The following is a 70,182-nucleotide window of genomic DNA, read 5'->3' as shown; positions in this document are numbered from 1 at the left end:
TAGAATGGGGAGACATGGAGCTCACGTGGCCACAGTCTCCTTCTGAGGGATTATCACTCAGGTCCCTAGGCCCTGCCCCAGAATTATTGTCAACCTCACTTGTGTGGCCACAGGGGTGGGATCGGGTGGAATTCGCTAGCTGCTCAACCTTGCTGTCCATCCTCCAGCCCTCGTCTGTGCCTCTTGGCCCATACCTAGCTTTAAAATCTGAGCCCCAAACCTTGGCTTCCTTTTTCCCACCATCCTGTCTCAACTTCTCTCTCTCCCCATTTTCTCAGTATTCTGCAGCCCCAGCCCAGCTCTCTGGTAACTCTGCCCTCAAGTCTCCCCTCTAACTGTAGGTCTTCCCTTCCAGAAAGCCTTCCTACTCTGGCTGGGACCTATCTACTCAACAGGTGGTCCGTGGATGGACGCCTGGTAGCAACAATGTCCACCTAGGGGCTCCCAGAAACGCTTCATCTCAGAATTTGCATTGTAACACAGCCCCCAGGGATCCGCAGGTGCAATACAGTTTCAGAGTCATGGAGCTAGGTTGCTCTTGCTCTTCCAGTCCCTGAGAAGATGGAGACTCTGGGACTCTGGGTCAGCTGGTATCAGGCCGGCTGGAGACAGAAGAGAGAATTTCATCCTGTAAATGACGATATGGTCCCTGCTCTGCTCTACCATCCCTGCATCTGATTTTTGAATGGCCTTCCCACCAGCAACCCCCCACCCCCCAGCTGGCTGAAGGCCGGGCACACCAGAATTACCCCGACCCTTGGTCAGCTGCAAGAAAGGTCTCATCGGTTGGCCATTTACTGTTCGAGAAGGACCTCTGCCCGGGATTCCAGAATCTCCCTTGGAAAGTAAGCTTAGCCAGTCTGAGTGTGCCCCAGACCGGCTCTCTGGAACACAACTATTCTGCCAAGAAGTGTTCCTCCATGAAACAAATTCAGGAAGGACTTCCAGTCACCCCCACTTCCTCTCTCTTTCTCCTGTCCTCTCTCTGCTGGGACGCACATCAGCACCTTAAAGCTTCTGGGAAATAGGAGTAAAACAAAACTGTTTAACTTCATTTATCCCAGAGTCTCTAAAACGTAGACTTCTTCTGTCACTTGACATCTTTAAATGTCCCGTGGTAATACCTTTGGGAAATGCTAGCCTAATTCCCTTCTACACGCACACTTGCACACACACACGCACACGCACAGATACACAAACACTGAAATCTTGATGTGAGGCTCTCTGGTGCTAAAGGGTCCCTTGCCTCCATTTTCTGAGGTGAGAAACTGAGTCTGGTGGCTAAGGGGAGGGTCTTGTGGGGGGGTCCGGCCGGCCCCAGTGGGTGTAGGCAGTGTCACTTAGCCCAGAGTCCATGGGGCCTGTTGTTCTCACCAGCTTTTGCTGCGGATCGCAACTGCTGGTGTCCCCCCAGTCTACCAGCCTCGTCTGGAGCTGGCGTGCTGTCCCCATCAGCAGGGAAAATGCTGTTCCCATGGGCCCGATGGCCATTATAAAAGAAGGCGTGACTCCCTCCTGAGGGAGAGGGAGGGAAGAGCTTTCGCAAATCCAGCTGCTGACCTGGGCTTCTGCAGGAAAGCTCTATGCCTTGCCCACCTGGAGAATGTGTGGCAGCGGCTGCAAGAGGTTTCTAGCCCAAACCTGGCCTGGGCTTCTGCTGACACCGTGGTTAGATGGAACGTGGAACTGGCAGGGCCAGTTCTGACAGCCTGACTCACCAGCTTCTTCGGCCTCCGGCCTCTTGCAACCGGCACAGTGGGGCTGAGGAGGCCGAGGTGGGGCCGGTGTGGGGATCTGTACAGCAACGCCAGTGTGTGGGTTCCGTGGCCCCTGCCGTGGAGCTGGGGCAGGCTGGGACCATAGTCTAGAGTTCGTGGAGACCTTGGGGGAATCAGGGAGCCTGGGGAAAGGAGTCTTGGAGTACCCTGATGCTTTGAGAATCATCAGGTATCAGCCCAGAGAGGCAGAAGTGCACGGGACCCTAGACACCCCATTTTAGTGGAGAGGAAATGGGTGAGGAGGCTTTCCCAAGGCCATCCAGTGACACTGTGGCAGAGCTGGGATTTCCTGATGATTATACTGAGACACCATGTTTTGTGGCTTCTGATCACTTCCCCAGCTGGAACTAAATTACTTGAGAATAAATTTATTCCAATGCTGGATCCGTCCACACTGGAGAATCCCATTTCCAAATACCAGCAAACACATGCCCAGTTTCCTGGCTCCTTACGAGTCCCAGCTCCCTGAGGAAACTCAGAATAGGATCCACCACAGGCCTGGGCCCCCTGCAGTCAAGAAAGACCTCTGCGGGAGTTTCCAAGGGACCGGAGCTCAGAGAGGCCAGGAACCCGGGGAATTCAGGGCTGGATGACTGGGTAGACTAGACATGTGAGCCTCATATTAGAGAGGTCCCTTCCACCGGTCCTGGTACCACTCAGGCCATATCCGGTGTCCTAAACCCCATTCATGGCCCCAGTTCTTAACAGGGATGATGATAATGTGAGATGTATCCAGGAGGGCGACCCAGACAGTGAAGGGAAGCTAACCCGTGCCTGATAAGCAAAGTCTGAAGAGCCTGAGAAGGCGTAGGCTGGGTATGAGACCACGCAGAGGCACAGGATGGCAGTGCTCAGATATTGAGAGAACTGCCTGGAAGCCCCAGGGAGGGAAGCCAAGGGCCAGCGAGGGCAAGCCATGGGAGGGAAACTTCTAACAGCCAGGACAGCTTTGAGGGGACTTTCCCTGGAGAGGCTCAGAGGGCGCTTGGCCAACTTGGAGGCTGTCAGTGTGGACCTTTGAAATCAGATAGAGGGGAGGAAGGCCTGGGAAGCTTTTAAGACCCGTGCAACGCGAGATGAACCCAGAATCCTCTTTGATTCCGCGTCTATGCAGGCCAGCGCCCATGCTCCCCGCTGGACACTGGGCTAGGTGTGGAGTAAGGACATAAAAATGAGTAAGTCACTGTTGCTGTCCAGAAAGGAACTCCGCGTTCCACAGAGGGCAAAAATAGAACCGTGTGCAAGTCAAGACCTGATCGGGGCCTCCGCGCAGGTGCAAACACGCAGGCCCCGCAGAAAGAAGGACATGTGAGTTGGGCCTCAAAGGATAAACAGGGTTTTGACGGGCAGAGCTAGGCAGAGCGCGCACTGGGCAGGAGACACACACAAGGACAGTGGGATTAAACAGGCATGTCGTGTTCGGGGAGATGCCTTGCATGGGCGGAGTGGAGAGAGTAAGTGGATGGGAGGGAGCCGGAGACAGACAGGGTGGTTGGGGACCAGCCAGGGAAAGCCTGGGGTGACAGGCTAAGAATTCTAGTTGCAGAAAATTGGGAGCGGGCAGATGTTTTTCCACAGAGGAAGGATTTCTTCAGCATTGCTTTTAGTGATTGGGCTCATGGCGGCGCGCTCTGGTGGCTGGGAGGTCGGCGAGGGGAGCAAGAATTGGAGGGGCCGATTGGAGGTGCAGGTGTCTTGAAATGGTCAAGACCAGGCTTGCGAGGGGCCCAGTTTAGGACAGCAGTGGTGGGTATGGAGAGGAGGTGACATCTCAGCGCCGTCAAGGGCTTGGTGCCCAGATGGGAAAGGAAGTATTAAAGATGAGGCTAGCGTTTCTTGCTCAGATGAGTGGGTAGGTGGTGATTTCATTAGCCTTTGTCTTTTGTTTCTCAAAAGCAAACACCCCAAAATATGTGTGGCTCAGGCTGGTTTTAAGCTTGGTGGAGCTCTGAGTAGAGAAAGGAAGGCTTAGGGAGGTGCCGGCAAGCTGGGAAGAAGCTCTCAGGGCAGCCATGAGAGGTCTGAAGTTTGCTCTCTGGGCTCTCCCCTTTTAGTGCCTCATTTCCTCTGAATGTGCAGCAGAAGCAGATGCAATGTCCTGGCTTTCTAGCAAAGCCCCAGACCTTCTCCTCTGCCTCCCTCTCTCTCGCCTGGTGCACCCCACACCCTTCTGCCAAACTCTGCAGCTCTCTTCTCAAGATAAACAGGTAGACTGACAATGAAGTGTGTTTGCTGGGCTCCCTGCACTGGCCCCTGCCCGTGGCCTTGCTGGGAGTTAGCGTGCCCACCAGTTGGGCACTTGGACCCACAGGGCTCAGAACCACCAGCAGTGAAGTATGGATCCCTTCTCACTGTAATCTCAAAGAGTGGTTTGTTCTTAGTGGCTCCAAGTTGTTCTCTTAGAGAATTTGGGGGAGAGCTCATCTTTATCACCATAAGCTACTTGTGCATTGACTAGACACTACTATAGGTAGAATCCAGGAGAGAAGAAAGTCTGGGGCTGCCTTGGACCTTGACTTCAGTTTCGTTAAACACTATCAACCTGTGCAGCTACTACCCACTGGCGCAGTGACCTAGAGACCCCCAGGCCATTCCCCTCATTCCCCCGAAGACTTTAGTTCCAGTCCACCATCACTTTCTCAATATGAGTTCTGTTTAAATTCTTGGTGATTTCAATGTCCGGGAGTATGATCTTTCCAATATCCTGGCCTCTTTGTTTCTTGATCTTCTGTCCACCGGTGATTCTTCCTCTGTACTGTCTTAGCTACACACTCTCACGGTCAGCTCGTCTAATTGTTACCAATGATGACACTTTGCATCTTTTCCACTTCAAGCAATACGCTCTGTGACTTCCTACCTTTCAGTTCACTCCTCAAGTCCTCTGACTCCCATAATTCTTCAGACCCTATAATCCATTCATTCTACTGCCTTAATTTTAATCAGCTCTCAAAGCCCTCATGTTTTCTCCTTACTTGCCCAGGTTAAAGTTCTCGGGCCATCTCTAGTCACTCCTTTATATGCAGCCTTAACTCCCTTACTCCTCTTTTGTCTCATTGTACTTTCTTGGAAAAATCTCTGGTTAAATACTCTTCACCTATTCTACACTAGCAGCTGTGTGGTAGCAAAATGTGGGTGTAGAAAATTCAGGCCTACGCTGACTCTTTTAAAATTCACGACATTGACCTCAAGAGGGTTCTTAGCACTACCCAACATTCCTACTATATTTTGTTAGTTCCTTAGTTCTTCTACTTTCCTAGAAAACTCTTTCATGCCTCCTCCCCGTCTCCCAAGTGTCTAATACATCCCCCTCTATCCTCACTCTCAGATAATAATTGGGCTTCCTATCTTGCTGAGAACATGGAAATGAAACAAAGGGAACTCCAACTGGCCTGCTCCACCACATCTACCCATCCACCTGCCACTGCATGTGTAGACAAACTGTCCATAATCTATCCAAGGCCATTATACAGGTCCTATCTTCTCTCATCTGTTCAAGAACATCATGCCAGCAATTCTTCCCTCTTTTTCTGTATCATCACCTTTTCCTTCTCTGCTGGATTATTGCCATCAACACAGAAGACATGCTTTTATCTCACAAAATGGCCTCTCTTGACACCACATCCACCTCCGGAAATGACTTGATTTCTCTCTCCCTCTACAGCAAAACCATTCATGAAACTGTAAATATTTCCTATCCATAATTTCATTTTCCCCATTTTCTTAAGAATCCACTCTAGTCAAGTTTCTGCTCTTACCATGTAACCAAAATTGCTCCTATTGAGGCACCAATGGCTTTCATGTCACTGAATTTGATGGTCAGAAGGTTCCATTTGCAGTGATGGTGGAGTAGAGCCTATCAAATCATCTTTCTTGCAGGTAATGGCTTAAAGCTGCCCAAAATATGAAAAGTAACAACTACATGAGGGTATTAAAGCATGGCCAAAAAGCAGTCAGAAAATGGAGGGGAGTTGACACTGAGAAGAATAACAATGCATTGAGTAAGTTTTCTATTTTTATAGTTTTCCTCCCAATGGCCGGCTGCAATTGGCTCCATTCAGGCTGTCAGAAGCTTGAGTAGAAGCTCATAGTCTTACTGGATAGAAGAATTAGAGGCAAGAATTTGAAGCAGTTGGAAAGCAGAGGAGGGAAAAATTGAAAGGAGAGTCACAGAGAGAATTCCACAAATTCTGAATGTAAACTCTGCCCAAACCTCTGGGTGACCTTTGAATTATGTATGTGTGGAAAAGAATCCAAACAGCCCAACAAAATTAAATGAATTGAACAGAGATTTTAGCTGCTGCTCACCACAAAGGGAATTTGAGTCCAGCCAGTTAATTTCCTGTTAAAAAAAAAAAATTAATACTCTTCAAGGGAATATAACACAATCCAGAAGGTATATAATTTATCATGCATAAAGTCCAGGATGCAACCCAAATTTACTAACAGAATAAGAAGTAAGAAACTGTAACCTGTACTTGAAAGAAAAGGCAACAAATGGAGACTGATCATGAAAGTAAATAAAGATTTAATTTTTAAATTTTTTAAAAGACTTTATTTATTTATTTATTTATTTGACAGAGAGAAAGATCACAAGTAGGCAGAGAGGCAGGTAGAGAGGGGGTGGAGGTTCCCTGCCAAGCAGAGAGATCGATGCGGGGCTCCATCCCAGGACCCTGAGATCATGACCCGGACCAAAGGCAGAGGCTTAATCCACTAAGCCACCCAGGCGCCCCTAATTTTTTAATTTTTAAAAAAGATTTATTTGTTTTTTTATTTTGGAGGGAGGGGGTGGAGGGAGAGAGAGAGGAAGAATGTCAAGCAGACTCCTCACTGAATGTGAAGCTTGATATGGGGCCCAGTCCCATGATCCTAAGATCACAACCTGAGCCAATATCAAAGTTGGATGCTCAACTGACTGAGACACCCAGGTACCCCAGCAGACAGAGATTTTATTTTATTTTGTTTTTTTTTATTTGTTACCCCGCTCTGATACTGCATTATCTTTTTATTGTGGAATTAATTTATTTAATCTTTTAAAATATCTTTAAAATAAAAAATCTTTAAAATCAAATATTTTAAAGTAAAGATATAACTTTGCTCAAAGATATAAAGGAAAAAATACTTGTAAGTAATAAATAGAAATTAGTAGAAAATATTATCAAAGAAATATAGAGTATTAAATAGCACCCAATAGAAATTCTAAGACTGAAAAATATAGTATGTAAAATAAAAACTCACAGGATGAACTCAATAGCACATTTACAATGATGGAACCATTGTTAGTGGACTTGAAGATAGGTCACTAAAAATGAACTAATCTGAAGAACAGAGAATATAAATAAACAGACAATGATCTGTGGGAAAATATATAAAGGCCTACTAATATACAGGTAATTGTCCTCTCTGTCTGATAGGACAGAGAAAACGGAAACATAAAAATAACTAAAGAAATAATGGCCCCAATTTCCCTAAACAAGGTGAAAGATTAGGCTTAGCACACTCCAAGCAAGATATATGCAAAGAAAATCATCGTTAGGCACATTATAGTCAAATCACCAAAAGCAACAAAGATAAGAGAAATTCTGGAAAGCAAGACCGAGGAAAATGATATGATATATAAAGGAACAGTGATATGTGTGACTGCTGGAGTCTCAGCAGACATAATGGAGGCCAGAAGATAGTGGGACAGCATCTTTATTTATTTTTTATTTTTGAAAAAGTTTATTTATTTATTTGATACACAGAGAGAGAGCACAGTAGGCAGAGCGGCAGGCAGAGGGAGAAGGAGAAGCAGGCTCTCTGTTGAGCAGGGAGCCTGATGCGGGGCACTATCCCAGGACCCTGGGATCATGCCCTGAGCCGAAGGCAGCCACCTAATGGACTGAGCCACCCAGGTGCCCTGGAACAGCATCTTTAAAGTGATGAGAGAAAAAAGACACCAGGACTCTGGGACCATAACCCGAGCTGACGGCAGATGTCTAATCAGCAGAGCCACCGAAGTGCCCCTTGTCTTATGGTTTAAAAGCTCTCACATCTTTCCTCAAAATGTCTGGTGTCTGGTTCCATTTATTCTACATTCTCTTTAAGATATGGGACACTTGGCATCCATTTGTCCCCTGCTGTGTCCTGGTCACCAATGCTGGGACTAGAAGAAAGGTCCTCCTTAATCATATAGTGGCAAAAACACCAAAGACTCTGCTCTGTGCCCACGTAGTGCCAGGTGCTGTCACAGATGCTCCAATCAGCACGCGGCCGTGTGTGTGTGTGTGTGTGTGTGTGTGTGTGTGCGCGTGCGCTGTCTAGCCTCTTCTCTGTGCTGGGGATCACCGCCCTCAAGGAGGTCACAGTCTAGTGCAGGAGGAGACGATGGGCTGCTACAGTTAGCCAGGGTGGGTGTCATGCTATGTTCCAGCAGAGCACTGGGGGGCCGGGGGGAGCACCAGAAGGTACATGTGGTCCAGTGGGGGAGGCGAGGGCAGTGTAGGAGAAAGGATCTGGCCTGCTATTTGAGGCCCGAGCTCTAGACCTGGTTCTGCTACCAGAGCTTCTGTGTGACCTCACCTGGATCTCTGTTTCCTCACCTGCAAAACCAGGGGCTGGACTAGACCAGAGATTTTCCAACAGCTCCTTGGAGCCTGGGGTTCCAAGGATTCCCCCTCCCAGGAAGACAGGGGTGAGCAGTTGGAGCGCCTTCAAAAAGGCTGCTTAGGTCTTAGCTGTTGGGGGCTTCAGGCTTCCATGTCGGATGTAACTCACCGAAAGGGTTCTGTGGCTGAAAATTGTGTGAAAATCACCCGACAAGGGGAATCCTGAGGTCCCTCCCAACTCTGACAGTCTGAGACTCTGACAAGGGCCAGTTCCAAAGGGTGGGTCCCAGCTGCTGGATGGTGACGCCGGGGTGTCCCCTGAGTCCCGCTCCCTGCCAGCCCACCTTCCAGCCCCCGGCTCGGGGGGCTACAGCTCCCCCTCTGCTGGACTGTCCAGCCACCCAGGAGCTCTGGTTTGTTGAGATCCAGAGTAAAGGCTCTGCCCCAAGAGTCTGTGAAATGTGCACAGACTCAGGCAGGCCCGGGGTCCCGGGAGGGCCAGCTCTGGGCTGGCAAAGGAAAAACAGATGGTGACTTTGGACAAGAAGGGCTTCTCACAGAGTCAGAACTGGCCACATGTCTGCGAAATGGCTTTTTATCAGCTTGGAGGAGCCAGTGAGGTCGCAGGGGGCGGGGGTAGGGTTTGACTCGTAGTTTTGTCTCAAGAGTCTTTTTGGAGGACAAGAATTTTTTTACCCAGGAGTTTCTTGAATTAAAAAAAGAAAAAGTGAGCAGTGTATGTCCAGGGCACAGGTAGGTGCTTGCTCTAGCCTCTGACCCAGGTTATGGAGGCTCAGAGCAGGAACTACAGTCAAAGGACGATCCTGGAGGGCAACCAAGAAGTCAGCCTAACCGCTGGCCGCTGCTGTCTAAATGCGGTTATAGTGAACGGGGGAGAAGAGCGGTGACAGCCTCAGACTTGGTTCAAATTCTGAGTCCATCACGTACTAGCTGTGTGACCCTGAAAAAATAACTAGGCCTCCCTGAACCCAAGTTTCATTATCTGTGAAATGGGGATGGTCAAACCTGCTTTGTGGCAACGCTATGAAGATGAAACGTAATGACATAATTAATATGAGGTTACTCCTCTCTAGGTCTACACCTGTGCCCCACAGCCCAGCTGTTTTCCAGGAAAACTCTGGGCCCTAGAATGCAGGAATGTGAGCTTGGGAGGATCCAGAATGACCCACCAGGGCTGCATTCGGCCTTGGAGAGCTGGTGGAAGCTTCCTTTCTGAGTGAGATATAGAGAGCAGGATTTTAATGGCTTTGTGTAGAGGGGGTAGGATTACAGCCCAGAGATTTGAGCCTTGATTAATATGGAAAATTTAAAAAATTCACCAGTCATGAAACTTCTTAATGGTTGACTCATGGGCCTGGAACATTGGGAGCAGGCAGCCCTTTCTTACATGGAATGTGTCTGCTGATCTGCCGTCTGTGGGGTTCATCGCCTTTGAGGCGAGGGCAGACATACTACTTGGTGACATTTGTACTTTGCTGATGAAGACACAGGTGTCTGAAGGATGACCGGTTAGGGTAGGGCAGGCCTGCCGGGGTTCATTGGCCCCATATGCTGACCCACCAAACCAGGTGGCCCCAGACTCGATGATCGCCACTGTGGTTTCAGGTACCTGATATGTCACAAACCAGAACTTTCTACTCATCAGAACGTCTGCATAGCAACCCACGCTCATACGACGAGCAGTCTTAGCGTGCCTCAAGGTGGCGTGAGCTTCTGGACCACTGGGCTGAAATGTGCACAGTCCTGTATTATCCCGTCCTAAGCCCCCAACAGTTGGGAAGGCTCGTGGGAGTCGATCAGAGTACACGCCTGGGCTGGGACAGAGGATGCTTGTGGTTCTGCCACACACTTAACAACGTGAGTCTGGGTAAGACAATTTCTCTCTTAATCTACACGTTGGAATGTAATACTCAGAGCTCTGCTTGTCTCACTAGAATGAGGCAAAGCTCAAAACAGAAAATGAATACCTTAAGGCTTTGAAAGATTAATGGGGTCATTTTTTGGCCCCTTAAGTAAAAAGACTATTGTTTTTTAACAACTTCTTTCGTTCTTTCTTTGAGGCAACAGAATGACCTGCATTTTGAGAAGTGAGGCACAAAGATTGCTTTGTCTCTAGAGTAGCTGGGACGACCGAGGGGATCCGGGCCGTGGGCCAGGCCATCTGCAAAGGGACAGGAGGAAATGACATCAAGGCTAAGGGACAGGGAGCCGTCCGCAGCCTGCCCATGGGGGTCTGGGAGAGTCTTTCTTGAGGACCCTGGGACCCTTCCCTTGGCACCATCTAAGCTTCCAGTTGCTCCCGGTGGCCCCCCAGTTTTGTCCTGCCCTCTGCTCCTGGACCCCAGGGCCCTCCCTTGTTCATAGGCTTAGTCGCCTGAGGGGCCAGAAAGGGGTCTGTCACTCTCTTGGCCAGGGATGGCCAATGCAGGACCTTTGGAGCCCTTTGCAATGCCAACACATTAGATGCACCCACACCCACATCAAGTGAAACTTCTTTGCTGTTAGTTTTAATTTTCCAGTGATCACGCCACATGTGGGAACTTTGGGGGAAGGGAGATGGGGGAAGGGAGATGGCTAATCTGGACATTACTTCCAGATGCTTAGAAATCCTAGATATAACCATGATGGTGCTGTCAGACCGTATGTTGCATTGCAGCATTGTCCTGCGTTGGACTCCCAAGTTCACAGCTGTGAAGGTGACATACGATAGTAATGGATGAACCTGATGCCCACGAGCTAGAGAAGCCGGACACAGCAAGCGACAGCTCGACTCTATTCATACAGACGCCAAACAGCAAAATGACTCTTCAGTGTTACAAGTCCGGATAGTGGCGACGCTCGGCAAGCGGGGCCCTGAGGGGGACTTCGGGTGCTGGTAACGTTTCGTTCTTGATCTGGGTGTTGGTTGCATGGGGTGTTCGTTTGCAAAGATTCGGAGAGCAGCACACATGTAATTTGTGTGTTTGTGTGTGTGCACTATTGGAAGGAAAGCTTAACCATCTGACATTCCTTGATTTTGAATTTGTAATTAGAGCTCACACCTCAGAGCCAATACATGTCTTCAGGTCTCAAGGCATTTTCCAGGGCCTCAGACTGAGTGTATTAACAATCTAGGCCATAGACAGGCCACCTTCCTCTCCCTGCGCTGAGGTGCAGCCTCTCCTCCCTGGTTGCCCTGACCATTACGGAGCCCAGAGATGGCCCAGAAAGTCAGGGTCATGGCTCTCTAGAGAGCCCGTGCCAGGAACCACGCTCCTGGGCTGGGAAGAGCTCCTCTTTAACACTTTCCTCAGCGTTCTCAGCCTTCCCCACCCAGAGAGCCCTGACACTCGGTGATGGCCTCCAGTGGTTATGTCCAGACCACCACTTGGAATTTACCAGCTGTGTCTTAGAAAGTTCCCCATATGTGTCTGTGGTGTATGGTCTATGGTGGATGGCCCTCTTGTGGCAGAGGCCCACTGCATCCTCTGCTTCTGTGATGCTCCAAGTGCCCCATACGGGACGCAGGTAGGATGCACTTTCAGTAAACTTGGGTTCTTCTAACGCCCTTGAAGTTCCTTTCCCTGCAGCTGCTCTGCCTGGTGCATTCATGGGTGGGGCGCCTTTCCCCCCTCCAAGCTCTGTGATATGGGCGTACTCTCTCCCACTGGAGGGAGGGTGCTGGTGTCATGGAGCCCCTGTGGGGCTCAGATGTGCGGACATGGGGCAGGCGCCTTTTCGTGGTGGTCCCCGTCTCCCTCAGGTGGTGCTCAGTCCTAGCCCGGCACAGGCTCAGTGAGAATAGAGCCTGGGAGGGAGTAAGCAGCTCTTCTTTCCTCAACGGCACCCCCAAATAATCCACTGCTTGAAGAAGTTCAAAGAAATGCCAGCAATTTATTGATTTCCTATATTTCCACAGAAGCAAATACATAGTGCATCACACAGGGAAACTGGGCCTGGCCAGCGCGAGGTCCTTATACAAACATGGGGCAAAGGGAAGGCTGGGCTCTAGATGGGTCCCAGGATACCTCCAGCATCACCCCCCGGGCTTCCCTCTGCCCATCTCCCCCTGCCCATGCCATCTTCCCAGCCTTCCTCCTCCTGGCCATCCCACGTTTCAGCCAGGCTCTGGGGATGGACAAGAGAGACTATCACTGTCTCCATATCTGGAGAAAACCCTTCACTGCATCATGAGGGAAAGCATGGGGTCTGCGACGCTGGTCTGGCCGCCCCCCTGGAGAGGCTGTTGGCGGTCAATGACCAGATCTATCTGAAGCACGGGAGATCCTGGGGTCAGGGCCAGGACAGGCAGAGATGGAGTGGTCTATGCCCTTCCTCATTGGCCCCAAATTGGAATGCCTTGCTTGAGGTGTCAGCCCTGCTAGCGTGAGGCCAGTGTGGGCGGAAGATACCAAGCCATCCCTGGGCAAACCCCTCCTCCCTGACTTTAGGAAATGCATCCTCAGGACTCTCTCAGTGCTGTCTCTTCCAAAGGGACAGCCACGGGTCAGAGGCCCAGGTGTCGGGCCCAGCTGGCCAGCCAGAGAAAGCGCAAGAGAGAATACAAAATCAGGTCTAGCCTAACTGTTCATCTTAGCCCGCTGCTCCCCAAGGCAGAGGGCTGGGCCCAGCTGGCCCACTCCACTCCAGCTGAGGAGCGGAGAGGCAGGAAGTGAGGGCAGCGCTAAGGGAAGGGGCACTTCCCTGGGGGCCACTCACCACAGACTCACTGGTCGTGGGCTCTTTCCCTCACGCCCTGACTGGACAATCCACTCACACTGGGAGGGGGATCCCCAAAGTCAAGCACCCCATGTGTCCTCCTTCCTCTCTGAGAACGTAAGCTGCATGAGGACGGGGCTGTGGTCTGCTTGTTCATGGATGTATGCTGAGGGCTTACAACACTGCCTGGCATGTCTTGGTGCTCTGCACATATTTTTTTTTTTTTTAAAGAAATGACTTCCTCTGAGCCCTGGTCACCAGAGGAGTCATCCTAGAACCTACGCCCAGGACGGCCTGGTGGGACCACACTCCCATGTGGCCCCTGAGGGAGAGGGAGTCAGGAGGAGGCCTTCCATCATGTGCAAAAAGGGGGGGAAGGCATCGCGGACCCACAGCAGCAGGGGACACTGATTAAACGGCCCGTTATCACAGGTCTGGCCGCAGTCTGTTACATGTCTTAGCAGGCACATCCTTCGTCCAGAAGGGTACTTTTCAGTTTTGACTGCTGGGGTAAGAAGTGGGGTTGGATGGGGGGTAGAGCCAGGTGGGGAGCAGGGGGCCTGGGAGGCTGATGAGGAGGAAGGAAGAGTGAGAAGCACCTTTTATTCTTCTAGAGAAGGCTGTGGACCAGGCAGCTAATTCCTAGCTGACACCAACAGTGTTAGTCCGGGAGACGGAGGCAGATGTCAGGAAGCCTTGGGAACCCATGTTCTGCTCTACCCTACAGCGTACACCGAGGGCTGCTGACAGCGAGCTTTCCCATGGGGAGTCGGGAGGTCCTTCTACTACTACTTCTCTGAAATGCACAAGAGTCTGGGGCGTTGGGGTGGCAGGTGCCCCCGACAAGCTGCTTCAATCACATCCTCTGTGCTTTTCCCCAAGACAGAGTGGAGATGGGAAGGCTGGGGTTCAGGGGAAGGTAGGATCAGCCTTGGGCTGGGGCTTGTTGGTGCCCTGAAGTGACAGCTTCCTTTCCTGGTCTATCCAAATTTCCATCTTCCAAGTCTCCTGAGACCCAGAACATTCCCTCTCTTGGGTCTCAGCAGGGAAGTCAGCTCCTGGTTAACTTCCAAACCGCCAGCTGTCCCACAGGAGCCTGGCATGGCTGCCTGTCCAACCCAGCCTGTCCCCCTCCCCACCAGGGATATGAAGACCTAACAGCCATTCTCCAAATAGCTCTTTGGCTTTGAGCACCATTTTGCCTTCTTCCTCCCGAAACAAACAGATGACAAGCCCCTGAAGGCTGGGGCTTTGTAGGCTGAGCGCCCTCTGACAGGTGTGCAGCCCAAGACCATGGCCAGTCCCATCCCTCTGGCTCTTATGCCCCCAGAGCAGACTTCAGATAGCAAAGCAAGCGTGACTGTCCTTGCCCGTCCCCTGGAGCCCCAACCCCATCCAGCCCCAGGTCCTGTGGCCCTACGGGAAGGGAGGCGTGATCAGACAACTAAAGTTTCCCATGAGCTACACTGAACTTCAACAACCCTGCCAGCCTCCCTTCTGGCAGGACCCCGGCCCCAGTTACGCTCCCCTCCCACCTCCCCTTGCCCCAGGGATGGTTCCCTCGAGGCTTCTCGTGGACCCGACCCTGGTGCGGGCCCCTTGCCCTGGCATGACACATTTTGGGAACTACGGACAGCTCCACCAAGAGCGCAAGTCGTGGAGGAAATGTGGGAGAGTGAGAGTCCTTTTGACCACCTCATGAGCGGCAGAAGCGGCTTACTTAGCTCCTTGAAGTTTGTGGTCGTGCTTTTAGGCACTCACGCACAAGCATGCGCGCGTGCACACACACACACACTTACATTATACATATATATATACATACCATTTCTCAGCGAAAGAAGTATTGACATGAAACACAAGCCCCTTTAACTCAAGAAAAGTCCCCCCGCCCACCCTTCCCAACCCCCCTTGCCTGCCAGTTCCCCCAAGGAAAAAAAAAATCTAAAAATATTTCCATCAGCCACAGTTTTGAGGTTTGCTTTCAATTGCAGTGGAACTTTTCCAAAACTGCACAGGGTGCGAAGAATCACCCTTCCAGCAAGCCCTGAGGTCGTCTCAGCTGGGTTGTAGCATTTCTGGAAAAGGAGAGATCATCCGGTTAGCATTTCCAGGGAGACACCCCCACACCAGTAGGTCTAGCCAATGCTGCCCCCCCCTTTCACCCACATCCACAAGGATATGCCCCCAGGCCAGCCAGGGCATTCCCAGTCGCCCTTGACACATCTGTAGGTCGCTCTCGCTAACCAGAAGTGTGTCGGCTTTGTGCCTTCCCACCACGCCCACCCTGTTGGGCCAGCACCGGGCCCCGCACAGTGCTGAGGGTCCAGACTTCACTCGCTGAGAATCTATTGACTTTTGTCTTCTCTCTTTTCCCATCCTCATGTTGTTGAAGCTCTTCTGCCAGGAGAAGGTGTCTGACGTATTTACTTTCGCCTGGACCACAGTCACAGCCACCTCCCCCACCAGGACCGTCCTCAGGTGATGGCATGCCTGCACAGAGCCAGGGTGCTGAGAAGCTCCCCTCAGCTCAGGAGGCCCTGTCCTCGCCCCCGACTCTCTGCGATGGCTCCACACCGGGGCCATCTCTGGTGACCCTCTAGGGAAGGTTGGTGATGTCACCTGCCTCAGAAACTCCCAGGATGATTGTTTAGTAATGTACTTTCCAGAGTCAGAACTGCTGGGATTGGGGCCAGGAGTGTGTGTTTTAGGAAGCACCAGGTGATGCCACTGGAAGCTAAGGCTTGCAGGCCTTTGTCATAGATACTGGTTCTGAGTTTTTGGTCCCTGGAATCAGCAGCTGGAAATAAGCTTATCCACATTAGGCATGTGCAGACTGGAAAGTGAATTATGAAAAGGATAAGAAAAAGCTGTAGGTGTGCAAACCCAGACTGACATATTGTATCACTGCAGGGCAGGGGGCATTCATACCATATCCACGTGTAGGGCACCACCTAGGTTGTGCAGTGTGTAACCTACACAGCCATACCTAGAAGTTCTGCCCAGACCTCTGGCCTGCTGATGCTATCATTATATATCCCTAATGTACTGTGGTGGGACAGCCCACGGCACCCTGACCGAGTAGCTATACAGCTGTCATCATAGGCCTTGTGTTGGCCACAGTTAGGCTATCTGCCAGATCGAAGGATTCTTCTGTGCCCCTGGGGAGCACAGGCCTGGCCTCTTCCTCTGAGACCAGCTGAGGCTGCTGCAGGTGTCCTGGATGTGCCTCTGCCCTGGGGGAGCCGATCCTTACCTGCAATCTGTACTTGCTGGGGCAGCCCCTTCTTAGAATCGGGAGGTGAAGTTCCTGAGGCTGTTGGGCCCGGCTAAGCTTCCCAGCATGTTCCTATCCAAGCCTTGCTGCAGGGGAAAGAAACGGCGACTGCGTGAAATACTCTAGGATGAGAGTATGTGACTTCCCACGGGGCCAGACACTGCCCTCCCAGAGTGTCCTTGACCTTGAACCAGACACTGCCTTCCCAGAGTGTCCTTGACCTTGAGCCAGACATTGCCCTCCCAGAGTGTCTTTGGCCTTGAGCCAGAGCCCTCTGGATTCATTAGATATGTGTGTCTGGGCTAAACCTGGCCCGATTAAATGTGCAACCAAACATAAGGCCATTGACATCCATGGGTCAGTAAATTGTCTCAGTGTCTGGGCTCCCACCAGCGCTTCTGAATTTCCTAGGCAGATCTGCAGAAATCTGAATTAAGGCATAAGGATTTAAGCTCTTATTCATTACTCTCTACACAGAACGATAACCAAAATCAGATTAGAAAAGTTGTTTGTGGGGCGCCTGAGTGGCTCAGTGGGTTAAAGCCTCTGCCTTCAGCTCAGGTCATGATCTCAGGGTCCTGGGATTGAGCCCCCGCATCGGGCTCTTTGCTCAGCAGGGGGCCTGCTTCCCTTCCTCTCTCTGCCTGCCTCTCTGCCTACTTGTGATCTCTCTCTGTCAAATAAAATAAAATATTTAAAAAAAGAAAAGAAAAGAAAAGAAAAGCTGTTTGTTTTTCCTCCCTCTGACTGTCCCTGTTCTTTTTTTTTCCCCCCAAGTCTTGACGGAGCTCTCGGCAACGAGGACATGTCACCAGAGAGGCGTCTGGTGCTGGTAGCGAGGAGCCGCCGTGCCGTGGACTCGGTTTACCCATCTGCTCTCCCACCCGCAGCCCCACCAGTCCCTGAGCTCCCACTGGGGAGTGACAGGATCTTGTTTCTGTTATGTCTCCCGGCATACTGCAGGTGCTCAATAAATTCTTTGGAGTGCATGGGGATAGCAGACGGGGCCCAGACGCCCTTGAGAAGGGCTCTGAGAGTCTGTCAGCTCTCACTGGCCTGTGGGAACATGAGAGATCCAGACACCAGGTGGTTCAAAGCCCGAGGCCTACTTGGTCTGGGCCTGAATCATATGACGTTGGTTTTTCCCCTGCAGATCGGCTTGCTCATTCCTGTTGAGCTTGGCTGGATTTGGTGGAAAGAGCCCAGGAGTGGAAATTCCTGGGTCCCAGCCCTGCTCCTGCCCTGACCCACAGCATCAAGGCAAACTCCCATTCTGTGGGGTGCAACCAAGCCCCATGGTTGGCTTCACTGTGGTTGCAAGGACCCAGGGGGCAGTGCCAGTGCAGGAGCTCTGGGGACAGAAACACGACCCTTGTCATGTCCAAGCTGCTGTGAAGCATGGCTAGAGGGAGCCACAGAGACTGGATGACGAGGCTGGTTCCCACTGACGCTGAACACAAGCATGCTGGCAAGGGGACTCTCTGGGGGCCTTAGGGTGGGTGTCGTGTCAGTATTTCTGGGTGAGCTGAACTTTCTGGACCACTACGGAACAGCTTGAGGAAGTTCTCACCCAGTCTCTTTACCTGCCTCCCTTCTATGGAGTCTCTCTGACAGCTGTCATATGGCCAAGCCTGCCCACACCGTGGTGTTGCCGGGAAAGAGCACTGGGTTGTCCAACAGAGGACATGGACCACCACTGGCTGTGGCCTTCAGACTTCCCCAGTCGACCTTGACCACCTGGTCCTTCCTGTCTCCCTGCCTTGCTGGAGGAAGGGTTAGTTCCTCCTTCTGCCCCAGGGCAGGTGTCTTCCCATCTCCTCTCTTACATGATCAGGCCATCCCTGACCCTCTGTGGCCTCTCTGTTCTGTGGTCTTCCTCATCCTCCTGCCCCTTCACTGTCTCCTGCTCTGCCCATTCTTCATCTCATGACAGAGATGCTTGGGTCCCCTCTGTCATTAAACAGGGGCCTTTTACCCATGCCTTTTCTCTCCCCTTTCTGGGCTACACTGAGGAGAGCGGTTCTCCCCTCTCCCCCCCTTCCATCTCTCCCCATTCCCGTCCCTCCTTGCCCATGGCAGGGGCCCCAAGTGCTCCCCCTGCTTTGCCAACAGTGCTCTTACTGTGTCCTGGGACTTCAGATCACCGCATCCAGGGGCCTCCCTGGTTTCCGTCCTGCCCGCTGCCTCGGTGGTCCTTGGAACTGTCACTCACCTGCTCCCGCTCCTGGGCTTTCTCCTCCCACATGGGCTGCAGCCCCCTCCTGGCTAGGTGGTACAGCTCCTCCTGGCTCCCTGGTCTTTTGCTATCTTTGTCCCCTAGGTGAAGGTCTTCTCCAAGCTTCTGCCCTTATTCTCCAAGGCTCACCCACACACCTGTGCCCCATGATGGTCCTGCCTGCTCTTGGGGCTTCCAACTGCCCTGTGCTCCTATCTGGGTGGGAGCCTGGCCTCTCTCTTCAGGTACCACCCCCGCACCCCAATCCAATCCCCTCAGACTTGACCTCTTAAAATTGGAAATGCTCTTCCTCTCCCCGCAAAGCCTACTTGGCCTCTCCCCAACCGATCTCTTTCTGCGCACGTGACCACAGGCTCTCCAGGCGTGCACTTGAGCATGGTCAGTCTGGCCAGTCTGTCTCTTCTGCATCCTGTCCTTGTTCTGGCCTCACCACTGCTGACGTCTCTGTCTGAAGAATGGTGACGCAGGAGTGGGAGAGGCCAGTGTGGAGAGGTTTGGTGAACTAAGACCCAAGGTAGGACTTTATATTTGATGAGGTTGGGAGGCGTTGAGAACAGAGAGGAGTGAGGGTCACCACTGGACAAATCCAGCTGCCCCAGCATCTTTCGGTCCCCTCTGCCCTGACCCTGGCAATGAGGGAGACTGCCAAATGTTGCTTTAATCATGACACTCTCTACCTAAAATCCTCAATGGCTCCCCAGTGCTAAGGGCAAACTCTCACAGAGATTCAAGGGGTTTGTAATCAAAGCCCTCTGCAGCCACAGAGCACATCACATTTCCTCGATTCCCTCTGCCCTCCGGGCACTAGGCATCCTCCTAGAATTCTAGCCTAGGGGTTTGTTCAGAGTGTGATCAAGTTCATCGTCACACACATTGGTCTCTTAGCTCTGATTCTCTCTGTCTGGAGTATAGCTCCCTCTCCCCCATGGGGTGGGGCGGACCATTCTGCCTCTCTCTCCTTTCCCCACTCGGACTTGATTCCGGGCAGGGGAAGTGCAGGAAAGTCTCCTGGGGAGGGGTCAACAGTGTGGGCCCTTACCTGTCTGAGGACTCCCTGCAGTTCCTTGCTGGACCACATGTCAGACAGGAGGAGGCGGGCAGCTTCTGCAGCCTTGGGTGAGGCACTGGGCAGGCAGGAAGTTCATTTGTGGGGTGAGACTCAGGGAACATGAGAACGAGCCCCCTCCTCCCTCCTTCCCTCCCCTTCAGGTCTTAGAAACGTGGGAGGCCCCAGAGGTGCATGAGAAAGGAGCCCCATCAGGCTCGCTCTGCACAGTGGGCACGACCCCACGGCCCTGCCCACTTAGAGGTGTCCTAGGATTCTCCTTGCAGGCTGTAAGGGGGAAGGCCCCCCAGCCCTTGTCTGGGGAGGAGAAAGTCCCCTGGAGCAGAATAAAGTTCCCCCATGTAGGGTCTGCTGTTCCATGCCTCCTGCTGATGCTCTAAGGACCAGTGTCCTCTGGTGACCCGCAGTGGAGAACGCACTGCCTCTGTCCCTTTTGTGCAGCCCCAGGGCTTGCCTGCTGGACTCAGCCCCACAGTGCTCCTGGCTTCTGGAACTTCTCTGCATCCAAGCTTCCCCCCACCCCCACCCCACCCTGGCTCTCCTGTCTATTCTAGCTACTGCTTCCACCTTGCCTCTGAGACTTTGCAGGGAGTCGTAGGACGGCCTGCGTGGGGTGAAGGATGAGGGGGTGTGGGGGCCTGGGGAGGAGACCGCCCGCTGCCCCGCCCACCTGCTACGGCACAGGTTGATGACGTTGTTGACCATGCTGCTGGTGAAGTACTGCTTGGCCATCTGCGGCTGGGATGCCATCAGGTTCCTCACAGTGTAGCAGGCGGAGGACAGGATGTCTTCTGAGTTGCTGGTGTTCCCAGTGTGACTGGTGAGGAGCCTGGTCACCTCTGGGAATACTTGGTTCCCTGAGAGAGGAAGCAGTGGAAGGCAGGGGCTCAGATGACTGAGGGAGAGAGGCGCTGAGGGGCTCCCTCCCCTCCTGGGGCCAGAGTCCCGGCTGCCCTCAACCAGATTCCTAGACAGGTGACTCCTCAAGGCTCCATTCTAGCTCCAAGTCAGGGCTTGGGACCCAGATGGGACCTCTGCACACCTGCACTCCCCACCCCCATCTCCAGGGGACCTGCCCCTTCCTACCTTCATGCCCCTCGTGGGCCAGTTTCCCCTCTTGGAATGCGAGGGAAAATTTAGAGGGGGACCTTCCAGCAGGGTCTGGAAAGCGGGGTTCTGTCAAGTCCTAGCTGGTGGCCCGGGGGAGAGGGCCGACCAGATGCTGTGGAGGGCGCTTACCCATCGCGCGGTGCAGCACAGGGTGGCGGGACATGTTGCTCAGGAGGGAGGCTCCGGACCTCACCACGTCAGAGTTGCCAGATTGCAGGAGGCGAGCGATTTGGGGCAGGCCTTTTTCCTTGAGCCCAATCAACTGGCTCATGCCGCTGGACATCTGAGGAAGAAGGGCCGAGTGAGGACTTAGCCTGTGGCTTCCCAGGCACCGTGGTGGAAGCAAGCCAGGTAATCCCAAATGAAAAAACCACAGAATCTTTTGTCTTTCGTGTTGGAAGCGCGCACAAAGAGAGACACAAACTTGCTCATGCGCCGGCAACAGACAGAGCACCCAGGCAGAAATGCACCCCGGCCTCTCCTGACCTTGAGCTCTACTCCCGGATCAGCCTGGAGGCCAGATGGGTGATAAGAGGGTAGTCTCAGACCCCTCGCTCCCAGGGCCCCTGAATCGGCTCCCAGTCTAACAGAAGGGTCAGATACCCCTGCTCAGCTGTGGGTCTCAGCTCTGCCTTCCTAACATGTCCCAGCTGTGTCTGCTCATGTGAAACCTCGTGGTCAGTGATATTTGTCAATTAAAGAAGCATCGAACCACCTTCCAACTTTCCTACCTCCGGGGAAACCAACGCATATTTGTTGGGTACTTGCCTAGGACAAAGATGGGTAGGAGAGGGTCCGTGCCCACCTGAAGATACCATCTAGGGCCCCCTAGAAGTAGGCCAGCTCTAGCAACAAAGCCATCCTGGCTGTAATCTGGTCCCAGCTGGTCTGGAGTTCTTGAAGACCCCCAGACCCATCCTCTCATAGTCAAGAAAGTTCCTTCCTTACCTCAGTTCACCCTGGTCCTGCTTCCAACTGATTCTCTTTTGTCCTAAGTAAAGATGAAGGATTGTTGGCTGCCTCCCCATCTAAATGCTTGTTGATTGCAACAGGCCTCCTATGGCTCAGGGCCATTCCGTCGTGTCCTCCAAACTATATTTGGTTTCAAAATCTCTGCTGATCCTGCCACATTTTCCTCTAGATCCGTTCATGCTCCAAACCCTCTATTTTTCCCTCTGCCAGTTCAACACCCAGGAGACTCTTCCCACCACAAACATACCCTTCATCCCTGTCCCCCACCCCAGACAGGACCAGCGTGGGGCAGGAATCACAACGCTAAGGGGGCTCTGTGTGTACAGACAGAATCCTGCAGGAGTGGGTTTGCTTTGCCACGGCCTGAGAGTTCCCAGAGGGCGGGGCTATTTCTCCTCCTTCATCTCCCCCATATCACATAGGACATTGCCTCTATTCATGCCTGCAGAACCGAGCTCTGGAGGCCACAGGTGTTTGCTAGGACTCAGACCAGGGACATGCTCGTGGGAGAACAGGGAAGGGAGCGGAGCCTGGCCTGAGTTGGAGGAATGGGGGTGGGGCAGGGGCCGCTCCTCACCAGCCCCTTGCTGGCGGTCAGGTTCTGCAGGGCCCCCGCACAGGCCTCCAAGGTGGCATCTTTCTTGCTCTTGCCCATGAGGTTCAGGTAGGTGCGGATGGCATCTGAATGGTACAGCCAGCTGCTGCCCTTGGGGCTGGTCTCCTCCTCCGGGAGGGGGCAGTCGTAGTTGTTGTTCTGAGGACAAAGAGCAGGTCAGCAGGGAACCTTGGGAAGGGAGCCAACCCAAGCCTTCTGTGTGCCTCCCAGCTCCAGGGTCCTGGGTCCTGATAGGAGGGACCTGGGAAGAACCTGCCTGGTGTCCCTTTTCTCACTATGACAGCTCCGCAGAAGTGAGTGAGGACAGGGGACCTGCTCCTTTAGGCGGTCTCCGAGGGAGTCAGAGGACAATCTTGGGATTCTGAGGAGTGTGCTGCCGGCCAGCCTTTGCCCAAACCTTCCAGCTGCTTTGGGGTCTCACACCATGATCCTTCTTCCCCTCCCAGAGTCAGACTCCGAGCCGGACCCACCCTGGGCCAGCAGGTGTGGCCCAGAGCCCAGTTTCCACAGTTGTACCCAGTGGGGAAGACTGACCCTCCCTCCACAGCACCCTCCTGCTTCTGGGGGACCTGGGAGGCCTGGGAGCTGGTGGGAACCAGGCCAGAGAGGGCTTAGAGTCCTGGCTACTCCAAACCTTCCAGGGAAATGGACAAGATGGGGTCAAGCTTATCAATCCCGGGTAAGAGAGGATAAGCTCTGCCAATGGAGGGCGGGAGCTTTTGACCTCCGGGTAGTCTGAGGTCTTACAGTCTCAAGTACACAGATCCCCTCTGTAGGCCAGACGAATGCCCTCTACTCAGCTTCTGGAGCACGACACCAGCCTGAGACCAGGGCTTCGGCCTGGGCTTGGCCCTTCTTGCTGGTTTCAGGCTTGAGGGAGAGAGGAAAGCAGGCGCCGGGCAGCTGAGTCCAGCAGGCTGCCTGGTGGGGAGCAGGCCCTGACTCTGTCATCATCACTCACCATCGTCTTGTCGCTCTTGTTGCTGAAGCAGCCCGTGGAGGACTTCTCGGTGTAGGCGTTGCGCGCATTGTACTCCAGCTGGCGGTAGCGGGTGGGCACCTCGGCGTCCAGGCGGTAGGACAGGTTGTGCAGGATACACATGCAGTTCTCCACGGACTGGGGGCCAAGCAGAAGTGTGGCACCTGAGCCCGGGCCTCCCCAACACCCCGATGGCATCCCGGGCTCCCCCGCCGCCCTTGCTCACGAGAGAGAGGCAGCCCCTCAGCGGCTTCAGGACAGAGGAACACGGGCCTGCGTGAAAATCTCCCCCCCACCGTCACGCTCCCCGGGGTCTGGACTCGAACCCAGGTCTGTCGCTTCCTAGCTGTGTGAACTGGAGGGGCTTGCTTTACCTTCCGGGCCCCGGTTTTCTCAGTCGTAAAATGGGACTGAAGTCACCTGCTTCACAGGGCTCCTGGGAAGTCCTACCCGGAAATGCCTGTCACAGGGCCCCTCACATCGGAGGACACGACAGAGAGCGGCCACCGCTTCTGTGCGACAGCCACGGTACCGGTGGTCAGGCTGGGCTATTGAAGAACACACCTCTGTTCTCACACATTCTCCCTCGGGAGCTGCTGGACTTATCTAGGTTCCAAAGCCCTACGACTGCCCCGTGTTGTAGCTGGCTCGTCCTCAGCTTCTAGCAGTAGAAATGCTGACCCATCCCAAGTCCATACAGGCAGTGAGACCCGGCACCTGGGACTTGGCTGTGGCAGCTTCTCCTAGGCCTTTGCCTTTGTCCTCAGTTAACAGGCTGGGGTTTGGGCCAGCAGACGGACCGTCCAATGGCCCTGCTAGGGTTTAAGGGACTCTGAGTCACTGGGTCTGGGTCACACAGGTAGAGGGGATGCTGCATCTGCAGCAAAAGAAAACAAGACGACCCCTGGGACCTGGCTGAGCCTCCACGGGACTGTCTCTCTCCCGAGGCCCTGCTGTTACTTTCAGGAGAGGAGCGGGCCGCTGGGAAACTATATGCCAGACCCAGAGCCCATGGCGCTCAGACAGTCCCCTGGTCACCCGGGGACTGTGGGAACTCACTATTCTCCCAAGTTGCTGTCCTGCCGTGATGGAAACACCCAGCCTTCAGTTCCTCTTCCCTCTGTGATTTTTCCTGTCTGTGTGTGCTAGTGTGTCCCAAAGCTCAAAGGGGACAGGAGGGCAGTCTGGCCAGTGGCCTCACTGGGGGGCAGTGGGAAACCAGTGTAGCAGAGGGAGCCTTGGTGCAGGTAGGATCCCTGGGGTATTAGTGGGGCTCCTCGGGGCCGTCTGCAGGGCTTGGCACTAGTGACAGTGATGGCTCGCGGGGTGCTCTCTTGGCCACAGGCCCACTTTGAGTCTTGCTTATGAACTAACTGGGCCTTAAACCAACCCAGGAGGCAGACAGGATATGATCATCTCCATTGGAGTAAAGTGCACACTGAGGAACAGAGATGTCACGAAGTGTCCGCATTCACACAGCCTCTAACTGAGGGACAGGGGAGCTGCCCTGTAACCACTCTCCCCGGCAAGCAGAGCACTCTGCAGCCAGCAGTCCCCTTCACCGGCCCGTCTCTGGGCCTCTGTCCTGTCACTGGACCATACCTTAAAGGCCACCTCAAGGGCAGACCTGCCTCATGGAGCCTGGAAGAGAAAAATGCCAGGACCTAGAGCCCAAGGAGCTGCCCTCACTGATTCTGGGGAGGCCCTGGGCCTTGGAGTGCTGTACCGAGAGGAGGACTGGGGTCCAGGGCCGGAGTGGGGCGCTGCCTGGGTGCGCTCACCTTGTCATCACAGCGGCTGGCGGCCACGCAGTTCTGGACATAGGCCATGAGGGAATCAATGAGCCCCGTGTAGTTTCGCATGGTCTGGCGGCCCGCATCGGCAGAGCTCAGGTTCCTGCGGGGGAGAGCCGAGAGGGGGTGAGGAGGCAGGGGGGGAGGGGTGAGGGTGGAGAGTGGTTGGGGGCACGCAGGGAGGAGAGCAGGTGGCAGAAGGGGGCCCGAGGGGATGAGGATGAGGTTGGAGGTTTGGTAGGACGAGAGCAGGGCAAAAGGCACGAGGAAGAAGTAAGAAAAGACCATTCAGGCCATTCCGCCCCATCGTGGCTGGGGCTGGTCGGGCTCTCATCTGAACTGAGCTCTTTCCACCCCTCCTTCCGCCCACCTGGGCCCCAGGCCTGTAACTTTTATGACCGTCCAGGGCTCTAATGCAGCTAGCAGCCCAAGACACATGCGCTACCACTAGTGGGCACCTGTTAACAGGGGCTGGAAGCTTCACCTGCCCAGTTTCTCTGTGGGGCCAGGGGCTAGATCTGGGAAAGGAGCTGAGGGGTGCTTGGCTGGGGCCACATGCCCCCTCCCTGTGGAAGCAGCGGGCTCCTTCCGGGCCTGTTTGTCTGGTGCCTGCCAAGTGTCGTTCCTGTTGCCACCAATAGCCCTGCAGCCCATCAGGTCCCTAACACCCCAGCTTTGCTCACTGGAGCCCACTGCTGGAGGCTGACAGGGAGGAGCCCCAGCTGAGACACCGCACCCCTCACTCTGCAGCATCCAGGAGCTGGAGGAGACAGACGCCATCAGAGCAGGGTATGATCCTCAAAGGAGATCCGTTCCACGGCTTCACCTCCATACCAGCACCCACAACCCAGCCTGTAACTGCACTCCTGGAACGAGCGTACCCGCATCCCTCCTCCCTGCCAAGGGGGGACGCAGGAGACTCTGGGCGGAGCCGTGCCATCTTTATGCCGATGAATGTGGCAGTTAGCACCATGGCTGGGAAGTGACTCATTAGGAGCCCATCAGCCGCCTTTTGTCTAAAAGGACACTCTTCAAGATAGTACCAGAAATGGATTTTTAGGAAATGGAGGAGAGGGAAATGGTTGAAGCAGTTTGGGTATTCAGATCTGGCACTTCCACTCTTAGATTTCTAATGAAGTCATCTGTGGTCCCTTAAAGGAGGTCATGGAGTCCCGATCCTTATCTGGGTGCAGGGACATCAGGAACACTGGGGGCTCCGTTTCTTGGAGTCTGCCCGTGAAGACCAGTGCCAAGCAGACTGCATTCTATGTTCTCTTCCCTGGCTGGTCCTGCCCGAGATGGGGCTGCCTGGGCAAAGCCCAGGGCTGGGGCCAAAAGACTCCACGGGCATACTCTTCTCTCACCTCAAGCAGCCCGTGGCATTGAAGAAGACTTCAGGGTCCACCATTTCCCGGCTCATGTTGCTGTTGCCATCACACCAGCCGGAGAAGGGGATGATGACCCGGTCGGCCAGCACGGGCAGGGCATCGGCGATGAGCTCCTCCTTCAGCTCGTCAGTGGAGGACAGGTTCCAGAGCAGCCCTAGAGGTCGGGGACAGTCAACTCAACACATGCCAGGCCAAGGAAGACCCCAGGCAACAGGGGACCACCCTCCAGCCTCCAGCCTGCTTTGGCAAATGAATCCTAGTAAAAGGTCACCTTCTAAGTAGGCCTGGTTTATTTCACTTAGTGTCTGATTATTTCCTGAGCCCACTTCCCAGCATCTCAACAAGACTGCAGGTTCTGTGAGAGCAGGGAGCATCTAGAGTTCTTTATCTAGGTCAAAATTATGAATAGGGAAGGTGATCAGAAACACTGGATTGATTCATGGTTTTTAATATAAATGTTAGCGTGTAGAGTCTTCAAATGTTTTCTATTTTCTTCCTAAAAGTTATTCCAGAAATACTGATCTTGGTTACTCTGTGCCTGGCCTCATCTTCCCCGTCCAGTCTGAGGGTTTCATAGTTTCTCTGTCTCTTGTGCCCCTGACCTGAGTGCTTACCATATTGTTTGGACACAGGAAGGTGGTTAAGAACTGTTAGTTCCTGCTTTCATTGACTTCCCTTCCTCCCTGTCACCTACAGATCCCAGCCTCTGCTGAACAAGGGTCCTGTCTGGGCACCAGCCTTCCACGCTTTGCATTCTATCTTCAGAAAGACTTTGACCCCTTGCAGGTATGCACCATCTGGACACCACTAATCTGGCCAAGGCCAGTACCATGGAAGCTCTCAAGACCTCAGCCTGAGGTCAAGTCTGCACGGCTGTGCTCTGAGCCAGCCTGGAGGGGCTGCCCCACACCCCATCTTGGGGCTGCAGCCAGCAGTCCTGCCAACCCCAGCCCTGAGCTCTCCACAGCAGGGGCTCCCTACCGGTCAGTTGTTTCTGGATCTCAGTGCTCCCGGTTCTCCTCAGGAGGCTGACAGCCTCTCGGATCCCATTCTGCCTCCGGGTCTCCAGCTTGTTGGTGACACTTCGGAACACCAGGTTACGCAGGGCCCCGGCAGCAGCCTGCTGGACGTTCTGGTTGGGGCTCCGGAGGAGGTCCACCAGCTTGCAGATGCCTCCCAGCTGATAGACCTGTCGGGATAAGGGGGCCGTCTTGCCCGGTCAGGGAGGTGAGGCTGATCTCATGGCTCTGCTCAAGGTGAGTCTTCTCAGACCCAAAGTCTACTGTCAGTTCAGAAAGACTCAAGCCAACCAACATGAATGAGCAGGCTGGAATCATAGCAATGGGCCAGACCAGGAGCCAAGATGGATTCAAAGGCAAGCTCCCCCACCTCCTCGCCAGGAGACCCTCAGGAAAGCGCCCCTCTGCTCTGAGCCCCACTTTCCTCCTCTGAAATACGGCAGTGAGGACCAGAGGAGGAGACAGATATAAATATATTTCAAAATCCTAAACCAGGACAGACGTAAGAGAGACCCTCCCAGGGGAACTCCTTCTCCTCTGGGGCAGGAATTTGGATGCAGGTGGATCATGGAATTTTTGGAAAACCCGTTTGTTTAGGGCACTACACCCTTGGGCTGAGCTGCAGAGCCCCAGAGGGGTCCTTCCCACCAGCCAGGCTCAGGAGGCAAGAATGACGCCTGGTGAGAAAGAGGATCAGCTATGGAGAGGGGGAGAGAGATGGAGACCGAGAGGCAGAGAGGCAGAGACAGACAGACAGACGGTGGGGAGGGGAGTTGAAGGGTGGAAAGCAGTCATGTTTTCTAGTGGCATCTGAGAAAGGGCATGTCTGTAGAACCCATGACTGTTTCTTCCATGTGACCAGTAGGGGAGACACGCTTGACTAATGTCCACTCACTAGAGGGTTAAGATGCTCAGCTGTGATCTTAGGCGATGCCAAGCACGCTCCTCGCCCCAGGCAGCCAGGCCGGGTGAGAAGGAGCGAGTGCAAATGCCCCCACCCATCTCTAAATGGGGTCAGGCTGACACGCCCAGTCCCTGCCCAGGCCTCCAGGGGGAGGAAGGTGTGCAGCCAGCTACCTGTTGTTTGGCCGATTCATCCTGGAAACAGGTGTGCTGGATGTAATAGGCCCCGATGGCCTGGTACTTCTCATCCTGGGAGCTCAGGTACTGCACAGCCTTGGGGATGGTCAGCCCACTGCACTCAATATCCTCGCTGCAGATCCTGTGGGCAATGGGCAGTGGGGTGGGCTCCAGGGTAGACTGGGAGCCCCGGGATTAGGGGCTCAGAATTCCCCCCGTGTGCCCAAGATGCCACAGCCTGTCCATCCATCCACCCACTCACCCCTTCATCCGTCCATCCATCCATCCATCCCTCCACCCACATATCCATCCACCCATCCATCCGTCCATCCTTCCTTCCTCCATTTTCCCTCTCTCTCTATCCAACCATCAATGCCTCCATCTCTCCCCAAGTCCAGCTAATTTTCTTACATAACAATTCTCACATCTGCTCCTTCTTCCCACCCTCACAGCCACTGCCTTCCTTCTGGTCATAATCACTCTCACTGGAACTACAGCAAGACACCCCCACACCTGGCTCTCTTCTCCAAGCTCCCCCATCCAAAAATTTCCTCCCTTTTACCAGACTAGCACTCCTAAAACCTAGTTCGCTGAGTTGTTCCCATCAGTGCCTTCTCCATCCTGCAGGTTCAAGTGCAGACTGTTTAGACTAACATCCAAGGGCACGTGTTAAGCTGGACCGTATGAAATGGCTGATAGTCAACCTTTTTGAGCCACAAAAAAAATTTCACGTTTCAATCTAATCGTTTGGCTCTGCTCTGCCCTCTTGCCCACACCCCAGCCCCTCATGAGGTCGGCTCCAGCAAGACTCATCTTTCCACTGAGCACCCACATGGCTCTCAGGTGTGGCCTGTCCCTTCCCGTGATAACACATGTGCCTCGCTGAAGTCCCCCTTCCCTGAACGTTCCAGGGAAAGGACACCTCTCTTCTAGGAACCTCTCCAGCTCCTGTGGTGTCAACTCTCGGGCTGCCCTTTCCACCTGTCTGTGTCCTGGTTCCCGACAGAGGGGGAGAGTTCCGGGGGGCAGTCCTTCCTGGGGCAGCCAGCCCCACCCCACCAGGAATCTCCTCAGCACTTCTAGAGGTGCCTTCTCGTGGGTACCAGGCTCAGTCCTGCCAGTAAATGCTCACTAAATATTCGTGGCTTTAGCGTGGCATCTTAACTCCATTTTGGGAAAAATCTCCCATGGAGCAGAGCTCTCTGGTTTTGTATCAGCAGCCCCTCCCGCCCTGCGTTGAGAAAATGTCTCATTTGCCAGTCAAATGTCAGCTCGAAATGGCTCATCATACATCCCCTTCCGTGTCTTGCCCAGACCTTGTCCTCTCAGGGCCTCTGGTTTGGGGCAATAAGCCAGTGCCCCGAGTCCTGCTCCGTAGGAAAGGGTTTCTTAGTCCTTCTCCAACTCATCCTAAATATCCCTGATGCCCTCCGAGTAGTTAGGAGAGGTCCAGCTTTACAATGGAGTTCAGCTTATTATCAAAACAGTGCAACAGACTGGGGAAGAACACAGGGTGCTGCAGCAGCTGTGTGACCTTGGGCAGGTGAGTTAACGTCTCTGTGCCTTGTTTCCTCCTCGGGAGTTCCTGCACCTGTCTAGAAGGGGCTATGAGGTTTAGAGACAAAGCAAAGCTCCTGGAGCTCTAGGAAGAGAAGTTTATCAGGTAAGTGTGTGGCTCTAGGATAGCTCTGGGCTGTGTGCTCCTGGCTGTGTCTCCTCCACTTACCACACACCCTGGAACATAGTAGATGCTTAGTAAATGTTTGCCAATAAATGAATAAATGACCATTAGGTGGTGATAAGGAACAGTTTGGAGGTCTATGGAGCTCTGAGCCCTGGAGGGCAGGCCCAAATGACCCCTAGGACCCTGTCCATCCCCAAGCCACCCTGGCCTGTGGCTCTTTACAGGACACGTGTTTCATTTCCTTCATTCTCCCTGGGCCTTCAGGGTCGAGGGACAAGAGAGATCCTCTGTTCTTCAGCTCTAGATCCAGTTCCTTCAGTTTCAATGTCTGTCTGTCCTGGTTGTCTGTTGTCCTATAAGGTGGAACATGGCCCCCTTGCCCACTGGCCATATCTGGGGACATTCCTTTGCTCTTCCAGAACACAGAAAGAGACTTGCATGCCTAAGGTCACAAACTCTCCATCCCCTGGAGGGCTTGCTAGAACACATGTTGCCAGGCCTTTCCCTGAGTTTCCAAGTCAGTAGGTCTGGGGAAAACGCAAAAATGTTCCCAGGTGATGCTGTCACTACTATTTCGAGGCACACGCTTGGAGCACCACTGGTCTAGCTAACCTTCTCTAATTAGCCCCACTCTGTTCATAATCTGTGACCCTTTAGAACCTACATACCCCACGCATTTGTGTTAATGTCTGGACTCTGTCTCCCCCTTCACACTGAAGACTTCCTCAGTCCATTCCAGGAATGCCCCCAGGCAGGAACAAGGGAACTCTGGGGACCAAGGTGGTCCTTTCTATCATCAGTGTGCAGCCAGGCGGACAGTTTGCCCCCACCCCGACCCCCCACCCTGGCCCCCTGCCCAGCCGGGCAGCACTTACTTGGAGCTGGCCCTTGAGTGGCCAAAGGACAGGTCCTTGTTGCAGGACATGGGCGGGACATACACGGGTTCCTGTTTGGAGGTGCAGGAGGGTGGGCGCACAGGGCACTTCTTGACGGCCTTCTGGCCGCTGCAGGTGCTGTAGAAGCTGTAGCGGTTCTGGGTGGTCTTCTGGCCCCTGTTGCTCAGCGTGCCCTTGCGCAGGGTGCCCCGGGGGTCACAGTAGAGGTCAGGCTCGCTGCGGCTCGCCTTGATCTTCTGCATGAAGCAGATGTCACTGCCTGCGCCGGTCGTGGGACAGGGGCCCCGCTGGTAGTGCCGGCCCCAGTTCTCCATCTGGCTGTAGGAGCTGAAACGCCTGTTGTCATTCTCCCGCTTGAGGGTCCCGTTGTAGATCTGGTCAGAGAAAGGAGGGAAGGCTCAGTGGGGATTCCCGACCGGGGCTTCTGGATCCAGCTGGCCACGGGACCCCATCCTCCCCGGCCTCCGTAATAATGTTCATGGAATCCCAGGACGTTCAGAGTGGAAGGCCTCTTGGCCTCATCATCTGGCATATTATTTTTTCAAACCGCAGGTTGTGACCCATTATGGATTGTGAAATCCATTTAGCCGATTTGTGACTCTCGCTTAAAAAACCAGGACAGCGTGGTAGATGCTGGAACGGACGCCCTCAGAGTGCAAGGCGTGCGGTAGAGACACTTGCTGTGTTGTGGGCTGGGCTGGGCTGGAAAACACATTTCTTACTATGGGGGTGCAGGAACTCATCCAGTCCTACGTGGTTGGTCCTGGCCAGGTGGGGAGTCGGAGGCCCAGAGAAGACGGGGACTTCTAACTCAGGAGGGAAGGGTGACCCCGGACCTGCCCCTGCGTCCCCAAGTCCTTGCCCTGTGGCGCTGTGCCATTCCCAGATACCGGCAGCTTCCAACATGGCCCTTGTCCACTTGTACTCAGAGTGGGAGAAACTGTCTCTTTCTGGCCAGGACTGTTCACCACTGTTATTTCCCTGCTGAACTCCTCATGTTGCCTCCCCTCTGCTGGGCAAGAAGCAAAGGGTAACAGGCCCTCCAGGGGAAGCCCTTGCAGGCCAGAGGGAAAAAAATGATTCTGCTCCTGGGCCTTCTAAGGCCAGAGCCCCGGTGTGCATGGAGTTAGGCCCAGGGGCTTAGGGTTGGGTGAGAGGGGGGCCTCCCGGGTTTTTAGTCAGGCTTGTAGGAGGGAGAGGCTGGGCAGAGGTTCAGTCTGACAGGAAAACATACGGAAATGAGGCAACCCCCAGGGGCCCTGTGCAAGCTCACCTGGGGATGCAGCCTCCTTGGGAAGAGCCTACAAAGCTGGAGATTCTGTGGGAAGGAGCTCGGAACAGATCTGTCGAAAGGGGACTTTCCCAGGAGCTCCCAGGCTGGTGGTGGGTCTGCCTGCTCTGACTTGTCCTCAGACTAGAGGGTAACACTGGGCCTGTGGAGATGAAGTGTCTCCACACAGGGGCTGACTTGGACCTCACCTATGCTGGGATGAGCCAGGGCCAAGCCTAGCTGCCCAGAGGCTGCCTGCCTCACCCCCTGTGTGTGTGTTGAGGGGGGAGGGGGGTGGTTAGACAACTGGGTTATTCTCCTCCACACCAGATCGAGCCACCCAAGGCTGGGGAGGACCTTTTCTTGGCCGATCCCCTTTCAGCACCCGCTCCGGGACAGTCTTAGCAGGAAACCACCCGTGGGTCAAGGGCCCAGTCAGAAGTGGCATCCAAAAGTCAGAAGCCACCTTGACAATGGCGCTCTCATCTCCTCTACCTACATGCTCAGCTGGGCATTCGGGGGGGCCCAGTTTTCTTCCCCAAACTGGGTCCAACCAGCCTACCTCAAAGGGAACAGGTGTGCAGGTGTTTGGGGAGGCAGAAATGAACAGCAACAGGCAGAGGGAAGGGAGTGAGGCAATTTTCTGAGCATTTTTGACACGGAATGTGCACCTTGCACAAAATGTGGGATTAGGCCTCCCCTGCTTCAGGCCCATGGCCACACCCCTCAGCCCTCCATCCTCTTGGGGTGGGGGAAGGTGGGGGAAGGGCACCTTCCAGCAGGGCAGGCTGAGCACTCCCGTGGCGGGCTAAGCCTTAAATGGAAATGCAACAAGGAACTCTCTTGTTCTCAGTAAATGACACTCCTGACGTCAGCCCAGACACCTGATGAGGAGTACAAACTGCTCATCCTGGACCCAACCCAGCGACCGTGTGATCATGCTGATGAAGACTGACAGAGGCTTTGGGCCGCTCCTGTGCTGGGAAAAGGAGCAATGGGCCGTCCTGCCAAGTCTCGGCGAGGGTGGGCTGCCTCGGGGAAGGGCGCCGGCTGCAGGTGTGGTGGAGAAGGCAGAGCTGACCCTGTGGGACTGCATTTCCTGCCCTCCCCCCACCAGCCGCATCTTAGTGGCGTCACCCATTCCCGGGAGCCCCACCCCAGCTCCTTGTGTTATGGCTGCTGGAGGCTTAGGAGAGCCTTGGGTGACTCCCGTCACTTTACTGTTACTTGGACAAGTGGGGACCATGCTTCCTCTTTGCCAGGCCCTTCCGTGTCCTAGTCCGGGGGTCGGGGTATCCCTCCAAAGCTCAGACAAAGCAGGCCGTCACCAGCCTCCTTGCCTGTGACCCTTCCCCTTTGCTGTCCGTCAGGCTGAAGGTTTGGGACTCCAGGCCATTCGTCCAGCTCCCTGGGCAGAGGCAGACTCAGTGGTCAAGGACACGGGCTCTGGAGCTACACTGCCGAGGCCGAGCCCTGGCTATGTCAACGGCCCGATGGGGGGCCTTGGCCAACTTACTTGAACACAACACACCTCAGTTCCTTTTTTTTTTTTTTTTTTAAATCTGTAAAACTGGGATTATAATTGTACCCAGTATGGGGAGAGTCCAGTGAATGAATGTTTGTAAAGTGCTTAGGACAGTGCGTGACCTAAATGTTTGTTTAGTAGGCACATCTGTATCCCTCAGATATCTGTATCCCTGGGATCCGACCGTGGGTGGCCTTTCTTTTTTTTTATTTTTTTATTTTTTTATTTTTTTCCAATTTATTTATTTTCAGAAAAACAGTATTCATTATTTTTTCACCACACCCAGTGCTCCATGCAAGCTGTGCCCTCTATAATACCCACCACCTGGTACCCCAACCTCCCACCCCCCCGCCACTTCAAACCCCTCAGATTGTTTTTCAGAGTCCATAGTCTCTCATGGTTCATCTCCCCTTCCAATTTACCCAAAAGCACATACCCTCCACAATGTCGTGGGTGGCCTTTCACCACAGCCAGACCTAAGGAGCCACCAGGTTGACACTTGATGGGGACGGACCTGGGAGTCCAGGCCAGTCCAGGAAACGGGTATTCAGAGCCCTACACTAGTCTCACCAAATGGCCACAGAACCTGCCTCAGAAGGTTTCAGAAGGAAAGAGGAGTGAGGCCCTCCTGTACGGCTCCATGACGGAATGGAATGACGTGGTGTTTCTCTACGTGGGCACTGTCGGCATTTGGGGCAGGACAATTCTTCATTGTGCAGGCTCCCCCAAGCGCGACAGGATATTGCGCTGCCTCTGGCCCTCAAGCCCTAATGCTAGCGTGCCTCGCAGTCATCATGACTAGCAAGAATGCCCCCACACATTTCCAAACCCTCCCTTCCAGGTCCTGAGCGAGCAGCTGCAGCCGGAGCGGAAAACACGAGGGGAGTGAGCACCCAGGTGCCCACAGCAGGTGGGAAAGCTTCACTGCCAGTGCCGGGTCTCCCAGGCACACCCCCATACCCAGATAGTGATCTGCTGGCAGCATCCTCTGCTTTGAATACAAAGGACAGTGAGACACAGACACACGCCCCTTGTCTGGTTAGCTCATGCTTCCTTGGGAAACTCCAGCCTCGTGGGGTATGGTCCATGCATCACACATCAGAACATTCCAGAGGCTAGAAAGTTGACTATTGTTGGGGCCAGAGATGACCCTCAACCAGAGAGTAGGCTGGGCTGGACAGCTGGGGGTGGGGGGCCCAGGGTGTGTCCAGGGAGACATGTCACTCCACCTGGAAGACCAGTGAGGCTCTTCAGGAGGTCAACAGTTGGAACTACCTTCCAGGTGGCACAGAGAGAGCTGCCCGGAGCAAGGAGACTCTCTTAGCCAGGCCCTGTTCTGCTTTCCCTTCTCTAATGACTTAGGTCTTGTAATTCACCTATTTTCTCTCCTTCTTCCCTTTGTTCTTGGAAAACTGTGGCATTTTATGTCCTGCTGAATGCTCCCTAGACCCTATTCCTGTTCCTCGTCATGTCAGGAAGTGCTCAGAGGCCTACCCCCTTATTTTGCAGGCAAGGAAACTGAGTCCTGGAAGGTAACTAGACTAACGCAGCCGAAGACCCAGGGCCTCAAAGAACTGAACATAGTCCGTTTCCCCTTGAAAGTCTCATTCAGTATGAAGAGGCCCTGAAACTGGAGGAGCTCCTGTTGGCCCAAGATCATGGGACATGACAGTGACCAGAAATTTAGGAAGAGATGGCATGCTTCTGTTCTTCCAACTGAGACTCCTTTCTGACTCCTCCCTTCCCACGCCCATTGCCCAGACTGTGGCCCCAGTAAGCCTCAGGTCGCTATTGGACAATTGCAGTGCCTCCCGCCAGCCTCCAACCCAGCCCTTGGGGCCCTGGTGCCTTCCTGGTGCTGCCATCCACTTGACCTTCTTCAGACAAAGCTTTTTTTGCTTTACAAGTCCACAGTATCTCTCTGCTTCTTCTTCTTCTTTTTCTTCTTCTTCTTTTTTAAGATTTTATTTATTTATTTGACAGACAGAGACCACAAGTAGGCAGAGAGGCAGGCAGAGAGAGGAAGGGAAGCAGGCTCCTTGCCAAACAGAGGGCCCGATGTGGGGCTTGATCCCAGGACCCTGGGATACATGACCTGAGCCAAAGGCAGAGGCTTTAACCCACTGAGCCACCCAGGTGCTCCTCTCTCTGCTTCTTGCAAGGAGAACTCATCAGCTTGGTCCCCTTGCCTGTCCAGTCATCTCTTCCCTCCCCAATACATCCCTTTATGCCGTCTGGTGACATTGACCACATCCTGCTTCTGCCCAGCCTCTTTTCCACCCCACATAGCTTTCCTTGCCCCTCCTCCCAAATGCTATGTTTCTCTAAGACCTCTTCCCCAGTCATCTGCACAGAGCCTGCTCTGACTCAACCAAGGCCCCTTCTTCAGATTTCTGTCATGCCCAGAGCCAGACTTCTTCAACTGTGCACCCCCATTGGTTGTGACCTTATGTGTTCTTTAGTCGCTAATGCTTTCTGTCATCTTCCCCAAGCTCTCCAGGGAAAAGACGCCCTTCACTGTGCCTAGGGCCCTCAAGCAGGGCTGGCCTCACTAGAAATGCCCAAAGGAGGGCCTTGACTTGCCACGGGAATCTGTGCCAGGGATGGAAATCAGGGCCGTTTGTTGGCACTGGGGTTCCCACAGCCTCCATGGGCCACAGGGGGTCCTTGACAATGAAACAAGCTGCCAGGAAGGCAGGGGTTCCAGATGAGGCAAGCCAGTCAGTGAGGGTGGCCCAGTGAGGCTTCAGGCTATGCGGGTCCAGGATTCTTCCCTTTGCTCCTTGACCTGGGCCTTATTAGCTGGTTGGCTAAGCCTAGAGAGTTCCTTTCCAGCTCTGGCTGACCAGACAGAAGGAGTCAGGCATGTGCTGGGCAGACCAAGATGAAAAGAGTGTCTGTGTCCCCAGCTATTAGCCCATTTTGAAACCAAGCTTCTGCCAGCAAGGTGGGGCTGGCCAAACCGGCTCTCAGGCAGGACACACCCTGCTCTTCCCTCTGAGTCCCACACCCAGCGCGGTGCCCAGCAGGGCAGCCTTCAGCAGTGCGCTCTCCTGCTCATGAGAGCGCGGACGCACACACAACTGCACGGGGTCCTCTGCCTCCTGGGCCGGGGGAAGCCCCTCCTGAGAAGGGACTCACACTGAAAATGCCTTGAGGACAGATTCCATTTGCTACTTCCCTTGTACCTACTGGTCCCCCCTCAGTGCCCATTTGTGGGCCCTGGTGCAGTAGGCATGCTCTCTTCCATCTTCCTGGGATTTTAGTCAGGACTGGGCACAGCTGGCCAGTCACAGGGTGGCAGGGAGGAGAGGGAGCTTCACAATGTGTGTGGCAGCTCTGCTCCTCTTCTTCTGGGGCGACTGGAGAGCACAGGTCCTCTCTCAGCAAGGGCTGCCCAGGAGGGGGCATTCAGGCCACAGGGCACAGGAGGTTGCGGGGAGGGATTGTGGGCAGAGATGGCTGCTTACTCAGCAGCTGGAGGCACCGAGAGCCGAGAGCTGCTGGGCCTGAGTCACCAAAGGTGGGACTTGGGCAGGAGGAATGCCGTTCCCTGTCTCCTCCTGAGCTCTGCTCCCTCTCTGGCGGGGAGCAGAGGGTCCCACCCTGGGCTAGTCCTCCTTTCTTTCTCTGGCACGTGGCTTTGTGCAGCATGTGGAGAGCAGAGCTGCCCACCACTCACAAAACCCTGACATCCGGGCAAAGAGCAGGCCTGTTCTGTTCGGAGGCTTTGGTGGTGGGTGGGTCCCTGCTGGGGAGCCCTTCAGGGCGGGGAGGAGCGCTCCCATGATTCCATCCCCAGCATCCTGAGTCCCGCAGTGCCTACTCAGGAAGGAACTCCAGTTTGCAAACTGAAGGACAGGGGCTGGTGGGTGTCTACTCAGACGAGGCACGACGGGAATTGGAAACAGCCTGATGTCAGGTATTGGGCAGCTTCTACCACCTGAATTTTAATATATACTGTATATATTATATTAAAATATATATTTCTATATATAATCTATAATAAAAATATATATTTATATATATATATTTAAAATACATATTTTAATATATTATATATTATATTTAAAATATATATTTCTATACGTATATATATTTTATAATATATATCCTGTATATATAGAACCCCAACCCATGAAAGTTTTGGTGGGAGTGCACAGTTCATAAGAGATCTGCTTAGTAATGATTAGTGTCCCTTGTCATCTTGAGAGGTGGAAGCTGGGAGCTGGCATTGATCAGGGGAGTAGTATGAAACTAGTGGGTGATTCAGAACAAGTTTTCTAAAGTATCTGGACAGCGGCAGCCCAACTAGGTAAGATCCTAAAAATCGCCAACTCCAGGCTGTGGCTTGTGGGTCTTTCAAGACGGCGCTGCTCTCTCCAGGGAGCTCACAGCTCCGGTGAAAGAGGCGTCCTGTCCTGATGGGCTCCAGGCTCCAAGTCTGCATCCCAGGCTGGTGGGAGGGTCAGGCCCACCGAGGCTCCTGGTGCTATCGGGCAACTGGGCCCAGAGTGTGCTTGGGCACCCAGCCCCTTGCAGAGAGCTGGTGCTCCATGATACCTGCCGTCCAAACAGACCTCTGTGGTGCCCCCCACCCAGCTCTGTCTCCACGCCCGGCTCCCTGCTTCACTGCTAGCCTGGGGGAAAACGTGGATTTTCTGAAAATCTTCTCCAGAACCTCTCCCGCTTCACAGCTGAGCAATGGGTTTTTCTCAAGCCCCGGAATTCCCAGGATGGGTTTGGGGAACAAGGACTTATGTTTCATGTGTACACTCTGTGTCATATTTGGAAAAAGAAATCCCCAGCAGGTGTTTACCACCAGTGAGAACAGGCCCCGTGGCAGAGGAACCCCGAACCTCGGCCACCTCTCTTTCACAGGCTCATGCTCAGGTAAGTCGGAGGCATGACTATCCTGCCCTCCAAGAGCCCCCTGTTCTGTGGCCACAGCTTCTGCCTCTTGAACCCAGGGGCTGACCCCATCGTCCCAGCAGCTGCTCATCCTGGGGAGAAGCCCTATAAGGTTTCAACGTGAAATAGCTCCTGGAATCTGCGAGAACACATCAGCTCCTCGAAGAGCATAGTGGAGAGTCAGGAAGATCCCACTAAGCTGGGCACCCGCCACCCCATGCCAGCACTGGGGAAGGTCTGGGGGAAGCTCAGTGGCCTTCTTAACCACTGCCCACCACACATGAGGCCACGGGGTACATCCAGACATAAGAAGAGGAGGCCAAAGGCCATGAGGTGGGAACATCCTCAGGGGCAGATGCTTACTTGGCTCCAAACAGAGCTCCCTGGAGACCCTGCTAGTGGAAGGAAACTACTCCCACTGCTGAGAAGGCCAAGAATTTCACCTGGCAGGAGGAAGAGTGTGTCTGGCTCTCCCCAGGCGCGAGTGGTAGAGCTCCACTCTGGAAGGTGGGCCTGTGTGCCCGTGTGTGCTCCCACATGCACACCGGCCTACACAGACACACATCACTTTGCTGGCAGTGGACTGTGGTCAGGAAGATCTTTGGAAGTTCCTGAACTTATTGTAAAAACACCTTAGCAGGCATGACGCTCTACTCTGTCTTGGCCAGGACCACAAGACTGAAAGTGCAGAAAAGTGACTGATACCCTTTCAATCAAATGCAAAGAGCTTCCCATTCATCATCTTGTTGGAGACCCCTGTGGGACGGCACTCCCGCCTTGTGCCTTGCCAGTGAAGTGTCAGGGCAGATGGCGACATCCTTGTGCTCTCTGTGAGCATTTATTAAGTGCACAGAACTTGAGGCTTGGCTAGGGCCACACAGCTGCCACACAGATGTGGCAGACTGTGACTCAAGACTCAGGTCTCCGACCTCCCTCCTGGTGTTTGTCTTCCAGCCACTCAGCTGCCCGAGCCTGGTGACATGAAGGAAGACTACACAGCCAAGAGCCCCTGCAGCTAGGGGGTGCTCTGCAGGAACGCCACCTGTATCTCTGGCTAGTTGCTGACCCTGAACTCCTAGGAAGCTCCTTGCCCAGGGGCTGCATATATAGGAGGTCTCTGCCGCCTGCTTTTGGCCTGCTGTGGGAGATCCTTAGAGACATTTAGGAAGTGTATAGGTCCTTAGCTGTGTGACACAACCTTACTGCCCAAAGACCTGAGCTAGACGTCCCTCTGTTCCAAGGGACACCAGTGGGCCAGGAGACCTTGGGGTCATGACAACTGGTCTGTCTTGGCCAGGACCACAAGAGTGAAGGTGCAGAAAAGTGACTGATACCCTTTCAACTAAGCCTTGCTCCAATGCACCACTGGGCACACACAGACTGGGCTGGGAAAGCAGGGTGTCATGTCAAGACCGGTGATTGCGGCTGGGCCTGGAGTTCCTGGAATTAGCCAAATCTCACTGAGCTTCTTCACGTTGAGGGAGTTGGGCCACCCTGCTTCAAGCCTCAGGGGCAGCCAGGAGGGAAAAGGGAGGGCTGGGCCATTTGCCAGCCCTGAGCCCCACTACTCTCCCAGGCTTCCTTTCACAGCACCCCCATTTTGGTCCCAACATCATGGGGCCTCTAAGAGAGGATTAGGGCTGCAGGCAGATGTGGAGGAGGCCCAGGATTTCCCAGGGACCCTCTCCTGGCTGGCCCCAGGGAGCAATCCCACAGAGTTTAGCATGACCAAGCCATCAATTAGTTCAGAGAACTGTAAACATTCAGTCAGAAACATCATCTTTGGGGTGCCTGGGTGGCTCAGTATGTTAAGTGTCCAAGTCTTGATTTTGGCTTGGGTCATGATCTTGGGGTCCTGGGATTGAGCCCCAGGTCATTCTTTGCACTCAGCATGGAGTCTGCTTGGGAGTCTCTCCCCTGACTTGGGCTCACTCTCTCTCTCTCTCCCAAATAAATAAATAAAATTTTAAAATAAAAAAAGAATCATCATCTTTACCTGAAATCGTAAAACTCCTAGAAGAAAACAGTAACCTCCTTGACATAGATCTTGGTGATAGTTTTTTGAATCTAACATCATAGCAAAAGAAATAAAAGCAAAAATGAATAAGTGGGACAACATTATACTAAGCTCTTCTGCACAGCAAAGGAAACCATCAACAAAATGAAAAGGTAACCTACTGAATGGGAGAAAATACTTGCAAATCATATAAGTGATAAGGAGTTAATGCCCAAAATATATAAAGAACTCAGACAAATCAGCAGGAAAAGACAAACACAAATCTGATTTAAAAATGGGCAGATATGAATAGACATTTTTCGAAGGAAGACATGCCAATGGCCAACAGGTACATGAAAAGGTGCCCAACATCACTCATCATTAGGGAAATACAAATCAAAACCACAACAAGATATCCCCTCACAACTGTTAAAATGGCTAGAAAGACAAGAAATAACAAATGTTGGTGACGATGCAGAAAGGAGACCCTTGTGCTCTGTTGGTGGGAATGCATACTGGTGCAAAACAGGATGGAGTTTCCTTAAATAATTAAAAATAGAACTACTGTGTGATGCAGTTATTCTACTTTGGGGCATTTATCCAAAGAAAATGAGAACACTAACTTGAAAAGATATGTGCATTCCCGTGTTCGCTGAAGCAGTATTTACAATGGCCAAGACATGGGAATGACCTAAGTGTCCATCAATGGGTGAATGGATAAAGAAATTGTGGCATATATATATATATATATATATATATATATATATATATTTATATATATATATAAACAGTGGAGTATTATGAAGCCATAAAAAGAATGAAATCTTGTCATTCCTCATACCACGGATGGACCTGGAGGGTATTATGTTGAGTGAATTATGTCGGACAGAGAAAGACAATTATCATATGACCTCTCTTATACGTAGAATCTAAAATCCATCTCCCTCAAGCCCCAAAACCCAAGAAAAAATACACAAAAACCAAGCTTGTAGATACAGAGAACAGACTGGTGGCTGCCAGAATTGGGAAGGGGGGGTGCTGGAGAAATGGGTGAAGGCGGGTAAAAAGGTTAAAAAAATATATTATCTTTTAAATGTTCCGTTAAAAACAAACTGTTCAGTCTGGCATGTGGCTGGTCACCTTGGGGAGGGGGATGTACTCTGTAGCTTTTTCCCTTGGCTCTCAGCTTTACCTGACCTGCTGGACCAGCTGTAGGCAAATTATCCTGCACGATGAGTTTGTGACCCAGAATCTCCCCAAGGGTGGGACAGGCACTGCTGGTGATTGTGAGGTGACGTCAGAGCATTTAAGGCACCACAATAACCCACATCAGAGCGCATGGAAAGCGCTTCCTTTTTCCATTTGATCACCACAAGGAGAAAGTCTAGGTTGGTGCCAGCATGTTTTTTTAATACTTGCCAGCCTCCCTTTCTGAGCAGAAAGAAAAAAAAAAAAAGGCTTTCTCTGGCAGGAATTAAATAAATTTGTTTTTATTTTATTTATTATTATTGGTTATAAGTTATGGTTAACCTTCATCTATGGCAAAGAATATTTTTTTTCACTTTTTAGTGATATAAATTTTCCTTTCAAAATTTCCTTTGAAATTTAAGAGTAAGCACATTAGCAATAAATCATAGTTGGTCAATGATTTCATAAAAATTGTAACAGCAGATCGCAAATGACCCAGGTTTGGGAAACACTGTTGCCCATGGTGGCAAGGTTACCCAGAGACCACAGTGTGACAAGATGCTCTGGGCAAGAGTCCAAGGGAGATCCGGGGCCCAGTCCTGTTTCTTCCCTGTGTGGCTGTGCAGCCTTGGGCAGTCACCACACCTTTCTGATCCTGTTTCCTCAGCTACAGAGGGCCCTATAAGGCTTCTTCTGACTTCGGCATTCTAGGATTCAGCCCCCACTGAAGTCACAAAGAGCCTCCTTCCCAACTTAGCTCAGTGCTTCTGAACAAACTCCACAAACCCCACCTTCATCCCCTTCACGCCACACCCTTGGGCGGCCTGCAGGGGAGAAGGAGAGAGAACTGGAAGTCTAGAGCCCCAGAGCTGCTTCTCCGCCCAGCTGCGTCTCTAACCCCTCCCCTCTTCCACTCCCCACCTGATTTGATTTTGTTTTTCAGCTGAGCTGGCTCTCCTGGGGCAGGAAGGCCTCGGTAGAGACTTGCCAGGGCCCTGGGGGAGAATGCTGAGCCTCACCCTAGCGAAGGGTGGGGATAGCTCTTCCACCCACTTGGGAAATGCCGCTGCATTTGTCTCGCTGAGCTCTGTGACAAAAAGAAAACTCTCAAACCAGAAAAGAGGCATCAGAAGATCTACCCAGGGCTGAGTTTTCGTGGATCCCCCTCAGGTCCCCCTGTTTCCTGGCTTGGGAGCGTCTGCAGCATCCCAGGCGGGGGGTGGGGTGGGGTGGGGTGAGGAGATCCTCACTCACTCCAGCCCACTGGGCTCTGGACTCCGTCCTGCCAAGTCTGCCTGTGGGGTACCAGGCAAGTCCCTGCACTTTTCTGCAGCTTGATTTCCCTGCACAAAACATCAGAAGAAGGAGAACACCTACCGATCTCACAAAGACGGTGGAATCAAGTGGGGAAGTAAAAACAGGAGCACTGGGGGTAAATTCAATTTACCAACTGAAGGGATTAGTGAGGACAGGGATGCTGGAGATCGGAGTTCTTCCCTGTGGGAGTCGGCTGCAGATGAAGGCGGGAGCGCTGTGGCCTTCTGGCCACCTGTCATCTGCCCGCTCACCCCAGAACCTGGGTGTGGGGGGGTCCTGCCCAGACCTCCTGCTCCTTCTGGGACTGGGGCCCCACCTTCCAGGGGCTGGAGGTGGGGAAGGAGACCCCCCCCCCACTTCCAGCTGAGGGAATGCAGGGGTTCAAGCTCACTCTGAATGCTATCCTCTCTGACGCTCTTGCTTCCTCCTTGAGTTGTTGTTAACTATAGTGTCAGGACTTTAAAGACTTGTTGTTGGTTGAGCACATTAGTTCTTGCCAGGACAAAAAAAAAACAAAAAACAAAAAAACAAAAAACACAAGCCAGTCAACCCACCAACCCACCAACCACACAAAACACCAGGACCCAAACAAAACTCCGCTAATTTTTTTTTCCGGAAAAAAATAAAGAAGTTTACAATTATCCTTGGTTCTTCTGATCTTCCCTCTAAAGTCCCAGAGGGTCTCCTTTAAGTGTGAGAGGGAAGGTGAGAATAGTGACCAACTCATGCAGCTTTCCTTCTCCGGAGAAGCCATTTCCGTTCTACGGGGCCAGGGGGTCAGTGGCCTCACAGTGCGTACCGCGGTGTCTCGCCCTCACCTCAGAGCTCTCCGCGAACTGAAGGGAAGTACTTGCGGGGGCTCGCTGACAGACTGAGCTGGAGGAAGATGTAAACCAGGCTCTGCCGTCTCTCCTGAGGAGAGAGGCACCGACTGAGGAGGGCCAGCGGCTGACTGTATCCAGGGCTGGCAAAGCCCGATGCTGTCCACCACCTCTTTGGCTGCCCCCACTGAGTCCCATACCCTGACCCTGATCCTGACCTCTGTCCCTGAGCGTTCTGGCCAAATTGTCTGGCCTCCCGTCCCCCATGAGGATCCTCACTGCCTTATTCTGGGTCTGGTGCTCCTCAGGGGCACAAGGCAGGGGTGGGCAGCAGCCTCACTGAGCTTAGGGGGCATGGCAGGTCCCGCACCCCCAGGAATCGGTGGCAGGAGGCCAGGGAGGCTTACGAGACCCCTGGAGCTGGCAACATGCACACAGCCGCCCTCCTTGGGGGTGATCAGTCAGAAAAGAGGGCCCAGACACTACTGTCAGACCGAGCCCCAGGCCTAGGAGAGTTTGTCCTCCGCCCACATTCTCTCTGTGAAGGGCAGCCCTCCTCTCCTTTCACACCCCACTCCAAGCTCAGCTCAGCTCCTCCGGCAGCCTGGCCTGGTTTTCTCCACTTGGATCCCACCCTTGGACACCGCTGGCATGTACTTGCTGGAACCACCGTCCCCTCTCTTTGCAAGCCCATGGTGTGGACATGCGAGGCATTCCTTGATTCCTCTCTCCCAAGGAAGGCCACGGGCTCTGTGACGTCAGAGCTGCGAAGAGATGCTCTGAGCCACTGTCTAGTCTGCTGACGGTCAGCCTGAGGCCCGGCCAGGGAGTCCCCGTGTCTTAGCAACAGTCCCCAGGACAGTGATGTTCTGAGAAGCCCACAGCCAGGCTGGGGCTTCTTCCTTCCCTCTGCCCCTCCCCCTCCCTTTAGGTTCCAACTTGAAGGCAGTGGAACTGCTCACATGGAAAGCAGAGCCCTTCTGGTAGACTACAGCTTAGGAAGGAGGGCCCCTCCCTGAGGGACACTCCAGATGTAGGTGTGGGCCACAGGCTTCTTCCATAGGAGTGTCTCTAGCCTCAGCAAGGTGTCTGTGAAAACACACTACAAGCCAAGCTACTGCTTTCCACAGGGAGGGGTGGCCCGGGAGCCGGCCCTGCCCGCTCTTGCTCCCGCACCTTATTCTCTCGGGCACATTCTGTCCCTCAGCAAGTAGGATCATTGTCTCTTCTTGTTGGGTGAGAGCCTGGGGCCCCGTGGGACCCTCCTATCTCCTAGGGCCGAGTGGGAGTGAGTCACGGGCTGGCAGCAGGGACACTGAGTTGGCAAACACATCAATCACTCCCTTTTGGGGCAGGAGCCATGCCCGCTTGGGAGAAGGAGCCTGTATCCCCTCTATCTTTCTTCCCCTGGACTTTTCAAGAACAGAGGCCTGGCAGGCACAGCCAAAGGAACCCAGGTGGCTCAGGTGACATTCAGAGCTGAGAAATGGGAGCAGGGGAGGAGGTGGAGACTGAGTTTTACATCAGGGTCCTTATGAGGTACAGCCATTGTCTGTGTCTGTTTCCTCTCTGTGGAGCCGAAGTAAATGAGGTCCTATCACCTTTCCGTCCTGTTGCAAGGGTTAATTAACTGCTGTTCTCCTGGTGCTTGGAGATGCTCAGATGAAAGCGGGGAGGAAATGCAGAAGCCAGTATCCCTCCAGGGGCCTGAGGTGGGGGTCTTAGCGGGAGGACCTGCCCCTGCTCTCGGGAAGACCTCCATGTAGGCTTTGGCTATGGAGACCTGTGGCTACTCAGCTCTCAGGTCACACAGATCCCTGAGAAGCTGGAGCTGAATGCGTCCTTGTCTCGGATCTAATCCCAATGTGCCTTCCTCCCTGGATGGGAAAGCCAAGGTCTGGAGAGGTGAAGACCACCCCAGATCCCTTAGCTGGTTGCAGCCCAGCTGAGATGAGAATCTAGGCCTCCCCTTAAAGATCGGACATGCCAGAGCCATATCCCCTTGCTGCCTTTTGGAACAGGAATTTCCACCCATTTTAAAGATGGGCAAGCTGAGTCTCAGTCAGGTTAAGAACCGGCCCAGGCCACATAGCCAGTTAAGGGGCAAAGCCAAGATTTAGATCTGAAGTTCCTGGCAAAAGGGCAAGGCTTATTCCTCTACACCAAGCTTTTTTGGGGGGGGGGAACAGACCATGTTAACTGTGGATTGGTGAAGATGGTCTCTTTCTCTACTTCAAGGGCAAGGGTCCTGTCGTGTTTCTTTCTGGCAGCTCCTCTGTAAGAGTACTTGGCTCAGGGCCCTGCTTTTGTGGACACTCCAACCACATGGCTAACTGGAGAACACTGTGCTTGGGTTTCCCATCCCCTATGGAAGCTTCATGCAGCTTCAACCCTCTGTCTGTAAAAGCGGGTCACCCAGGTGGCTTCAGGTCTGGGTTGGGCAGGATCACTTCTTCTCAGGGTCAGGGTCTCTAACATGTTGTCCACAAAATGCTGTCATAGGTAGATCATCAAATACTGACACGTCATTTAGGCAAGTTCAGTTAAGAATGGTTCAGGAGAAAGATCTGCCAGTGAATCCTGGATTAACGTAGAGTAATGGGGTCCATAAACAGGACAAAAGCAGAATTTTCCCTGGTTATACTCCTGGGGTTTCTCACCCTGAGGAGCATGGGGCTGAATGTAACTGAGCATGGATGAATGATTCAATATGGCAGCACCCCAGGTGTGCCCTAGCCCAGACCTCCCGGCGGACGATGCCCACATGGGTTCCCTCTCCTAGAAATCAGGTCCTGGGCGGGAGGGGCTAGTTCAGTCCCTAATCGGAGAACATTTTACTTGATGTGACCTCCCAGAAGACCTGAATGCCTGATTTGTATGTAGGAAAACCTTTTCAAGCTGGAGATGGTAGGAAAGGAGATAATTATCTTAATTCAGAAACATTCCCTGTAAATCAAAATTGTCCACTTGCCTCAGCTAGGACAAAGCCCTGTTGTAGGAACCCACTTTCAGCTTTGGAATGGAAGGGCTATGCCTTCCAGGGCCTCGAGCTCTCTACTCCCCTCAACTTTGTCTCAGCTGACCCAGAGGAAGGTATTCAAGGGACCCATTACAAGATCCCCTAATAGGAATCAAACAGCTTCTACTTTCATACCAGTGGCTATGGCCTGAAGTAATTCTGTTTGCGTCTCTGGCCTAGGAGAGGACCACTTAAGGAAGTCCTGTTTTTAATATGGGGGATGTGTGGGAAGATACCCTGACCTAGGGTTGCCAGATTTGGCAAATAAAAATACCAGATCTGAATTTCAGGTAAACAAGTAACATTTTAGTGTAAATATGTCCCAAGTATTGTATTTTATTGCATTTTGTTTGGCGCCTCTGCCCTGACCCCCATTAGCCCCTAGAGCTGAGTGATTCCAGCTTGAGTTTAGGAAGGAAAAAATGGCTGCTCTCCTGCTTTTGAGTGAGACTGGCTGCTCAGGGAAACAGGAGGCTTGACTGGGGGACAGGAGAGGGAAGAAATGAAGGGATCTAAACTTGTAGGTTTCTTGTAGGTCCCTAAAACGTGGTTGTGGTATTAAAATATTGAGTTGCGAAAACCAAAACCGAACCAAAACAAAAACCTCAGATAAAGAGACTATCGAAAGTCTGGAGCAATGAGAGCAAAACTCCATTAGATTAGGAGTTAGGAGGCCAGGGGTCTAGTCTGCTGTCCTATTAAGTGGCTATGTGACTCTTGCTAATATACCCTCTCCAGACCTGGATATCCTCAGTTGTAAAGTGTCAGCTTCCCTGGGGCCCTAATATTTCACTAGTCTGGTTCTGAGAACCAGAGCACGGCACAGTCTGTTGATCCGAGATACTGAGCAGCGGGGTTAAAAAACTGCCCCATCCTTTGCTCCACCTCCCCTAAATCCTCCCTCTCCCTGAGGTCTGTGCCATCCTGGGGCTCCTGTCACGTCTCTGAAGGAGGAGGAGGTTGGAATGGCTGACAGAGAGTTGACTGGGTCGATGACTTTCTTTGCATCAATCTTCCCCTTTCTTTAAAGTCCTTGATGCTTTTTGTGTATCAGACTAACTTTAAGTTTTATTTTATGATAAGACTCTCTCTGGGGCACCTGGGTGACTCAGTGGGTTAAAGCCTCTGCCTTCGGCTCGGGTCATGATCTCAGGGTCCAGGGATCGAGCCCTGCATCGGGCTCTCTGCTCAGCAGGGAGCCTACTTCCTCCTCTCTCTCTGCCTGCCTCTCTGTCTACTTGTGATCTCTGTCAAATAAATAAATAAAATCTTAAAAAAAAAAAGACTCTCTCTGTTCAGTTTTCTTAATTTTTGATATAAGTGATCATCGACTATAAAGGTATACTTATACATCTATTTAAATTAGAAGACTATTGCTGATATAGAATATAAGGTCAAATCATAAGGTAACACCATTGCTTTTTAAAGATTTTTAGAACTTTCATTTGGGAACTGCCCGCAGATCCTTTGCATATTTAAATAACATATATACTTCATGGTGACTGATCTTTGTTATTTGAAGTTCATTTGATATTTGGAACTGGAGCCAAATCTGGGGAGTGAGGGGCTCAAAGTGGCTAATATTGTTTCTGGTGAAACACAGGTCATGCCAGTAAAGAAATGAGGCTGGTTTTCTTATATTATACGGCTCCTAAAATGACACTGATGGTTGTGTTTAAAAAATTTTTTCTTAGAGGGTCTGGAAATATTTTGAGCAACCGCAGAACTGCTGCAGTAGTCCAGGAGAGAAACTCCTGCCTGCATTCGACTTGTCCTCCGACCTCCACGCTTCTCCCAACTCAACTGCAAGTTCACTGAGGGCGAAGAGCAAGTCTCCTCAGCTGGGCGTCCACAGTGCGCGTCTCTCCCTGCCCTGCCCTACCCCAGAGTTGCTCAATGCAAGTTGGCTGACGGCGTGGATGTGAAGTATCTGAGGGAAAACGGTCCTTCAGCAGCTTTCAGCAACTTCCGAAACCTGCTGACGAGGCTTGTACAGACGAAGCACAGCCTGCTCCCCTCATTCCCTGACTTGTGCCGCCATATTGGTTTCACCAGAAGGGAGGGGAGGAAATGGTCCTGTGCCCAGTTGTACCAGCCATGGGAAAATCCCTCAGATGTAGATTATCTCACTGACACTGAGCTCTGTTACCTTTTGTCCCCCTCTCCTTCTCCCTAAGTCCTGGCCCCACTTGGTTTTGCCCTGTCCTTGGCTGATTATATGCCTGGCTCCAATATCAATTATTCCATTTCCTCCCTACCTCGCCCCCTCCCTCTGCCAAATCCTCGTGTGTGCTCAGCTCTTCACCGTTCCCATAGCCTCTCCTGAGCTGAGAGGAGACAGGACGTGCCTCAGCAGCTACCCTGACATGAGTCATGTCTGAAGTCCCGCCAGCGAAGAAGGAGCAAAGAGGGCTGGGCCTTAGGGTGCGGGAAAGGGAAGGAATTTTCGTGGATTGTCAGAAAACAGGCACAGGAAGGGGTGGGGGCAGTTTGGGAGCATCAGAGGCTGTTGAGATTATTGAAGACGGAGTTGATTAACTAGAAGAAATGCCAAACATGGGTCATGTGGAGATTTTTTTTCTAGAGAAAGACCTCTGAAGGAACTCCTTTGCAGCTCTTGGTTACAAATTTCCACATGTAATGACCTCACACTGCCCATCTGATAACACTTCCCTGTTAACGTAACATCAACCTGTGGGTGAAGTATACACACAGATATCCTCATTCCCATTTTACAGATGAGAAGACTGAGACTCAGAGAAGTTAAGAAGTTTATCTAAAGTCACAGAGCCATGGAATGGTAGAAACTGGACTAACCCAACTAAGCTTTAGAGGCTCTGATTTGTAACGAAATATATGTAAAGACCTGTACCATCCAGAGGGTCGGCAGGATTATTCATTCCTACTGCTGGTGCAGTCCAGGGATCCGCCTTCCCTGGGTCTCATATAAGCCTTTCTACTAAGTCGTTTTCTCTAAGACAGATTTGGTCTGGTCATCATTCTTGATGTCAAAGCACTTTATCCACATCTGTGCTGGATCTGTCAGCTTTTGGGCTCAGCCAACTGTCTATATGTTGTACTGAGGATATTAACTGACATCAAAAATTAGAAAAATGGGAGGGAAATAAATTTGCAGGTTAACTCTTCCCTTTGGTCCCTAACCTGGAACATACAAGAAAGACGAATACACCCAATTAGCCCCAACAAGGACTTAGGAAGGAAGGATAAAATTGACAACGAAAAGAACCCTTGACTCCTAAACCACCCACCCTCTCCCTTGCTCAGGACCCCAAAACTCAGGGGTGACACTTGTAAACAATGTGAACTCAAAGCAAATGCCACTGAAGCCTGGAGCCCAAGAAGACAGTGCCCCAGATTCCTATGGAAAAGCAGCCTTTTGCTCCATCTGCATAATGTCTCACAAAAGAATTCCCAAGAACCATACAGGCTAATGATGGAATTAGCAAAATAAGTGAAAGTCACAGATTTTGGAGACAGAGAGAAAACCAAGGTGTCATTTAGCCCAATACCTCTGATATTGAAGAAGAGGAAAACTCCTACAGTGGCTTGTATATTTAAACCAGAACATTTACCATTGACCTTGGTGCAGGGGTAGGGCTAAATAAATATTTGTTCAGTAACGGATGGGAGGGCATAGTAGCTGGAAATCACACAGAAAGACACTGACAGGGCCAGGATTAAAAGATCTAGAATATCTCTACCTTTGTTAATTAAAAAAAAAAACAACCTTAAGACTGATGATCATCAATTTTTTTTTCATGCACATTATTTCATTTTTCCAACATAGGGCTCAAACTCAGGACCCTGAGATCAAGCATTGCATGTTCTACCAACTGAGCTGGCCAGGTGCCCCTGTCCAACTTACAAACTCAACACTCCACTCCAGCATGTACTGCAGGGGACAAGCTCTCCCAGCCGCATGGGACTTCTAGAGCAGCGTCCTTGGTCCTTGGCACATACTGAGCAGAAGGGCCCCTCTAAGATTTTCCTCAAAATCTCTAAGTTAATCCATAAATGGAACTTAAGAATTCAAACCCCTCTCAAATCCATATCATAGCAGACATTCTAGAAAATGGACTTAAAACACATGCCCTTTTTCAAATGTTTTTTCTAAAATGTTCCCATTAGAGACATCTAGAAATAGCCAATCAGCCCAAACAGCAGACTATACTGAGAGCCATCCACGAAGTAATGGGCAAGCAAACGGACCTGGTAGGGGCTGCTGGGCCTCACCTCAGGGACCAGCACAGCCCCTTCCCACCCCATGTCACTCTTCTCAGCAACCAATGCAGGTTTGCTCCGCCACAAACCCTAAACCATCCCCACGAACATTCTGGGTCTTTTTGAATGGAAGCAGCTCCTTACCGGATATCCCCACGAGCCATTCCCCGCCTGGAACTTGGAGTAGTAGCTGCTCCGGCTGGTGGTCCCATAGTTGTTGTAATTGTCGGCCAAGCCATCGTACATGGAACCTTGAGGACAAAGGCAGGGGGTTAGGACAGGGGTGGCCATGCTCTTCACTCGCCTCTCCTCCCCACAGTATCTGGGTCCACCATGCCCCATGGAAGAGACCAGGGCTGAGCTCTTGAAGGAGGAGAATAACGAATACATCATCTGCTTGCTGTCTCTGTCTCTCTACTCTACCTCCTCCACGGTCAGGGCCAAGAAAGGGCCCAGGCCGACTGTTGCAGGGACAGCTCTGCAAATCTTGGCCGAGCCCTTCCTGGGCTGACTGAATGTCTCCTTGCTGCTTGGGGTCGTTGACACCTACAAGCCAGGAGTTGGCCGAGAGGGCCATGGAGCACCGCCATTCGGTTCTGGGGAATCACGAATCCACATTCCACCAGGATAAGCTCCCCACTGGGGGAGGACTGGCAGGATCTCAGCATTCCAGGTCCAGAGCTCTGGGGTCAGAGCCACAGATCAGTGAGAGCTGATGAGAGGCCAATTCAGGGCAAGACTCTGGTTCCAAATCTCAGTCTACTGCTGCTAGTGATGACACGGTCTCTTGTCCCTTCCTTCATCTCCTACATGCTCCAGATGGGGAAGGGGGGTGGCCACCAACCTCAAAGGCCCCAGTGAGGATTAATTAATGTTTTCAGAGTGTTTGGAGACCCACAAATGACAGGCTCAGTAAGAGGACAGAGTGTCATTAGGGTTATTAGCGGCAAAATGGCTTTGAATCATAGAAATCCGAACTGGGTTTTGGGCTCCTGGTGGGGCTGCCTTCCCTTCTCCCCTTCACCAGGTGGCAGGTGGGCCCTAAAGGACAGTCCCCCAACTCTGCAAAAGTTGGTCTGTTGGCTGCCTTACTGTCCTTGAAACACAGCTGACTGGGACATGGCCATGACTTTGCTCACACATGCCCCTGGCCGAGTCTGCCTTCCCCTCTCGGCCACAACATTCAGATCTCACCTATCTTCCAAGGCCAAGCTCGGGATCTCATCCCTTTGGGGAAGCCTCTTCTGTCCAGCCTTGCCCAGGGTGATCTCTTCTACCTCTAAACACATCCTTCTCTGCTGTCTGGACCCTGAGTCACATCCTGCCTGCTGTCCCATTCCCTACACTGGGATCTGCATGAGGGGGAAGCCAGGGTTCTATGGCCTAGGCGTCCAGAGCAAGGCTTGCCCTACACTTTTTTACATGATGAGCTTTCTGGGGAAAAACGGAAAGTGGGATCCAGTGAGAGCCTCCTAAGGGGAATGGGCACTTCTTTTCAGAAGTGATGGTCAGATTCCAGCGTCAGAAGCCCCATCTAGGGGGAAGGGTTTGACAGTGATCTTACCTGGTCCAATTAGCTCCTTCCCTTCTGCCACACCCACTCAGATTCCTAAGCCTTTTTAGGGTAATGGGTGGGGGCGGTAGTACTGAGAGAAGGAATACCAGGGGTGGGGAGGGCGGCAGCTTTGGAATGTGCCAGGTGTCTCTGCTCGGTGCCACTTCTTCTGTCTGAAGCCACCTAGAGGACTGCCCCATTGCACACAGGAAGGGTGACCGGCCCTGATTCCCATCCCCTCGCCTGCCATCATGGAGGATCAACAGGCCATTAGTGTTATCGGCTGTGGCAGAGAGAACTTGCCCTGGGAGGGCAGAGCTGTTGACATTGGTCTTGGCTCTGACATTTGGGCAAGTCACTTGTTCTCTCTGGGCCTCAGCTGCTGTAGAAAGAAGGGGTTGGCCTCTCTATGCCCCGAAGGCCCCATACAGCGCCAGCGTTCCACGGCTGTGTGATTACAGGGACCCGTGCGTGCCCCATGGCATCCATAGAAGCTTGCAAGGAAGATGGGGAGACATCAAAGCCTACACCACCACTTCCTTTGCTGCCTGCCTCAGGGTCCTCCCTGAGGTGTCCTGCGGGCCCAGGTCTGGCTCCTGAGGGGACTCTCCCTGAGCCTCTGACTTCATCCGAGCTCCCTACTGAGTGCAGGCAGCTGGTTCCTCTTCCTTTCTTGGGAAGCTGCCCCTCCCAGGAAAGGCTGCACTTTGTCAGGAGTCGTCTAGAAGCAGTCTCCTGGGCTGAGATCCAGACCCAGCTTACTCCAGGGGAGGGGCTACAGGCAGGACCCTAGGCACGCAGAGTTGGGCCCTGAGGCGGCTGACAGCTGGTCTCGTCTGACTCCCCTCCATCCAGCCTACTTCTATCATCCCTTCCAGGTTTTCACGGGCCAGAGGTCACTTGGCTGTTGGCCCGGGAGCAGGGACGTCTCACCCAAGGACAGCTGCGGGTCAGCCAGCAGCTTTTAGAAGGAAAATCCGGAAAGGTGACAGACAAAGAGTTCTATGGAGCCCCAGGGAGGCCTTCTGCTAGGGGAGGCATAACCCAGGAGGCTCAGTGGAAGGCAGGCTCCCATGGGATCTCTACTTCTTCTCAAAAGGGAATCTGTCAGCAGTGACATCACTGACCCTCTTGGCCATCAGATGAAGCACCTCCTCCATGCCCTGTGCCTGCCCGCCTCCCTCTCTCCTCCATGTGGGAGGCAGAGAGTTCTCTGCCATGGAGGCAGGGGTGAATAAGACCTCTGGAATGCTCTATCCTTCCAAAAGCCAGTCCTTGTGTCAGAGTGGTGACTTTAGTGATAACAGATGTGGGCTATGGCATTCACTGCTGGTGGGACCAAGGCCTCCAGGCCCTTCCACGTGGCTTCTGAAGGCAATCCCTAAGATCCATCTGCAATTGGGGGTAAGATCACCACCTAAAGATGCTTTGCTTGGCTTCCTCGTGATAAAGAGGCTGCCATCACACCAGCCAGCACTGCTTCTCTGGCAGAGGTTCTGGTAGGGCCTAAGAGGAGTCCAGAGAAGTTACCTACTTGAGGTCACACTTTGCATTGTGCCCGATGACCAAAGACATGCAGGTAGGAGGTGAGGTAAGCTCTATTAATAAGAGTGCTGCTCCCCTCTCCTGACCCTAGGGTGTCTGGATGGTACACATTACCCTTGGAAACTCAGGTTCAACAGCAAGAACATGGGGGTTCTCCATGACAGTGATGGTAATAGCTCTGACAGCTTTTCCTTCTCTATCAAGTCCGCTGACTTCTTCACAACTCATTTCTAGGGAGCCTTTCCAGATTAACTCTACCTGGTCCCATCACCCCTGGCTGACCACCTCATCAGAACAGGGGCACTGTCAGGTGTAGTCGGTTCTCCATCTCATGACTGTGACAGTACCCACCGTCATGTACTTCGGGCACTCACTGAAGCAGGCATCATGTCTCTCCTTTCCCTGGGATCTTGGGCACAGGGCATGGCTCTGGCCAGGGCCGGGCCAAACCTGGACTAAGCGGGTCCTTTTTGCCAACCAGTTCACACCTCATGGCCGAGGGGCTTAGGTGCCTGATGCCTGGAGGCTCCATGTCCCCCAGATTGTAGCATGGGACCGGGGTCCTTGAAGGCTACTCAATCAGGCCCTACTCCCACCCAAAGACATCCTGCTGGGTGGGGTAATCCAGGAAGATGGAGGATCTGAGAGGAGCTGAGAAGAGGCACATCGACGTCCTTGAGGAGGAGTCTTGGTGTCGGGGGTGGGGGGTAAGGGGAGGTGATCCCAGCACCCAGCTCACCCCACAGAATCACCCTGGACTCTTGTAGCCAAAGCGCCCGCATTCCCACTGTTTCCTCCATAAGGCTGTGCACGCCAGAAGCAAAAGGTGGCGGCTTCTCAGCGGAGCTGCCTGCCAGACAAACTTGTGCCTTGACCCTAGGAGGCATCTGCCTACCCTCAGAACCCCAAGGTCAAAGAGCAAAGGTCTCAGAGAACGTATTGCTTTCTCCAGCGTACCATCAGTTCCAGCTGCTCTGTCCACACAGCTTGTCTCATCTGGGTCAGAGTTCCAGGGTGAAAAGCCATCTCAAAAAACCCACCACTCAGATCGTCAGTGTCCCTGGATGCCAGTTGCCTTTGCTGCCTATGACGAGGGTCTTGTTCTCTCTGGTGTCCCAGGGGGCAGTGCAAGCTTTCTTGGCTACCAAAGCTTTACGGAAGGCCACTTCTTTTTTGGGATACACGGGCTTCTCTCCCCGGCGGGGATGGGCCAACCCTGGCAGGAATGACTCATCCTCTTCTACCTTCCAAGCTCTCAAATGGGTCACACCCACCGCACCTGAAACATTCTTTCTCTTCTTCTCAGCCAAATCCTCTCCCTGCATTCAACACCTTGCACCAAAATCAGCTTCTTCTAGAGGTGACCCCACCCAGCTCTGGGCACTCCAAACCCTCTAGCGTAACCAGGTTGGCTTTCTGGCCAGCTGCTCCACTCACTCCGTGCTGGCCTGTGTGTTCCTCAGTGTGGTTTCTGTACACAGATGTGTGTGTGTGTGTGTGTGTGTGTGTGTGTGTACATGCACATGTACTTATGGGCCCTTCTCCCAGAAAGCAAGGAGGCTGAGAACTCCTTGGAGCAAGAGATATTCTGCTTGCCCCCTACTCCTGACCCCAGGACCAGGGTCTGCCTGGACAAGGCACTCGTGACTTCTGCCTGCCTGACCAACAGGCTGCCCGCAGGGAGAGAGTTCATCTGAAACCGCTTTCCTCCACTTCCTCCTTCCCCTGATCCTTCTCCCTTGCTGGTCAGGAGGCCTTGTCATAGCACAAGCTGCACTGGATGTGAGTCTCTTGTTTGGTCTGTGTCCCATAAGGCCCATGTCCCATAAGCTCTTCTGGCTTCTACGCTGATGTAAAGCCCATCTGCTCCTCAATGCAGAACACTTGGGAAAGGAAGTTCATTATCTTTCAGCCCTGAAAATGCTCTTATTTCACCCCTGGAAATTTCTTCTACTCGTGGTGCTCAGTAAGGCTAGACCCATCACCAGAAGAATTTAAATGAGGTACTAGGAAGAGCTGCCTGAAGACATTTCTGGGAGGATATACCTCTGGGAAGTTCAAGATTGGGCACAAAGGGTGCCCGTGGGAATGTTCAGGTGCCCAAGGGAGGGGAATGGCCAGATGTCCTCCCATTTCCTTCTGCCCAGGCCAGCTGGGAGTGTTGTGGACATTCCTGTCTGGAAGCTTCCAGGGCAAGGAGTTCAGCGCAACCTTACCAGGCACTTTGGTGTGGTTCTTGCCCTTCTCCTGGGCATGTGTATGGAACAGGGATGCTGCCACAGGGCTCTCCCCCCAGCTCTGCTGCAGCCCCCCTTTCTCTTTCTAATCCTCTGTTCCTGGCCACCACGAAACCCAAGGCCTGGGCAGGGAGTGGGAGCATCTCGTGGGGACAGGGCCGGCATGGGGGCAGGGTGGTGGATTTGTGTGGACAAAGGTCAGAGCAGGACACAGCTCCCCGGCTGGGGATCCAGACTAAAACACGGTCATCAGCAATCACCACCTTAGATGACTATCCGTCTTTATGCCTGTTTGTGTGTACGTGTGTGAAATCAGAATCTCTGAGGTGGGATGTAGGCATTTGCCTTTTTAAAAATTCCCAGATGGTTTCAGTGTACAGTCAGGTTTGAGAGCAGCAGAGTGGATGGCTTCTGGTGTATTAGGATGTTTACAAGACGGAAACCATGGGATTCTCACTGAGGGGACGAGTTTTTTTGTAGGACAGCTACAGACGGTGTGGGGGCACAGTCTGCCAAGGTATGTAGTAATGGGATCTATTTCCAGAGATGGCTACCATCATAGCACACTTTTGAGATGATCTAATCCGATCTCGTACAGTTGTAGAGACCCAGAGAGAGGCAATGACTTGTCCAAGGTCACACACCAGCTAGCAATCCGTCCAGGTAGAACTCAGGTTTCCTGACACCAGGCTGGACTCCTGCCCTTGCACAGACTGCAAGGTGGGGTCTGTGTGTGTGCAAGAATGTGCCTACATGCATGTATGTGCATGGGTGTGAGTATATATGCATTTAAGTATGTGTGTGTGTGCAGTGCGCGTCTGCAAAGAACTTCACCTGAGGATAGCTACCATTCTTCCATCTTATTTTGTCCAAACATCACACACCTTCTAGGGGCCATCCCCGTGGTAGAAATAGTTTCCAGATTTGTAGACCTGAAATGATTGGCTTGTTGATATTTACAATCTGGCGTATGGGGAGAAACATTTCTTTCTTTTTCTTTTTCTTTTTTTAAACTTCTGCCAATAGTTTAACTAAGGAACAGGGTCCAGGGAAACAGCATTTGCTGTACAACATTCTGGAATACCTGGCATTTTTGTATGTGTTGTAACAGGCGAACGGAAATTCTGGTAAAACCTCAGCTTCGAGCCAAGATATATTGTAAAGAAACAGGAATTGGTTCATCTGCAGTTTAATGAGGACGTTTCACTGCTGGGACAAGTTAAAGCTCAGACACCCTTTACCCTCTCCCATGCCAGCTTTGGTCCCGAGAAAACAACCCCAGGAGTGATGTCCGTTCATGGTCTGTGGTCAGGAACGGGCAACTTTCAAGACAGTAGAATGAGCAGAACCTCACACGGGCAGAGGTTCGTGCCGAGACACAGCCAAAAGCGGATTCAGAAAGGCCAGCAAAGGCGGGTCCCAAGGCAGGGACCTTCACCTGTGCACACCATGGCCACCAAGCCAGCACAAGCCTGCCCCCTAGGACAGCCTTAAGTAGTAACTGCCCTATGAGGGACAGATGCAGGATGACGAAGTGGGGGACAGGCTCAGAGTGGCCCCAACCCTATCTCCGATGAGGGGGAAATACAGGTTTGGCCATGTCAGAGAGAAGAAAGGAGAAGGTTGAAAGTGAGGAATCACAGATGTCTCAGCATGGAGTGAAAGAAACAAGGACAATGACGCTGCTCTGCTCCTGTTGAGATTTCTTTGGAATGAGAAGTGATATGAAAAAGAAAGGCGGTGTCGTTAGACTGTCTGTGGGATGTGTATTCACGGTGATGCTGAAGTTGGACCAAATGAGATTCACGTTAAGCTTTAGGAAGAGGTTCCGAGTGAAGGTCTAAAGAACCGGAATGTGGAAAAATATTTCCGTGTGGGTTGCCTAACTGATGCACTAACCCTTGACCCCACCCCCACCAGGGCAGCTCAGGATAAACACCTGTGGGGACTTTCCCGTCCCAGGCTGGTCAAGTTTCCCTAGCAAAGGGAAAACCCTAGCAAAAAAAATCTTTGGCTGAACAGCCCCATCATCGCTCCCCATAGTCTGAGAAGACGCCCTGCTGTGCAGACACAAGGACACTCTGGAAACACAGGACAGCAATACTCAGCGGCCAGTTCAGAAAAAGGCCCAGATGGGCAGGCAGGTTCAGAACAGCCTCCTTCTGCAGGGTCTCCCAAACCGAGCCCCCTCCTTCCTCCCTGGGGACGTCCTGACCAGGGCGAGGTCTTTATCTCCTCTGCTGGTTTTGGGGAAGGCGTGGGTGGAAATAGGTGTTGAGAGTCAGGCTCCTTTCAAGGGGCTCCTCTTGCAGCCCTTGGGGACTGGGACTTGGGGACTTCTGTCTTGCCAACAAGACAGAAGAGAACCCTCTTGGGGACAGACTCTGGAGAAAAGCAGGTTCTATTGCTGGGACCACCAGTGGCCGATTCCTTATTGTTCTTTACGGGGTACAAGGAGAGGTTTCAACCTGCCAGGGAACCTGTGAGGTGTGGCTTGTCTTCTCCGGGCTGGGTGTTCTCAACCCGAGGGGCCCTGGTGGGATTCTGGGGTCCCAAGAGAACCAAATCCCCTAGAGAATTCGACTCTTCTCTCTTGAAGGAGAGTTCTAGTGTGCCCGGGATGGGGTTGGTGAGTTGGTTAAAGCAATGACCTGGGGTATGGTCCTTCCACAACTCCCAGCTCGCCCCTCCCAGCAACCAGAGCAGGTGCGTGCTAAACAAACCAACACAAAAAAAGAGAGAAAAGTTAATAGGAATGGCCACTGAGCAAATAGGGAATGCCTGGGCGGTTCTGATGAAGAGAGGAGGGAAATCTGATGAAAACAAAGCCAGATAAACCAGAAACACCAGCTCCAAGTGACCCAACCGCCTCTTCCACATAGGATGCCTCTGGGGAAACTGCCCCTGTGGGAAGCTCTCCAGAGCCGAGGGCAGAGGGGACACACCTACAGGGTCAGTCCTTGGAGAGGCCTGTTTCTGGAGAGGGAGGCATTAGCTGAGGAAATCGAAGCTCACCTGGCTGGAGTCCCCTGGAGGACCTTGGGATGGTGAGAAGGAGAGCCCATCGAGTAGGTGTTACCATCAAAGGGCAAGGTCAGAAACAGAGCACACACCCGCATCCCCATAGGTGGGAAGGAGAAGGGGTGTTTGGAGCATCTGGGATTTTTGAGATCTTTATGGAGCTGTGGCAGGGGATGGCATGGGAGTGGGAGAGGGACAGCTAAGTCTTGTGCCGAGAAGAGAGTAGGTTGTCTTGAGCTGTGACTGGGCTGTGGCCAGAAATGGGGACACTTTTTTTTTTAAATCCCAAAGCTACTTCCAAAAAAGGCTGGTCAGCAGCTACCAAAGCACTAATTAAAAGAGGAAGCAAATGCTCCGGAGTCTGGATGACATTGAGCAGAAGTGTGGCAGGAGAGCAATCAGGAGTCCAGGCCAGGGCAAAGGGCACACACAGCAGCAAAGACCTTTTAGGTTCGGGGTGCAGGGAAATCCTTGGCCAGCCATTTTCTCTCCCTCAGGTCTACACAGGGGCCACTCGGGAGTGAGAGAGAGAGGAAGAGAGACCAAGCCGGAGTAGGACGTGTGAGCTGGTTTGTGTGTGTGTGTGTGTGTGTGTGTGTGTGTGTGTGTGTATGTGTGAGGGATGGGCAGGGGTCTGTCTGTCTCTTTTGCCTCCTTCCTCTTTACTACCCCCCACTCCCCTTACTCTCTCTTAGAGGCCTGGCTCCATAAACAAGTCTCGGCTGACCTGTGCTGGTTTGCAGTCTGTAGAATCTTTATTAGCATTTACTAAATTTACCTAAACACACAAATAAACAGAAAGTTTGCTAGTTTGAGTGGAATTCTTATGGGAATCCTTTGTATTAAAGTATGTGGTCTATAAATTCTCCACAAACGCCCCTGCCTCCATGAGTTTCAGGAGTCCTATCCCTTTCTCCTAACCTCCCGGTGTGGGGGACCTCTGCACCGGGAGTGGGGACCAGGGCATTGATGGCTGGTCTGGCTGAGCACCTGAACTGGAAAAGTGCTCACCATGAGGTCTCAGCGCTGGGCGCCTTCTGGGATTTCCAGCCTGGCCAACCTCATTTCCTACCCTCCTCTAGACACTTGTTCCTTCCTACTTAAGCCAAGTGAGGCAGGGAGAATCCGGTGGGAAAGAAAGCCTCTGCATTAGCTACTGAGCAAAGAGGGCATCCGCAGCCACACTTCCGGGCCTCGGGGAGCCTCCCGAGCGCACTAGTCTTGTCGTGACCTTCCAACCAGATTCGCCTCTTCCAGGCGTGAGGCTCCCGCTAACGCGCTGCGCGTTCCAAGCGCTGGTCCTCGCTTCCTGCGGCACCTCCCCGTCCCGCTGCGCTCTCCTGAGCCCCTGCTCCCGCCACCGTGACTCCCTCGCCCGGACCGGCGGCCACGCACTGGTCCCACCTGGACAGGAGACCTGCCGGCCTGGGCGCCGGCTACCTGGCTACCTGCCGATGGCGCCGCGGAACTCGAAGCGCAAAGGAGGGGCGGGGAGTGAGGGGTCCGGGGAGACCGAGCTGAGGGGCGGGGGGTACTGTTCCCAGAGCAGCCTGGGGTAAGAAAGCCTCCCGGACTCTGGGCCGGGTGTACCGGCTCGCGGGCCGTCCTCAGCCTCTGCGCGCTGGAGAGACGGCCTTGGCCGTGACCCTCCCCTCGCCGCGCGAACCCGCCTTCCCGCCCCCAGCCTGGGGCTAGAGCCAGCAGCTCGCCCGCCGCCGCCGCACCCCATCCGACCCGCCGCGCAGACCCCGCGCTCCCTCGCCTCTCGGCAGTCCCGGGAGGCGCGCCACCTTGGGTCCCCGCCGCGCGGGTGCGGGGCGCGGGGCCAGGGCGCCCGGGTTGCGCGGGCGCCGAACCTTTACCTCGGTTGGAGTGGCTCAGGGTGGACGACTGGGAAGACTTGGACTTCTGCCGCTTGACGGTCATCATCACCTGCTCCTGCACGCGCTGCCTGCCCGACGTGCCGGTCTTCATCTTCTGGTCCGACGGCAAAGCCAGCGTGGAGTTGTCCTGGTCCGGGAAGCATTCGTACGCCAAGGCGGTCTTGAGCGGCGAGTGGTTCATGGCGGCGGGAGGCGCGGGCCGGACCTGCGAGAGCCGAGAGGGGCGGCGAGGGGCGGCGGGCGGCAGGCGGGCGGGAGGGCGGGCGCGGCTCTGCGGCGCTCAGCGGCTCCCGAGGGCCATAGAGTGAGTGGTCCTGGTGAGGCTCCCGGCGGCGGCTCTTGGCGCCTCCGCCCCGGCTTGTCCCTCTGCTGGCACTGGCGAGGCCCGCCCTCGGTCAGACTGGATATACCGCCCCTGCCCTGCACCACCCACTCCACTGGCTGCGCGCCGCCGCCGGGGCCGAGCTGCAGGGCGCTGCCGCTGCGGGAGCGAGCGCTCTTGAGGGGCAGGGCTGCGAGTCCCGAGTGTGGGACCTCGGCGTCTCCCGGCCCTCCACTCCTTTCTCTCGCTTCCCTCCCCTGTGACGTGCAGGAGGTGAGGCCCCCAGGGAGACGCCCCTCTATCCTGTCTCTGCTCGCTCATGGAGAAAGTATGTGCTCAGCTCAGGAACCCAGGGAGACTTCTCTCCAGGAAAAAGGAGTCTTTCTTGACCAGGCCCCCAGGAGAGCCAGAAATCCACCTTCTTCTGTCCTGAGGTCATGGCCTGGGGTGAGGAGAACTCCCAGGCCGAGGGATGAGGTACAGCCCCTGTCCAAAGGGGTATTCTAGTCTTAGGCAGCTTCCACCTGAAGGAATGATGTGTGTGTGTGTGTGTGTGTAGGGTGGGGGGTGGGAGGGGTGGAGGCAGAGGCATGTAGTCCCAAGGACCAGACTGGAGATAGAAAACCACAGTAGTACACCTGTCATGTGTGGGCATGCCAGAGGAAAACGCCATGTGAACAGTGGGTCCTCTTTGAAACTCCAGACTTAGCCTGTAAAATGGTGCTGGCACACATTAGGAGCTCAATAAAAAGTACTTTTGAATGGATGAATGAGAGCTAGCCAACTTAAGGTAAATTTAAGTCTACCTTGTATCCTACTCAGATCCTTCCTGGAAACCTGGAAGGCTGCCTGCCCCATAAAACTACCCCACTACGCGCAGACTTACTATTCTGGGACTTCTGTGTGCATTCTCCTAGTCACACAAACCCCTGGGAGCACGTGTATAGTGACGTTCACGGAGCGAGGTCCCAGGCAAGCAGGTAGCCCCACCAGGAGCTGAGAATTTAAAAAACCATGTTGATGGAACGCTTCCTAAAAGACATCATACCCTGCCTTTCCTCCTTAAGCAAAAGACAGTCACAGAATTCACACACTTCTTAATGACTCGGGAGTCTCCTTCTGGACATCATTTCTGAACTGTGTAGCAGAGCAGCCCATCAGCTCCTTAGTTTTGGGGAGTCCTCCTGCGGTGTTACCCTCTCACAGCTGTCCCTTGAGCTGTCCTTTGTATTTGCCACTCATGGCTTACATACTTCATTTTTCAGTTTGCAGAGGAGGGAGCGGTCAGAGGCTATGCTTCCTGGGAATTATGGGATGAAGGATCGCAAAGCTAGATTGACAGTCTCAGGGACCTCATGAAGGTCACTTGCTCATTTCCTGGGAAGTGGGTGTTACACGCAGGGAGTCCCTCCTTCTCCCCATAATGCATGAGGTAGCCACGTGCCGAGCAGAATGTTGTAAAGCAGATCATAGTTTCCAATAGAAATAGTTCTATAATTGAGGGTTTGTTGTTCATAAGAACTTAGCATCAAATCAGTCAGAGAGGTGACCAACAATATGTCATAGATACAAAGGTTCAACACCTTTACACCTCTATCATCCCTTAAAATTTTAAGATTCTGCTTCCAGCCATAGGCTCTCCATAGGGATGGATGGATCCTTGGACATCATCCAGCCCAGTCTCCAAATTTTTCTGATGAGGAGATGGGGTAACTTGCCCACGGTCACCCAGTTAACGTGCAGCACAGCCTTCATTCTAATCAGGCCTGGTGACTCCTGGGCCACTGCTCTTCCCTCCACACTATCTGACCTCCCTTATAAAAGTCCTATAAAATGGGCATTAAAGTACAGTGCTCACGGATTATATAAGGGCCCCAATGTACTATAAAGTATGCGCGACAGCACATAAAAATACAACTCCATTGTATCACGCATTTGGCCTATCTAAAACCTAATATGCTAGCTATAATAAATGTTAATTATGTCTTTAAATAATGATAATTTTGCTACCTCTGGCATGTGGAAGGGCCCCGAAGGAGGTGATTGGCACAGCCTATATTGTTATGAAAGGCCATACTTATCCCTGGAAGTCGAAACCGATCACCTTTAAAATTGTTTCCAGATATGAAGTTCAGTTTTTTCTGGATACTTCTCTATTATTTTGATATTGACATTATTTTGATATATTGATAGTAATATCAAACATTCGCTGTGCTCCACAAGCAGCAAGCCTATAAACCAGGCATCGTTCTGGGCCCTTTGCAGGGACCATCTCATCTGGATCCTGATAGTGATCCTGCATGGTGGCAATCAGTATCAGGGCCATCATCTGTCTTTTTCAGGTGAGGAAACTGAGGCGGGGCCACCAAGCTGGTAAGTGGCAGAGATGGGGCCAAACCCAGGCATCCAGCGTCCAGAGTCTGGGCACCCCATGGTGGTGATTTCCCTGTGACAAGCAGCAGGCTCAAAAGCCTTCCATGGATCAATCTTTTAACAGGATCGATTTCCATCACGTGGCATGAAAGTCAGGCCGCCTGGCAGCAGGTTCCAGCTGGGTCACTAACTAGCTTCATGAAGGTGGACAAGTCCCTGCCTCCGGGCTGGCACCAAGTCTGTAAAGAGTGGGGATACATTGATAGTTCACCCAATCGGCCCTCGCCCTAACACTCTGGAGTTCTGATGTCAATCATGGGGCTCTGTAAGGCAGGAGGATCTTGAACTCCAGGAGAATCCAGCTCCTCTGAACAACATTTCCTTTATCCCTCCCACTCCACATCAGAGAGAAGGGAAGCCTGGTGGTGGACAGAGAAAGGCTAACATCTGCAAAGCTGAGAGTAGGTTTGCTTGGCATTTTATTATTTGTTATAATCCTCCAATAACCCCTGAAGAGATAGTATTTTGCAGAAGTGGAAACACACTTACAAATGTTAAGTCAGTGGTGAAGCCTTGCTTTGGACCAAGGTCTGACTTCCTGTCTGGGAGAAAGAATGGAAGAGGGTTGGTCACACTGTCTGGTCTGAGACGCGCAAGGTATATTCAGGCTGGAAGGATTGGGTTGGGGTCCAAGTGCACGGTTTTGAGCCAGCAGGCCAGAGCTTCTCCCATCACCTCTCTCCTCTGCCTGCCTGAACCTCACTCCGTGTGGGGCCCTGCCTCAGAACCAGGCCAGAGACGAGGGTAACAGTTCTAAGGTGAAGGATGGATGTCAGTGAGACCGTGTCACATCACCTGAGCTCTGAAATGCTTTCAGATGACCTTCAGACCATGTTTTTAGATGACTAAAAATTTCTAAGGGGTAGGAGTTAATTTGAGTTTAGAAGGTGTGGGGTGATTTGGGAAAAGCATCTTAAAGCCAGTAAATTTTGATTGGATTCTAGAACAAGATGAGGAAATTTTCATTCTCAAAGGTGTTAGAATGAATGAGCATGAATGGGGTTCTGATTCTCTTTGCTACCTTCCCTCCATTACCCGTGACCCAGATTTCACTTTTGACACTCAGGGCTTCCAGTGCCCTTGGAAGTAAGACACACTGTGACCTCAGGTTTCATTCATTAAAATATGCGATATGGATTTATATATTCAACAAGTATGTATGTGTGTATGTATGTATTTACAGATGCATTTTTAAGTAGGTCCCAGGCCCATCCTGGCTCGAACTCATGACTTTGAGCTCCAGACCTGAGCTGATACCAAGAGTCAGCTAAGCCCCCTGAGCCACCCAGACCCCCCTTAGTAAATATTTATTGAACATCTACTATGTGACAGGGCTTGTCCTGGCATGGGGACTCCAGTGGTGAAGAAGACAAAGTCCTGCCTTTAGAGAGCTTACGATCTAGAGATGGCAGGAGGAGGGGCTGGCTGGGCCCGGTGAAGGCTGAGAGGAGGCCTCTGGGGCCCCTACTGCTTCCGAATGATTGGGCTGAAGCTTCTCCTTGTTCTGGTTCCAGCCCCCAAGGTGACTGGACCGCTTCCCCCTCTATCTCAGACTGTTGCAGATAGCCCTAGGGAGTTGGAAACCTTAACCTTCCTTTATGGACCCCTAAGCTTGCCATCACAGAGTCACAGTTCTTCTGTAACTGACCTGTGTTCCAGGCACCTTTGACTTCATGGACAGCCTCGGTGGCCAAGGGGCCAGCTGCCTGTGTCCAGCCTTTTTGAGCCGAGTTCCTTTGGTCAGCTAGCAGGCTCCCCAGGGGCTTAACGCAGGCACCTTATAACCCTCCCTGATGAACCACACTGCCACCTCCCCAATCCTTAAATCATCTCCCTTATCATTTTGTTTCCCCACCAACCCTTCACCTACACGCCCCGTGCAGACGCCTGCCTCTGCCTTTGCACACATGCAACTTCCTCTGCATGGGGCCCTCTCAGGCAATCACTTACGTAGGTCCTGAGCGCCCAAATGGGCTACGCACCGTGCCAGTCCCTGGGGACACAACCTGGGGCCTGGGGCCTGCTCTCTCTAGGCTTCCAGTCTAAGGGGGCAGACAAAGAGTAAACTTATAAATGAGCTGGCAAAATGCTTACGGATGATATGAAGTGTTGTGAAGGACACGAAAGAGAGGCTGGTGCAGAACAGAGCCCTGTTGCATGACAGGAGCTGCCCATCTCAGGAGAAGGGGATGGCGCTCCAGGCAGAGGAAGCCGTGGTGTGAAGGCCAAGAGCCTGGCGCATTCTCGGATCTGACAGACCAGTAGGCCCAATATGCGGAGGGAGAGGAGGTGTGCACAAGAGGGACACAGAAGCAGGTGGGCTCTCTGTCCCTTACAAATCGCGGGGATGAGGGAAACGTTCTGCCTCTGGGTAGGTTATTTAAATCCATTAAAATGAAAGGAAATGAGAAATTCAGTTCTTCAGACACACCAGCCGTGTCTCAAAATGCTTGATAGCCGCGTGTCACTAGCGGCCACTGTGTGGGGACCGCACGGGATCATGCTGGAGCTTCCAGACCGCTGTCTCGGTTTGAACTTTTTTCTGAGAAGGATGAGAGGCCATTGAGAGGCCTTAAGCAAGGAGGTGACAAGACAGTCCCAGGTCCTGCTTTCCTGCCGCTTGTCAACATGTCTCTCCTATTGGTCCCCGCTGAGGAATTCCCAGACTATAATCAATACCCTCCCCCGGGCCCTTCGTACCTGGTGCCTACCTGTGCTAAAGCTCTTGTCCCCACGTCACTGTCTTCACCTGCCTGAGTCTTCACCTGCCTGGGCGGCCTGAGGGAAGGCACGTGCGTGCTCTTCCGCTCCCTCTCCCTGCTGTCCCCCTTGCTGGGACACATGGGTTTTGTTGAACTGAATTTCCCTTCTTGCTCCAGAGCAAGTTCTTCATGGGGCCTCTTGGATGATTTAGACTCAACGCACCCAGGTCAAGCCTTTGGCTTTTTCCGAAGGCCAGTTTCTCTGACGACCTTGGTCCTCATCTTCCACAGCTGGGGGTACTCTCGCGAAGGCACGCGCAGCCCCTGGACCGTGGTGCTGAGCTCCGTGAGAGTGCGGGGGAACTGCCTTTCTCACCTCCTAAGAGACGTTTACTTCAGGAAGTTAGCCTTTGCCCTGTCCGTGTCATGGCGGGAGAAACCCACCCAGGAAGCCATCTTCCCAAGCATCTGAATGGATGAAACTCTGTAGTAAACACGTTCTGAATCCGGGACCCTTGCTGCCCTCAGGGTACTGGGGCACGAATGGACCAGACTGTGGGTGCCTGCAGTAGGTCCGTGGCGCAAGACCATTGTGCCTGGAAGGCCCAGAGGGTGCTCAGAGAGAGCCTCCCAGCCCTGGACAGGAATGTGGGGAAAATGGAGGGATGGGAACAGCGGAGGCCACGCCCCAAGCCCTTTGGCAAGCGCCCTGATTGGACAACGAGAACACGTGACTCTGGATCTTCCCATCCACAGAGGCCTGGGCAAGGGGTGTGGCCTGTGCACGTTCACACCAGGGCGGCTCTGCTCTGGAGGGAGAGGAGGAGGGAGGGCAGGCAGCCCTGCTGAGAAGATGAGAGAGCAGGGGGTCTGGTGCAGAGGCTGGCTGAGCCAGGCCTGGATGAGTCCAAGGCAGGCTGGGCTGGCCAGCTAAGGGGAGAGGCAGGGTGTGCACCTAGAGCTCCCCGACAGGGCAGAACCCACTGTCTCAGAGCTGCCATTCTGGTCTCTCTGGGCGGGGTGGGTGGAGCTGCGGCGAGAGCGGGAGGGAAGGTGATGAATAACACAGCCGTGTCCCAACCGTCTGCTGTCAGCACTAGACGGGCTCCACTTCCCACCCCTCGGCCAACCCCAAATTCCAGCTGTGTGCTCCCGACACGAGCATCCCGGGACCTGCCTTTCCATCTGTCCTCTCCCCCCAAGACCAGCAGTGCTGTTTTGCAAACCCTTGGCAGGACCGAGGCTCTAGGCTTGAGTCCCAGCCTCAGGACAGCGGAAAGCCCTCCGCTCTCGGCAGGAGCGGAAGCCACTGGAGCGCAGACCCCAAGGCCCTTCCAGGGAGGCACCGTGGGAAAGCAGGGATGGGGCTTTGGAGCCAGCAGAGCAAATGTTGCACCCAGTGTTGCTCCTGCTGCCATGCTGGTACCTGGAACAAGACACTTTACCTCTCTCGGTACCTCAGTTTCTTCATTTGTAAGATTAGGTTAGTCACACTGACCTCCCAGAGCTCTTGGAACCATAAACCTGTATAAAATATCTTACCCAGTGCTTGGTACGCTGCAGGGGCTTAATGGTAAACAGAATTTCCTTCCATCCTCCTGTAGTGCCTCTGGTCTTTTATCAGACTGCCCTCTCTTCTGCCCTCCACTTGACACTATCCGGTTCCCAGAGTGCGCCTCTCCTCCTTAATCTCAGAGCCTCATACATTCCTCCCTCTCTTGGGAGCTGGGCCATACCTCCTGCCAGGCTCTGCTTGACCTCTCTCCCATCGCCCCCATCTCTCCTCCCCTCCTGGCCCAGTACTGCTGTCTACAATGGGGCTCTGCCATGATTGCCCTTGGAAACGTCAGAATCTCAGAGGTGGAGGGCACCTCGGAGACTATCTGGTTTACGCCTTGATTTGTCAGCAGAGGCAGCTGAGCACAGAGAGGCACGGTGACATGGCCCTGTGAAGGCCTGGGTGTCTGGGTCTTTCTTCCCCCACCATGGGGGGCACGGTCCCCTCCTCCCTTTGGGGGAGGATGGGGGTAGGTGGTTGGGCGATAGGCCTGAAGTTTGAAGGGAAGCCAAAACAGGAGAGGAGCCCAGTAGGCGGCAGTTCCTGGAGCTGCCCCTTCTGCTGCTCTGTGCTGGAAGAATGGCTAGCCTTTGGGGGGGCGGGGCAGCAGCCCAGGGAAAGGCTGTGGGAGCCTCGAAGCTGGCAGCTGCATGGGGTATGTGCCCCAAGCGCTGGGCAGCCGTGCTCTCCCCGTCTCTGCCTCAGTGTCACCTGCCCAGCCCCAACCCCAGCCCCGCACAGCCTTGATGGTAATTTGATGAGTCACCCGCCCGCGCCTGCAGACAGGGCAGCCACACCCAGAGCAGGTGGCCCCCCGACGGTGCTTCTGCTACGAGCTGCCGGTCCGGCAGCCTGCCAGGCCGTGGATGGGCGCTGATGGGGAGCCGTGATGCTCCGGGGCCTTGGGCCAAGCTGAGAGCCTCCTGAGTGGCAGAGCCTCCTGTCTGCATTGTCCCATCGCCATGGCCAAGGCCTCCTGAGAATAGTCCAGCCCAGATGTCTTCTTATAAGGAGCAACCAATCACAAGCCATGGGCCAGGTGCCTCCCAGATCTGTGCTCAGTAGAGCCCTGGGCTTCGGGCTGCTGCCAGATCTGTAGGCTGCCACCATCTGGATCTGAGTTAGGAGCCATGACTGGTCACTTAGGCTGGCTCTCTCTGCCTGGCAGGCTGCTGTCTCATCTCTGTGCATTCAGTCCTGTCGTGATCCTGCCTACCTAGCCCATCTCAGATGTTCCCACTTTCCCCCCACGGGCTCCCCAGAGCTTCTGAGCTGAAAGTCCTCCCATCTGTCCCCCAAGAGGTATAATTTGTACCTCTCTTGTGCTACTTAGTGCAGCCCCCAACCCCGCTGTAAACTCTTTGCATCACCTGCAAGCCTCCTGCAGGGCGCTGAATACTGCAATGGCTCAGTAAACATTTGTCCTGTTGGTCTACATGC

General features: G+C 53.2%; 1 protein-coding gene across 1 annotated transcript; it reads right to left on the bottom strand.

Annotated features, from left to right (window-relative positions):
* Positions 1-12,239: 12,239 nt before the first annotated feature.
* Positions 12,240-62,263, bottom strand: PKP1 (plakophilin 1). The gene is made up of 14 exons (XM_044267580.1): positions 61,707-62,263; positions 51,631-51,737; positions 31,177-31,571; positions 28,615-28,759; positions 27,500-27,707; positions 26,495-26,672; positions 25,119-25,233; positions 23,320-23,475; positions 22,320-22,496; positions 20,900-21,053; positions 20,331-20,517; positions 19,634-19,718; positions 16,338-16,444; positions 12,240-15,159 (listed from the first exon to the last, which is right to left on the bottom strand). The coding sequence occupies exons 1-13, from the start codon at positions 61,906-61,908 to the stop codon at positions 16,370-16,372; spliced, it is 2,184 nt and encodes a 727-aa protein (XP_044123515.1). The 5' UTR covers positions 61,909-62,263; the 3' UTR covers positions 12,240-15,159; positions 16,338-16,369.
* Between the last annotated feature and the right edge of the window lie 7,919 nt (positions 62,264-70,182).

This window comes from Neovison vison, chromosome 10, assembly GCF_020171115.1.
Source record: "Neovison vison isolate M4711 chromosome 10, ASM_NN_V1, whole genome shotgun sequence".
Lineage (NCBI taxonomy): Eukaryota > Metazoa > Chordata > Mammalia > Carnivora > Mustelidae > Neogale > Neogale vison.
The sequence above is the reverse complement of the archived record's forward strand: the minus strand, read 5'-3'. Positions and strand labels throughout refer to the sequence as shown.

Bases quoted from the DNA above. Each gene is read 5' to 3' on its own strand.
- PKP1 (XM_044267580.1), bottom strand. From the start codon at position 61,908: ATGAACCACTCGCCGCTCAAGACCGCCTTGGCGTACGAATGCTTCCCG. The intron at 21,054-22,319 runs GTGAGGAGCGGC...CTTCTTCCTCAG, and splicing joins TGACCGCCAGCAAGGGGCTG to ATGTCCAGCGGCATGAGCCA. The intron at 20,518-20,899 runs GTAAGCGCCCTC...TTCCTCTCTCAG, and splicing joins TGTGCTGCACCGCGCGATGG to GGAACCAAGTATTCCCAGAG.